General features: G+C 46.0%; 5 protein-coding genes and 1 long non-coding RNA gene across 6 annotated transcripts; 4 read left to right on the forward strand and 2 right to left on the reverse strand.

Moving 5' to 3' along the window:
* Window positions 1-31,044: 31,044 nt before the first annotated feature.
* Window positions 31,045-32,363, reverse strand: LOC100283401 (uncharacterized). The gene is made up of 2 exons (NM_001371934.1): window positions 32,084-32,363; window positions 31,045-31,998 (listed from the first exon to the last, which is right to left on the reverse strand). Exons 1-2 carry the CDS (start codon window positions 32,214-32,216, stop codon window positions 31,295-31,297), a joined length of 837 nt encoding a protein of 278 aa, NP_001358863.1. The 5' UTR covers window positions 32,217-32,363; the 3' UTR covers window positions 31,045-31,294.
* Window positions 32,364-35,337: 2,974 nt separating this feature from the next.
* Window positions 35,338-42,256, forward strand: LOC100285283 (uncharacterized). The gene is made up of 2 exons (NM_001158176.2): window positions 35,338-35,717; window positions 41,917-42,256. Exons 1-2 carry the CDS (start codon window positions 35,406-35,408, stop codon window positions 42,070-42,072), a joined length of 468 nt encoding a protein of 155 aa, NP_001151648.1. The 5' UTR covers window positions 35,338-35,405; the 3' UTR covers window positions 42,073-42,256.
* Window positions 42,257-42,567: 311 nt separating this feature from the next.
* Window positions 42,568-45,845, reverse strand: LOC100194271 (APO2). Its single transcript, NM_001139310.1, has 4 exons — window positions 45,662-45,845; window positions 45,489-45,556; window positions 44,241-44,561; window positions 42,568-43,574 (listed from the first exon to the last, which is right to left on the reverse strand). The coding sequence occupies exons 1-4, from the start codon at window positions 45,770-45,772 to the stop codon at window positions 42,746-42,748; spliced, it is 1,329 nt and encodes a 442-aa protein (NP_001132782.1). The 5' UTR covers window positions 45,773-45,845; the 3' UTR covers window positions 42,568-42,745.
* Window positions 45,846-47,038: 1,193 nt separating this feature from the next.
* Window positions 47,039-49,119, forward strand: LOC103654071 (GDSL esterase/lipase At5g37690). Its single transcript, XM_008680873.2, has 6 exons — window positions 47,039-47,451; window positions 47,551-47,678; window positions 47,771-47,897; window positions 48,028-48,140; window positions 48,241-48,490; window positions 48,617-49,119. Exons 1-6 carry the CDS (start codon window positions 47,151-47,153, stop codon window positions 48,880-48,882), a joined length of 1,185 nt encoding a protein of 394 aa, XP_008679095.1. The 5' UTR covers window positions 47,039-47,150; the 3' UTR covers window positions 48,883-49,119.
* A 3,828-nt stretch (window positions 49,120-52,947) lies between these two features.
* Window positions 52,948-55,152, forward strand: LOC103655680 (inhibitor of Bruton tyrosine kinase-like). The gene is given in 7 exon segments (XM_023302311.2): window positions 52,948-53,163; window positions 53,242-53,411; window positions 53,414-53,535; window positions 53,802-53,979; window positions 54,072-54,294; window positions 54,717-54,858; window positions 55,129-55,152. Coding segments are annotated over 6 exon segments (834 nt in total). The 5' UTR covers window positions 52,948-53,163; window positions 53,242-53,266.
* Window positions 55,153-55,198: 46 nt separating this feature from the next.
* On the forward strand, window positions 55,199-55,466 carry LOC109939408 (uncharacterized). Its single transcript, XR_002269208.1, has 2 exons — window positions 55,199-55,307; window positions 55,391-55,466. It is a non-coding gene; the product is annotated as an uncharacterized lncRNA (long non-coding RNA).
* The last annotated feature ends 1,301 nt before the right edge of the window (window positions 55,467-56,767 follow it).

Raw genomic sequence — 56,767 nt, forward strand, 5'->3', positions numbered from 1 at the left:
CGTTTTTTTCCTTCCTTTTGGAAGACGCCGTGCACAAGAGTAGAACGGAACGGAGAGTCTCGAGCAGGGAGACGTCGGTCCACGACACCATTGGGCTGCTTAATGGGCCATGGAGGCCCGTGAAATGCTAATCAGAAGGCGCCCTATAAAGGTGACCGGGCAATACATTGCTAATCCGGACACGAAATATCCTCCGGCCAGTCCGTCGACGTCCGGTTCCGGCCCACGCACCACAGGGCAGGGCACGTTTCCTCCTCGACCCACGTAACGTGCTCTTGCAGTACGTGACGTCAGTGCGACGGCATTGGCGTGCGACAGCGAGCACTATTCGTTCCCTTGGGAGTTCGGTCTCCTCTACTCGCGCTTCTTCTTCTTCCTACGTCGGCAGCACGGTCTGACGTGCTCTGCCTCTCAATTCATTCAGGTCCTGTTTGTTTCCTTTTATTTTGAGGAATTGAAATCTTACTAATGAAATAGATTATTTTTTTAGAATATGACATTCCACCACTTTCCAAAGTTATCATATAAGTTTATCTCAAATTCATGGGTGAGAGATGGAAATTGATTCTATAGATTTACATATTATTTTTTCGATGTACAACTTATAGCACACTCTTGTACTTCTTTCGCTATAATATAAATGTAGTATATAACTATCTCTTATATTATTTAGGATAATATACAAATATATTACATATATAAATATATAAACTTAATTAATTTTATCTAAATTATAATTATTAAAATGTAATTCAATTCCAACAAAACAAACGGCCCTCGGTAAACTTTAATTTGCTTGAGACGCACACACGCACACAGCAGCCAGATCGGAAAGCGCGGCCGGGTCGGTCGTCGACGTACGTGGGCGTTAGACTGTGTTCAGCGATTCCCCCTAAATTTCTCCCCCTATATCCTACTCACGTGCCACGTCAGCTGTTGGGGACTTGTTCTCAAATGCTCTGCCTTAAGAACAAGACAACATAAAATGTTAAATGTTAACGTCCTTCGTCCATGAAACATTATTCCCTTGAGGATAATGAGCCTCGGACGAAGGTTAATAAGAATATAATTACGAAGGTTAAGTCTTCGTAATTAGATTTTGATGAATTGCATAAGACAACATAAAATAGAGGATATAAAAAGGTGAATAAATCACAAATGAATCATGTTATATCATTGAATACATTTATACCTCTGCCTTGGCAAAGTCTGATTCCCGAAAGATGCGATTGCAAAAATCAGAAAAGCGTGAACAGTAAAGGGATACTGTTCACTATTTATAGGCACAGGACGCAGCCTGTGAGAAATTACAAGTATGCCCCTTATAAAAGTTTACATCATTGACTCAGACCTTTATGGACTAAAAGGTCATTCTATCTTTAAGTCGGTTTGTAATACCGAAGTTTCATGATTAGGAACCTTCGGCCATCTCATACAAACAGCTTCAGCCGAAAACCGCTTCTTCCTAGGAGACCTTCGGCAACAAAGCATAGACCCAACAGTAGCCCCTTTCGCGGTGCTAGATCGTTTTTCGTAACGAGCTTGATCCGTGAAAAAAGTCTCTTAAGCTTCGGGGAGCCGAAGGTCCAAAAAACACCTTCCCTGAGCTCGTTGTCGAGAAACGATTCAGTTTCCCAGCGCGTAGCGGTCCCACCTTGCAGAGTTACTGTTCGGTCTCTGTGGTCCACTTCGCAGCGAGTGCGAGCGGGTGTCCGCCTGGTGTAAAAATCCTGGCGCTTCGCCTTCTTACCTGCAGTACTATATAAACAGACGAGTAGGTGTGAAGTTACCACAGCATTCATTGCTATTTGCACTGTTTTGCTGCCAAAATTTTTAGCCATCGCCGAAGCTTGACTCTCGGAATCGAACGAAGCTCCAGCTTGAAGCCTCCTTCGTCAGAAGAAAAAACTTCGGAAGAGAAAAAGTACTAAATTTACACAAATTCATAATTAAATGGCCAGAGTGCGCTCTACCGCCAGGGTTGAGCGTGAGGGGGGCAAAACTGAAGCTTCGGAGACTGTTCCCATCTCCGAAGCCATGCAACGATCCGGGCTGGTGACTTCGGAAAAGATCCCTAGTGATGATGCAGAACAAGCAATCGCTGAAGCAGAAGAAGAAGATATTGAGGAAACTGATCCCGAAGATGATTCTCATATTGCCGTGCCAAGTAAGCCCAGCCATTTGGACTTCGGAAAGTCGACTGTCTCCAAGGCTGACTTCTCCAAGATGGTGAAGTCGGGTTATTTTACTGAAAATGAGAAGAAGTTACTTCGCTTTGGGGGGGAAGAAACTACCCCGAAGCCAGAAAAGGATGAAATAGTCATTTTCAAGAGCTTCTTAAAGGCTGGATTAAGATTTCCTTTAAATAGGATGATTTCTGGCGTACTAGAACAATTTGGTATCTATTTTCACCAGTTGACTCCCAACGCGATTGTCAGGCTCAGCGTATACATCTGGGCTCTCCGAAGCCAGGCGATGGAACCATTTGCCGACAGCTTTTGTCGAGTTCATGAACTACATTACCAAACAAAAGCCAGAAAAGACGGATTGCATGAAAATTTTGGTTGCTATAACTTTGCTTATCGGAAAACCACGAAGCTTCCCGTGATTAGCTACCGAAGCAAATGGCCGGCAGGCTGGAAATCACAGTGGTTTTACGTCAAGGTTGACGAAGATAAAGAGAAGCTGGTTCAGAGCCCTCTTGAACTAACCTTCGGAGAAACAAGACCCCGATGCAAAATGACATTAGATGGTCCAACTTGGGCCGCACTGGGCGAATTCAAGATTATTGCAGAACATATTGGAACTAGGGATTTAGTGCAAGAATTCCTAGCCTTCAGGGTTTTCCCTACTTCAAAAGAATGGGAAATGCCGAAGCTACAGGGGGAGAAGAAAAAAGGGGAACTTGTATGGTTGCCTTACTATTACAAGTTCAAGAAATACTTTAAAACCCCTTGCCAAGAGTGGTTGGAAACAATTGAATTTATGTGTAATGAAATACTTGGCAACTACTCCAAAAAAGAAGATCAGTTGATGACCGCAGCCTTCGGCACCCGTCCGAAGCGAAGATTAAATCGAGTGCTGGACGCCTTGGGTTTTGAATACCCTGACTATGAAAATCTGAACAAAGGCGTCGGAGGCCAGAAAAGGAAAAAGATAACTGAAGCCTTAAACGAAGACCAAAAAGAACTACCAAAGAAGAAAATTCCGAAGAAGAGGAAAGCGACTTCTCCAAAGCGAAAAATATCCGATGAAGAAGAAACCCCCGCATCACCCTCTGCCACCGATGTGGAGGAAATTTTGAAGGTAATGACTGAATCTCTGCCTGCGAAGCTAAGTCCATTGGGGCCTCAACTGACAAAGTTTTTTCAGAAGGAAAAGGAGCCCGAACAAATGAAGAAAACAACTAAAGTGAAGAGGCAGAGAATCATCGGTGTGACAGAGGTCATTGACAAGACACCGCCAAGAGCTTCAGCCCAGAAGACACCAGCGGCTGAAGAAAGGACAGATATTGAAATCACACCTTCGGAGGTCGCAGCTGCCGAAGTTGCCTCAGTTGAAAATTTGAACCTGGAGAGCACAATCGAACATATTGACAAAATACTGCTAGACATGGCCACAGAAGAAGCTACCACTGCCGCCAAAGAGGCCACGGCCGCAGCGTCGGGGAAAGAAAAGGAAATTGCTGACAAAGCTTCGGAGGAGGAGGACTTCATGTTTCAGAATTTAGTTGGAGAGACATTGTCAAAACCCGAAATAGAAGAACTAAAAGAGTATGCCAAATCTTGCGGGTACAAACCAGGAGACTCCTCTTCGGAGGCATTGATGATGAAAAATTAGATTGTATTCGAAATCAAACTGGAGCCAAAGTTATCGGTACTCTGTCAAAGAGTATTGGTTTTCCGAAGCTAGAAACGGACATTAGTCGCTACCGACGACAACATATCGTCGGCAGTTTATTTTTTTTCCAATTTCAAGGTGAACTACTTTTCCCTTAACTTTTATTGTTTTTAATAATGAAAATATGTCTAACGAATGTTATTTTCGTACAGAGTATGCTGTTGAGCAAGGCCTTGAAAATGCAGCAAGATTTTGAAGATAAGAAGCACGAAGTTATAATTGAAAATTTGGAAAGCAGAATAAAGGAGCAATCAGATGCTATCGAGAAAAAGAACTTTGAGCTCCAGGCAACCGAAGGTTTATTGGCGGAAGCTGAAGCAAAAATAACAGAACTGAACACGAAGCTTCTCCGCCAATCTGAGCAGTTCGAACGAGAAAAGCAAGATCTAAATGCAAAACTTGAAGCCGAAGCTCAACAAAATTCAGATCTGAGAAAACTATTGACTAGCCTTCAAGAAAAATGTTTGGAATTTAGCAACAAATGCATTCAACGATTAAGAAAAAATTTCCACTCAGTTGGAGCCAGCAGTGAAAAATTCACCCCCTCAGCTGAAGATCTACCGAAGACCTTCGAACATATTGAGGGTGAGATTGACGAGCTCGACGAAGTCATAGCTGGGCACGGTGACTTCTGTGCTTGGGTGGCTTCTCGGGGCACTGCTGCAGCTTTCCTGAAAGCTGGCTGCGATCATGGAAAGATTGTCAATAGGCCAAATTTCACTTTATCACCATCAATCCTAGATGACATTCCTGATCTCGCCCGAAGTATCTCTAATAGATTTGTAAAAATGATATGGACAAAAGGTGGGCGAGAAAAGGCTGGAGACGAAGCTCGGAGTCATCTTGAACCAGTAAGAAACCATACCTTGTGCTTACCTCTTCCTGCAAGCTCGATTTTGACTTACAACAACCTTATTCATGTAGGATGACGAAGCCGAAGCCGATGGTTAAAAAAAAAATGACGCCGAAGCTGAAGCTCCTTGGAGATTAAATAGTATACTGTAGACAGTGCTTGAGAAACTTTTGAGATAACTTTTGTAAATGTAACTAAAACTTGTCTTTAATGAACTCTGTTCATACCTTGTAATATATCCTTATCCTTCCATTGATGCATGAGAAGTGCTTTGTTGTGGACGAATTTTTTTTTGAGCCGAAGGCGAAAAAACACCTTCCCTTCTTTTCGTACGCAGCGAAGCATAGAAAACAACATTTCCCTTCTTTCCGAAGTTCTCCTTTTTGTACACGAAGCTCTTTCTTCCCTTTTTTTTCTTTTTGCCGAAGCAAGCACTTATGCCATGATGATGATTGTCCTACATATGCCTGGATGGATGTTTATGAATGCAAATGCTATGATGTAATGTGATGTGCAAATGAATGTCCAAACGCGTATCCGAAGCCATACTCATAGCCATTATTTCCTTAGAGACAATCACACATCAGCTCTGCATTCCCTTAGGAACGACTTTGGAGCTTCTTCGCCTTTTACTTTCATCGGAATCAGCGTTGACTTTTCGCTGTAAGCTCTGCATTCCCTTAGGAACGACTTTGGAGCTTCTTCGCCTTTTACTTTTGGCGGAATCAGCGTTGACTTTTCACTGTAAGCACTGCATTCCCTTAGTAACGACTTTGGAGCTTCTTCGCTTTCACTTTTTGGCACTCGATGGTGCGTTCTCAGCTTTTACATTTACAACCTTGGGGGATTTTGCTCTTATAAAACTAAAAAAGGAAATTACATGTGATGGCCCCATTAAAAACCTTTCTCCCCCTTTAGAAAGGAAAAGGGTGCCATGAAAGAAAAAGTGAAAAAATATAGAAAATTACATTAAGTTATACATAATATCGCCGAAGCTCATCCGCATTCCAAGATCTAGGAATGTCGTTACCGTCCATATCCTTCAATCTGTAAGAACCGGGTCTTGACGAAGATACTACCAAAAAAGGTCCTTCCCATTTCAGCTGCAACTTGCCTACTGTGTCTGGGTTGGCCACTCTTCGAAGCACCAAATGCCCTGGCTCAATATTCTTTAACCGAACCTTTCTATCACGCCATTTGATTGTTTCGGCTTGATATTTATTGATGTTTTCCACGGCTTGCAGTCTGATCCCTTCTAAAGCATCTTTTTCTACAGAATAAGCAGCTTCAGAACCTGATTCTGCCGAAGCTACTACTCTTATTGATCCGGTTTTAGCTTCCTCCGGAGTTATTGCTTCGTCACCAAATAATAACTTGAATGGAGTAAAGCCTGTAGACCTTGATGTTGTTGTGTTGTGGCTCCACACCACTTTGATTAACTGATCTGGCCACTTTCCCCTGGGTTGATTGAAGATTAACTTCATTATTCCTGTCATTATAATGCCATTGGCTCTTTCAACGAGTCCGTTTGACTCCGGATGCCTGACTGATGCAAAATGGATCTTCGTACCAATTTGATCACAGAAAGCCCTGAAAGCTTCGGAGTCAAACTGTGTTCCATTATCCACAGCGATAGCCTTTGGTACCCCGAAACGACAAACAATATTCTGCCAGAAAAACTTTTGGACGGTGGCCGAAGTTATTGTGGCTAAAGGCTTTGCCTCAATCCATTTAGAAAAATATTCCACAGCCACTACAACATATCTTAGATTCCCTTGGGCCGGTGGTAACGGACCTAACAAGTCAAGGCCCCACCTTTGCAATGGCCAAATGGGTTGTATGAGCTGTGTTAAAGACGAAGGTTGTTTTTGATCTCTTGCACATTTCTGGCAACCTTCGCACTTTTGAACTAATTCCGCTGCATCCGAAGCTGCCTTCGGCCAATAAAACCCTTGGCGAAAATTTTTGCCAAGCAACGGCCTAGATCCAATGTGAGATCCACACAGGCCTGCATGTATTTCTTTCATTAACTCTATACCTTCGGTTCTGGATAAACACTTGAGTAGCGGAGCACAAACTCCATGCTTGTACAACTCCCCTTCTATCATGACATATGGACGAGCTCTTGCCTCTATCCTCCTGTTATAAGCTTCGTCATCTGAAAGGAATTTACCCTGTAGGTAAGAGATGATCTCAGTTCTCCAATCTTCGCTATAAACAGGAGATATATTAAGGACTGCTCTTTCAAGGAGTTCCACTGAAGGTGCCTTTATTGTTTCGAAGAACACATCCGAAGGTAAAGGCAGCCCCTGTGCTGCTGACTTGGCTAGCAAATCAGCATGCTCATTTTGTCCTCGAGGGATATTTTTGACAGAGAATCCTTCGAAGGAAGCTTCGACTCTTCGAACCATATCCAGGTATTTTTCAAGCTTCGGATCCTTAGCCTTGCAACTCTTGTCGATATGGCCCGAAACAACCTGGGAATCAGTTTTAAGTATGGCCCTTCTGATTCCCATTGCTTTTAGCTTCCGAAGACCCAAAAGCAGGGCTTCGTACTCAGTAATATTGTTTGTACAACTGAAATCGAGTTTTGCCGCATAACAAGTTTTAACTTTGGATGGCGAGACCAACACAGCAGCTGCTCCTGCCCCGAAGGTTCCCCAAGACCCATCGCAAAAAACTGTCCATACTTCGGCATCTTTATTTGTTTCTTCATCCTGAGCCCCTGGCGTCCAGTCAGCAATGAAGTCTGCTAACGCCTGGGACTGGATCGAAGATCTATGCACATAATCAATGCAAAATTCATTGAGCTCTGCAGCCCATTTTCCAATGCGCCCAGTAGCTTCTTTATTTCTCATAATATCCTTCAACGGCTGCGAAGAAGGAACAACAATATTGTATGCTTGAAAATAATGCCGAAGCTTCCTGGATGCCATCAAAACAGCATATAACACCTTCTCTAATTCTGTGTAGTTTTTCTTTGATATACTAAGAACTTCCGATACAAAATACACTGGGACCTGCTTCCTGACTTGGCCATCAATCTTCTCCTGGACAAGTGCTGCACTTACCGCTGAGTGCGAAGCTGCCACATATAATAACAAAGGAGCCCCTGGCGCTGGTGGAGTTAATGTTGTTAAATCTATCAGATATTGCTTCAGCTCTTCGAAAGCTTTTTGCTGACTTGGTCCCCATTGAAAGACTTCGGCTGATTTCAGCACTTCGAAGAATGGTAAATTTCTTTCTGCTGATCTGGATATAAATCTATTAAGAGATGCCAACCTCCCTGTTAATCTTTGAGCCCCCTTTTTTGTAGTTGGTGGTTCCATCCGAAGTATAGCTTCAATTTTACTTGGATTAGCTTCAATTCCCTTTGTTGAAACCAAGCATCCAAGAAATTTCCCCTTCTTTACTCCGAAAACACATTTTTCTGGATTCAACTTTAAGCCAGCTTGCCTGAAACTGGCGAAAGTCTCCTGCAAATCAGTAATATGATTTTCCTGTTTCGTGCTTTTTACAATGATGTCATCAACATAAGTTAGCACATTTCTGCCTATCTGAGACTGGAGAACCTTCGCAGTCATTCTGCTGAAACTTCCTCCAGCGTTTTTGAGCCCCTCAGGCATCCGAAGATAGCAATATGTGCCACTTGGGGTTATGAAGCTAGTCTTCGGCTCATCTTCCTTCTTCATCCAGATTTGGTGATAGCCTGAGTAACAGTCTAGCAGACTCATGAGCTCTGAAGAAGCTGCTGCATCAACTAGAGAGTCTATCCTTGGCAATGGGAATTCGTCCTTCGGACAAGCCTTGTTGAGATCTGTAAAATCGATACACATTAGCCACTTGCCATTGGCCTTTTTTACCATTACAGTGTTAGCTAGCCATTCTGGGTACTTTACTTCTCTGATAACTCCTGCAATGAGGAGTCTTTTGACTTCGTTACGAGCACCTTCGGCCTTATCATCAGACATTTTCCGAAGCCTCTGCTTTCTGGGTCTGAAGGATGGGTCAACATTGAGCGAGTGTTCAATAACATCCCTATTTACTCCGCAGAGATCATTGGCTGACCATGCAAAAACATCTTTGTTGTTGAACAAAAACCTTATCAAGGTTTTCTCCTGCTCTTCGGATAATTGAGAGCCCAACAGCACCTTCTGCTCTGCTATGTCCTCACATAAGAGCATAGGCTTCGGCTGGTCTGCTGAAGCTGCTTTCTCCCTTCTGAATTTGTACTGTTCACAAGCTTCAGCCCCATCTATGTTATGGATTGCTTTTGAATCAGTCCAGTTTCCTTCGGCCCTTCTGGCAGCTTCCTGACTTCCATGAATAGCGATGGGTCCTTGATCCGAAGGTATCTTCATGCAAAGATAGGCAGGATGAAGAATTGCTTCGAAAGCATTGAGGGTGCCACGACCAATAATTGCATTGTAAGGGTATTCCATGTCAACAATGTCAAACACAACTTGCTCAGTTCTAGTGTTGTTGATGAACCCGAAGGTCACTGACATGGTGATCTTGCCCAGTGCTACAATCTGTCTTCCTCCGAAGCCACAGAGAGGATGTGTAGCATCATGAATCTTATCTTCTGGCTCTTGCATTTGTCTGAAGGCCTTAGCAAATATGATATCAGCTGCACTGCCTGTGTCAACCAAGACATTGTGGACCAGAAATCCTTTGATAACACAAGAGATAACCATGGCATCGTTGTGTGGGTAATCCTTGAGCTGAAGGTCCTCTTGGGAGAAGGTAATAGGAATGTGAGACCATCTTGACTTGATGAAGGGTCCTTGCACCCCAACATGTTGTACCCTTCTCTGTGCTTCCTTCTTCTGTTTCTTGTTGGCTGGCTCTGAGGTCAAACCACCTGTGATCGGGAGCACCAGCTTCGGGTCCGAAGCAGTGCCAGCTTGGTCGTTGAACGAAGCCATCAGCTCAAAAAAGTGGAAGTGAGTTCACCGGAGGTGGGCGCCAATGTTGGGGACTTGTTCTCAAATGCTCTGCCTTAAGAACAAGGCAACATAAAATGTTAAATGTTAACGTCCTTCGTCCATGAAACATTATTCCCTTGAGGATAATGAGCCTCGGACGAAGGTTAATAAGAATATAATTACGAAGGTTAAGTCTTCGTAATTAGATTTTGATGAATTGCATAAGACAACATAAAATAGAGGATATAAAAAGGTGAATAAATCACAAATGAATCATGTTATATCATTGAATACATTTATACCTCTGCCTTGGCAAAGTCTGATTCCCGAAAGATGCGATTGCAAAAATCAGAAAAGCGTGAACAGTAAAGGGATATTGTTCACTATTTATAGGCACAGGACGCAGCCTGTGAGAAATTACAAGTATGCCACTTATAAAAGTTTACATCATTGACTCAGACCTTTATGGACTAAAAGGTCATTCTATCTTTAAGTCGGTTTGTAATACCGAAGTTTCATGATTAGGAACCTTCGGCCATCTCATACAAACAGCTTCAGCCGAAAACCGCTTCTTCCTAGGAGACCTTCGGCGACAAAGCATAGACCCAACATCAGCGTTCTCTTCTCCCCTATATCTCCACCCTGTACAGCGGTTCCCCGTAAATCCTTCCCCTATACTCCACTACAACCATAAAATATCATTTTACATACCTATTCACCATCTATTATCAATTTTTTCCAACTAACAAACACTGCCACACACGTAAACCGAGGGCAGGGGGCTCACTGCCGCACCCCTACATCTGTTGGTTTCCTGTAGCCTCCACTAAAACTGTAGCGTGTAGAGGAGTTCAAAGGGAGCACCGTTGTAGGGATTTGGACCCCCTAAACGGCAACAGGGATAGGGGAGTGCACACCGTTGAACACAGTCTGATCGTCATGCGCATCACGGTCGCCGAGCGTCGTGCTGGCACTGGCATGTGGCACGCAACGCAGGCGCTATGGCATATGGCCATGCACGGCAAGGCATTGGCATGGCCGCATGGGGCGGGGTTGACGCCACAAGATCACAAATGACTAACGTCATGTTTCAATCTCACGAGATAAATTTTAGCAACTTTTTTAGCTACTTTTAATCATTTGGTGATCTGGATTAAGTCGCGTGCCGATACCCGGGGGCCTTATCAAGGGATTCATTCTTTTTTGCACTAATGGAGGGCTCTCTTATGTTCTACACAAATGAGTAACGCTCGCATTCATTATCTCTTTCTAGCGCGAAAGCTAAAGCGCATCCGTTTTCTTACTCTGAACAGGATTTCTTGATAGCTATCAAGCCGTTGCGGCGCATCCTCTTGCACATGAAAGTTAATGGTGGTGTGACAAAATTTAGCACATATTATCTCATAATCTGCTCAAGAGATGCTAAAAGGAGCTAAACGTGGGCCAGTGAACCCCATACTGTAAGTGCAATCAACCCTAATTGAGGGTTTTGGTGATTAATGACAAAACAAACTAAGATTCTAACAAGTTTGCTCCTAGTATGTACACAGTATTTCTACAGACAAGAGAAGCACAGATCCTACGAGCATAAAAGTATAAAGCACAGCGGATTTAAAATTCCACATCAAATGGCGTGCTCCAAGTGCTATGAAACAACGGCGGTGCTAAGTTTATAATTCTTGAGTCATAGGAATCGCCGTACAATTAAGAGGGATCCGCGACGGTTAAGTAAGTTGTGAAACGAGCCAAGTTCAATTCTTTTGAAAACTCCTTTGAGATCATTTTTCCCAGATCATGAATGCTCTTGAGGAAAACATATTTCACTTCCCACAAAGTCTCCTCCTTTGTTCTCTTCAAAATTCTCAAAGTTTGGTTTCAGCCCCCAAAACCGGTTCAACCGGTCCTGAAACCGGTTCAACCGGTTTCGGTACTGTTCACCCTGCCACCTCTGCTCTGACCTGTCTGACAGTCAGAGCTGTCAGAAAAGTCGCAGCAGATATTTTTCAGAAACCGGTTGAGCCGAAATTTGTCCCTACTCAGCCGGTTTTTGAAACCGGTCCAGTGTCCGGCTGAGTAGACCAGTGGACCGGGATCCCCCTGGCAGAAACCGGTTCAACCGGTTTGAAAACCGGTTCAACCGGTTTTTGCCCACTTTCTCCCAACGGCTGCCAGCTTTTGGGGGATCCTTTATATACCCCCTCACACTCTCTCTCTCATGAACTCCTGCCTCTCCCACGAATCTTTGGCTGACCAACCCTCAAACAAGAGCATTCACTTCACCTCTCACACCCGCAATCACATCCCCTTCAATCATTTGAAGGACCTTTGGTGTGAGGTGAACTCGATCGAACTCGCTGTCAATTTCATCTCGACTCTTCCATTCTCTTGTTCTTGAGCTCGTTGCAAACTTAACCGTGTGCGGATTTGTTACTCTTGGAACCTCGTGTTCCTTGACGGTTAGAGGTTGCTTGGGAGTCTCCAAATTTGTGGACGACCCCAAGAAGTTTGTATCACCCGCTCCTTGAGCAGATTTGAGAAGAGATTGCCTTGACCTTTGTGGTCGGCTTGTGGAGGATTAGGGTTGGAAAAGACCCGGCCCTTTGTGGGTTCCTCAACGAGGAGTAGGACACCTTTGTGGTGGTTGCCGAACCTCGGGTTATATCGCGTGTTCTTGTGTGTTCTTGTTAAGCGCTTCATATTCGGTGGTTGGTTCATATTATTCATTTAAGTAGTTCTTGTGTAGGGCAAATCTTTAGCTATTTTCTTTACTACTTCGCATTTGTTCAATAGATTATTAAATTTAAGTTGAGTGGGTTCAAACTTGTTCAGTTGTGATTAAAATCGACTGAACCGGTTTGCACCTGTGCAACTTTAATTTAACCTATTTCGAAGTTTTTAGTGAAAATTTTCAGGTGTAGCCTATTCACCCCCCCTCTAGGCTACTTTCAATTGGTATCAGAGCTTCGTGCCTCGTTTTACGCTTAACCGCGTGAGGAAACGATCATGTCTACACAACGGGACCATGTGGATCCTCTCCTCGAGGAAATCCCCGTCACATCTTCCGGTGAGGAAGTGGACCCCAAGGTCCTCGACCTCGCCATGAAGATTGCCGAGAAAATGTTCCTCAAAATGAAAGAGGAAGATGCTAGAAAAAAGGCCGAAGAAGAGGAATCAAGAAGAAAGGCCGAAGAAGATAAAGGTAAGGGAACATTTGATTATAATGACGATCTAGTGGATCTTTTGGTGTCTAAGGTATTGAGCAAGGTAAGTCTCAACACCGAAGGATCATCTACCAAAAGCAAAGGTAATGACTTTAGCAAAGTTCAATTCGATTACTCTAGAAATTATATTCCCAACTTCTCTTCCGCCCCACTTGGAAAGTTACCAACTCTTAGTGAGTTGAACTATGATGAGTGGGCCGACAAGATGAAGTCGCATTTAATCGGTGTGCATCCTAGTCTTTGGGAGATTGTTAATGTAGGTATGTATAAGCCCGCCCAAGGAGAAGAGATGACTCCGGAAATGATGCAAGAGGTTCATCGAAATGCTCAAGCAGTGAGCATAATTAAAGGAAGTCTTTGTCCGGAAGAATACCGAAAAGTTCAAGGAAGAGAAGATGCTCGTGACATTTGGAATATTCTTAGAATGTCACATGAAGGAGATCCCAAAGCTAAAAGACATAGAGTTGAAGCTTTGGAAAGTGAGCTTGCAAGATATGATTGGACAAAGGGTGAGTCGCTCCAATCACTCTTTGATCGATTGATGGTATTGGTCAACAAAATAAGAGTTCTTGGGAGTGAAGATTGGAGTGACTCCAAGGTCACAAGATTGTTCATGAGAGCTTATAAAGAGAAGGATAAAAGTCTTGCAAGGATGATAAGGGATCGTGATGATTATGAGACATGACGCCTCATCAACTATTTGCAAAAATTCAACAACACGAGTCCGAAGAAGCCCCCATCAAGACAAGAGACTCTCATGCCTTGATCACAAATGAACAAGACAATCTCAAGAAGAGCAAAGACCACAAAGCAAAGAAAGTGGTCGAGACCTCAAGTGATGAAGATAGCTCAAGTGATGAAGACACAGCTATGTTCATCAAAACCTTCAAGAAATTTGTAAGGAAGAATGACAAGTTCCAAAGGAAAGGAAAGAAGAGGGCATGCTATGAATGTGGCCAAACCGGTCATTTCATAGCGGATTGTCCTAACAAGAAGGAACAAGAAGCCAAGAAGGAATACAAGAAGGATAAGTTTAAAAAGGGAGGCAAGACCAAGGGATACTTCAAGAAGAAGAAGTATGGACAAGCTCATATTGGTGAAGAATGGAACTCCGATGATGAGAGTTCTAGCTCCGAGGAAGAGGAAGTGGTGGCAAATGTGGCCATCCAATCTACATCAAGCGCGCAACTCTTCACCAACCTTCAAGATGACTCCTACACTCCAACTTGCCTCATGGCAAAGGGAGATAAGGTAACTTTATTTAGTAATGATTTTTCAAATGATGATGATGATGATCAAATTGCCATGAAAAATAAAATGATTAAAGAATTTGGCTTAAATGGATACAATGTTATCACAAAATTAATGGAAAAGCTAGATAAAAGAAAAGCAACTCTTGATGCTCAAGAAGACTTGTTTATCCTTGAAAAGGAAAGAAACCTAGAGCTTCAAGAGTTGATTCAAAATAAAGATAAAGAAGTAATTAACTTGAAAACCTCTATTGATAACCTTGCAAATAGAAAGAATGCACTTGAATCAAGCATGTTAAGCTTGAATGTTCAAAATCAAGAACTTCAAGTGCAACTTGAAAATTGCAAGAACAACAATGCCCCCACTTTAGTATTTGAATCTAAGTCTGGCTCTAATGATGATTCTTGCAAGCATTGTGCCAAATATCATGCTTCTTGTTGTCTAACTAACCATGCAAGGAAGCATAGCCCACAGGTGAAGGTCAAAGAAATTTTGAAAAGATGCTCTAGCAATGATGGGTTAAAGAAAGTTGAACCCAAGTACAAGTCCTTTAAGCCCAACAATGGAAGAAGGGGGCTTGGGTTCAACTCATCCAAGGAAAACCCTAGCACAGTGCATAAGGGGTGGAGATCCCCCAAGTTCATAGAGGGAACTACCCTATATGATGCCTTGGGGAGGATTCACTCCTCAAATGACAAGTCACCTCAGGTAAAGGTTAACTTGAGTTCCACAAAGAGTAAGATGAAGGAAGTGGGATCCTCAAGTGGACAAAAATCTAATGCTCCCATTTCCCACTCATATCTTTGTGATTATATGTTGACTTGGGATTTAGGAAAATTAGTTGTGAAATATGTGGGTGCCTACACTAAACGAAAAGTCATGAAAAGAAGTGTGTGAGTACCCAAGGCTATAACTAACACTGTAGGACCCAATTCAATTTGGGTACCTAAAAGCATAGCCTAAACTTGTTTTGCAGGTCTACTCCTCTGGTGGGTCAAGTTGGGTGCTTGACAGTGGATGTACAAATCACATGACCGGGGAGAAAGACATGTTTCATACATTGCAACTAACTCAAGAAGCACAAGAAATTGTGTTTGGAGATAGTGGCAAAAGTAAGGTGATTGGTATTGGTAAAATTCCTATCTCAGACCAACAATCACTTTCAAATGTTTTATTAGTAGATTCTTTAAGCTTTAACTTGTTGTCCGTTTCACAACTTTGTGGAATGGGTTATAATTGCCTATTTTCGGATGTGGATGTGAAGATCCTTAGAAGGGAGGACTCCTCAGTTGCCTTTACCGGTCGCTTGAAGGGCAAGCTTTATCTTGTTGATTTCACAACAAGTAAAGTGATGCCTGAGACTTGTTTAGTGGCAAAGTCCGACAAGGGTTGGCTTTGGCATCGCCGGCTAGCCCATGTCGGTATGAGGAATTTGGCCAAACTTCAAAAGGATAATCACATCATTGGACTAACAAATGTTGTATTTGAGAAAGATAGGGTTTGTGGCGCATGCCAAGCAGGAAAGCAACATGGAGTCCCACATCAATCAAAGAATGTGGTCACAACAAAGAGGCCATTGGAGCTTCTTCACATGGACCTCTTCGGACCTGTGGCCTACATTAGCATTGGTGGTAGTAAGTATGGTTTAGTTATTGTTGATGATTTTTCTCGATTCACTTGGGTTTTCTTTTTGAGTGACAAAGGTGAAACTCAAGAAATTTTAAAGAAATTCATGAGGAGAGCTCAAAATGAATTTGAGCTCAAAATCAAGAAAGTGAGAAGCGATAATGGGACGGAATTCAAGAACACAGGTGTCGAAGAATTCTTAGGAGAAGAGGGAATCAAACATGAGTTCTTGGTGCCTTACACTCCACAACAAAATGGTGTTGTGGAAAGAAAGAACCGGACTCTAATTGAAGCTGCAAGAACCATGTTGGATGAATACAAGACACCTGACAACTTCTGGGCAGAGGCGGTCAACACCGCCTGTCATGCAATCAACCGCCTCTATCTTCATAAGATCTACAAAAAGACTGCTTATGAGCTTCTCACTGGTAACAAACCTAAAGTTGATTATTTTAGAGTATTCAGTTGTAAATGTTTTATTCTTAACAAGAAAGTCAAGAGCTCAAAGTTTGCTCCTAGAGTGGACGAGGGTTTCTTGCTTGGTTATGCATCAAATGCGCATGGATATCGTGTTTTCAACAATTCCACCGGTCTGGTTGAAATAGCGATAGACGTGACATTTGATGAGTCTAATGGCTCGCAAGGGCATGTTTCTAATGACACTGCAGGAAATGAAGAACTACCTTGTGAGGCCATAAAGAAACTTGCCATAGGAGAGGTGAGACCTCAAGAAAGGGATGATGAAGAAGGAACCTTGTGGATGACCAATGAGGTAGTTGATGTGGGTGCAAGGGTGGTGAGTGACAATGTCTCCACCCAAGCAAACCCATCAACCTCAAGTCATCCAAACCACGAAGAAAATCATCAAAGAATGCCAACAGTGGTAGAAGATGAACAAGAAAATATTGATGGTGAAGTGCCTCTTGATCAAGTAACTAATGAGGAAGAGCAAATACAAAGACATCCATCAGTGCCTCATCCAAGAGTCCATCATACAATTCAAAGGGATCATCCGGTGGACAACATCCTGGGTAGCATCAGGAGAGGGGTAACGACTCGATCTCGTTTAGCTAATTTTTGTGAATTTTACTCGTTTGTCTCCTCTCTTGAGCCACTTAAGGTTGAAGAAGCATTGGGTGATCCGGATTGGATAATTGCCATGCAAGAGGAGTTGAACAACTTCACTAGGAATGAAGTCTGGTCCTTAGTCCAAAGACCCAAACAAAATGTGATTGGGACTAAATGGGTCTTTAGGAACAAGCAAGATGAAAATGGCGTTGTTACAAGAAACAAGGCAAGGTTGGTTGCCCAAGGCTATACTCAAGTGGAAGGACTTGATTTTGGTGAAACATATGCGCCGGTAGCAAGGTTAGAATCAATTAGAATATTAATTGCCTATGCTACTAACCATGATTTCAAGCTATATCAAATGGATGTCAAGAGCGCTTTTCTAAATGGACCACTACAAGAAAGAGTATATGTGGAGCAACCACCGGGCTTCGAAGACCCAAAGAAGCCAAATCATGTTTATCTTCTTCACAAGGCACTCTACGGGCTTAAACAAGCCCCTAGAGCTTGGTATGACTGTCTTAAAGACTTTTTAATTAAAAATGGGTTTACAATAGGAAAAGCTGACTCTACTTTGTTTACTCGAAAAGTTGATAATGAATTATTTGTGTGCCAAATATATGTTGATGACATTATATTTGGTAGTACTAATGAAAAATTTTGTGAAGAGTTTAGCAAAGTAATGACGAACAGGTTTGAGATGTCTATGATGGGCGAGCTTAAATACTTCCTGGGATTTCAAGTCAAACAACTCAAGGAAGGTACCTTTCTATGCCAAACTAAATATACTCAAGATATGCTCAAGAAGTTTGGCATGGAAAAAGCAAAGCACGCCAAGACACCAATGTCATCAAATGGACATCTCGACCTAAATGAGGAAGGTAAACCTGTAGATCAAAAATTATATAGATCAATGATAGGATCACTGCTTTACTTATGTGCATCTAGGTCTGATATAATGTTGAGTGTCTGTATGTGTGCACGTTTTCAAGCAAATCCTAAAGACTGCCATCTTGTAGCCGTTAAGAGAATTCTAAGATACTTAGTCCACACCCAAAACCTAGGATTATGGTATCCTAAAGGCTCCTTTTTCGATTTGCTTGGCTATTCTGACTCAGATTATGCCGGTTGCAAAGTAGATCGAAAAAGCACTACTGGGACTTGCCAATTCCTTGGGCGGTCCTTAGTGTCATGGAGTTCCAAGAAACAAAATTGTGTTGCACTCTCCACTGCAGAAGCTGAATACATAGCAGCTGGGGCATGTTGTGCACAGTTTCTATGGATGAAGCAAACCCTTAGAGATTTTGGTTGTGAGTTTAACAAAATTCCACTTTTGTGTGACAATGAGAGTGCCATAAAACTTGCAAATAATCCGGTGCAACACTCTAGAACTAAACATATTGACATCAGACATCATTTCTTGAGAGACCATGAAGCCAAAGGAGATATCGAACTATTTCATGTGAGCACCGAAAATCAACTAGCCGATATCTTCACAAAACCCCTTGATGAGACTAGGTTTTGTTTTCTTAGGAGTGAGCTAAATATCTTGGATTCTCGAAACGTGAATTAATAACTAAAATTTTGATCAAATTTGATGATTGAAAATTGATTGTTTGAGCAATATGAAATGAGAAATATCATTTTTATCTTTAAAATATCTCATGTCATATTTGCTAAGTGCTATTACAGCCCTTCCGGGCAATTTTTGAAATCTGGTTGAGTAAACCGGCTGAGTAGACCACTCAACCGGTTTCTCCCTGGTGGAAACCGGTTGAACCGGTTTTGGCCGTCGCGCCGTCAGTCCGCGCGCAGTCTGCGCTGACAGCCGCGCAGTCTGCGCTGTCAGTTTTGCAGTCTGTGCTGTCAGACTGCCAGGATTTTCGCGCAGTCAACACTGTTTTCTGCGCGCTTTTACTGCGCCGTTTGACCCGAAACCGGTTGAACCGGTTTTTGAACCGGTTGAACCGGTTTTCGGTTTTCTGGCGGCCGACACCTCCTCCTTTTTATACCTCTCCCTCTCTCCTCTTCCCTTCTCAGTCTTGTTTTTCAGCCGCCGCCGCCATCTCATTTCCTCCTCTCTCCTCTCCAAACTCTCTCGAGCCCTCACCCTTTTGGAAGTGTGGTTGGAGATCCGTTCTTCCCGGCGTGTTTTCACCATCTTCCTCCATTTCGTTGGGAGATCTTGACCCCATCTTCGGATCAAGGTATTGTCCTGTGTTATTTCCTTGTACTCGATCCTACGCATCTTTGATTATCTTATGTATCATTCGTTGGGTACATTTTAGTTTAAGTGATTGCAACATTTAGACTATCTTCATTTTGTCACAAACACTGTCAGAGATTAGCGATTTGATATTGTTCGTTGTAGTTGAACCGCTCATATGAACGGTTGAAGTGCATGCTCAATCTCTTATGCGTTTCTTCTCAAACGTGGTTGATCCTTGCTCATCATAGGTTCTATCTCTTATTTCTTATTTCTTAGAATGGTGCGTCGAAGGAACCCGGCAGTGGTCGAATCCGACTCCTCGGATGACAAGAAGATCCATGGTGATACCCCTCCTCGCTCTCGATCCAAGCGAGGGCGCGGATGCGGTAATGTCATGCCGGGTACTGAGGCCTCCGGGTCTCAAAGTGCTCGCGGTCGGACTTCCCGGACTCCTTCCGGTCGATCTCGACCTGCTACGAATCCGCAGGCGTGGGAGCCTGCAAGTGATGATGATGGTGGGAAGGACGATGAAGTTGATCTTCCCCCGGCTCAGGCTCCTGTGATTCGCGGCTTGGTGCTCCACCGGGCCGAGGCTCGGCGTGCTGGCAATGAGCCAGTCACTGACTTCACGGCCAGTGGAGGGTCTGCTCTTCTCCAGGATCTTCGTTTCCAAAATCCTGTATTGCGTATTCGCGATGCCAGGATCGATGGAAATTGCTTTTGGACTCTTCACCACGTGGATTTCTATAATTCTGTCATTCTTCCCAAGAAGCATCAACCCATCCTTCATCAACGATATATTAACTGGGAAGGTTGTGAAGCGATTGGGGACCCAGAAATGTCACAGGCACTGAGGGCCTGTGAAAGGAAGCAAATGAAGAACATCATGACATTCCAATATGATTGGAATGATGAAGTGATTGCACAATTCTACTCCACTCTCTGGATAAAGCTTGCTGACGAGGAGAGTCATTACAACTACCCCTATCTGAACTTCTTCATTGAAGGTAGTTGGTACAAGGTGAGCTATCGTCGTTTTGCTCACATTCTTGGTTTTTCTGACGATGATATATCTGGAGACAAGATCAAGATTCATGATTTCCGGCAGCCCACAAGAGATGAAGCCAAGGACCTTCATCTGTCTGAGTCTGGAAAGTATTGGGAGTCAACCAATATTCATAAGTATTATCGTTATATCAACTCCCTCTGCAGGATGACCCTCATTCCAAAAGGGGGAAATCAGATGAACATCCTTGGGGAGAGCAAGGTCTTGCTCTCTTTTATGAAACCAAACAGCTCAGAAAGGATTAATGTCTTTGACATGATATGGCAGGAAATTATTCATGCAACCTGCTTTCCTTTGAAGGGGTGTCTTCATGCTCCATTCATTATGAAGATGATTGAGGTCGTGACCCAATTCAGATTTGAAAAAGGCACCCGACATCAGTCATACACCCCTTTCTGGATTGATCCCAACAATCCAGCTGGGCGCCTCAGGAAAGCCCCCTCCAGTTCTCGTGGTCATACATCTGCTGGTGCTGGTACTGGTGCTGGTGCTGGTGCTGCTGCTGGTGGTGCCTCGCGCCCTTCCCCTGGTCGTGGATCTCCCACACCACGTGGTCGTGGTCGTGGTCGAGGTCGTGGTCGTGGGATGGGTGCCCGTCTGGCCCATGGGTTTGCGGCTTTCTTCTCCATGTGCCGAAATATTGCTGCAGATGTCCATGAGGTGGCTTGACGTCAGCGGGAGACCGACGACAACCTTCGTTGTCAAGCTTCCGCTTTGGGTACTCCCTTCGCCCCTCGCTCTCCTGATGTACCTCTTCACCCTCCTCCTCCAGATGTCAACGAGTGGTACCAGCAGGCGTATGGGGTACCTTTTTCAACAGCCGATGATGTCGAAGAAGAAGAAGAAACCTATTTTCATGATCCGGAGCAGTTTGTCCCGCCCCCATATCACAGGGATCCGGGCCAATCGTCCTCTTATCCTCCGCCCCAGGACCCGTCTGGCAGTGCTCCTCCTCCGGCCCAGTCTGGAGAGGAACACTTTGCCTCCGACCTGGCGCAACACTTCTTCGCTCCTCATCATCCTCCTCCCCACTGGTGATCCTTGGATTGGCGCTTCTCTCTCTCTCTCGTTTTGGTTCTTGGTGCCAAAAAGGGGGAGAACGTTTATTATTCAGTACTTTATTTTTGTAATGAACACTTGGTCTGTAATAACTTGGTCTGTAATAACTATTTGCTGCATGCATGGCTTGAATGCCATAAACACTTGATGATGTGATGAGACGAGCTCTCATTATTGTAATAGCTGTAGAACTTTTTCATATCATATGCTATGCAATGATGAGCTTCAATGTGCTTTTACTCTTTATATTCAATTATGTTTCATATCTCATCATTTTTGTGTATGGTGTTGATTGTTCTCTCTCTCTAAATATGTTGCAAATTGACATATCAAGTCAATGTTAATATCGCAAAACTCATGCACATATTTAGGGGGAGCTACACATACACAAAAGATTTTTTATCGCAAGTATTTGTAACTTTTAATTATTATTTCCACTCTAGTTTGTTTTGGCATCAATCACCAAAAAGGGGGAGATTGTAAGTGCAATCAACCCTAATTGAGGGTTTTGGTGATTAATGACAAAACAAACTAAGATTCTAACAAGTTTGCTCCTAATATGTACATAGTATTTCTACAGACAAGAGAAGCACAGATCCTACGAGCATAAAAGTATAAAGCACAGCGGATTTAAAATTCCACATCAAATGGCGTGCTCCAAGTGCTATGAAACAACGGCAGTGCTAAGTTTATAATTCTTGAGTCATAGGAATCGCCGTACAATTAAGAGGGATCCGCGATGGTTAAGTAAGTTGTGAAACGAGCCAAGTTCAATTCTTTTGAAAACTCCTTTGAGATCATTTTTCCCAGATCATGAATGCTCTTGAGGAAAACATATTTCACTTCCCACAAAGTCTCCTCCTTTGTTCTCTTCAAAATTCTCAAAGTTTGGTTTCAGCCCCCAAAACCGGTTCAACCGGTCCTGAAACCGGTTCAACTGGTTTCGGTACTGTTCACCCTGCCACCTCTGCTCTGACCTGTCTGACAGTCAGAGCTATCAGAAAAGTCGCAGCAGATATTTTTCAGAAACCGGTTGAGCCGAAATTTGTCCCTACTCAGCCGGTTTTTGAAACCGGTCCAGTGTCCGGCTGAGTAGACCAGTGGACCGGGATCCCCCTGGCAGAAACCGGTTCAACCGGTTTGAAAACCGGTTCAACCGGTTTTTGCCCACTTTCTCCCAACGGCTGCCAGCTTTTGGGGGATCCTTTATATACCCCCTCACACTCTCTCTCTCTCATGAACTCCTGCCTCTCCCACGAATCTTTGGCTGACCAACCCTCAAACAAGAGCATTCACTTCACCTCTCACACCCGCAATCACATCCCCTTCAATCATTTGAAGGACCTTTGGTGTGAGGTGAACTCGATCGAACTCGCTGTCAATTTCATCTCGACTCTTCCATTCTCTTGTTCTTGAGCTCGTTGCAAACTTAACCGTGTGCGGATTTGTTACTCTTGGAACCTCGTGTTCCTTGACGGTTAGAGGTTGCTTGGGACTCTCCAAATTTGTGGACGACCCCAAGAAGTTTGTATCACCCGCTCCTTGAGCAGATTTGAGAAGAGATTGCCTTGACCTTTGTGGTCGGCTTGTGGAGGATTAGGGTTGGAAAAGACCCGGCCCTTTGTGGGTTCCTCAACGAGGAGTAGGACACCTTTGTGGTGGTTGCCGAACCTCGGGTTATATCGCGTGTTCTTGTGTGTTCTTGTTAAGCGCTTCATATTCGGTGGTTGGTTCATATTATTCATTTAAGTAGTTCTTGTGTAGGGCAAATCTTTAGCTATTTTCTTTACTACTTCGCATTTGTTCAATAGATTATTAAATTTAAGTTGAGTGGGTTCAAACTTGTTCAGTTGTGATTAAAATCGACTGAACCGGTTTGCACCTGTGCAACTTTAATTTAACCTATTTCGAAGTTTTTAGTGAAAATTTTCAGGTGTAGCCTATTCACCCCCCCTCTAGGCTACTTTCAATTGGTATCAGAGCTTCGTGCCTCGTTTTACGCTTAACCGCGTGAGGAAACGATCATGTCTACACAACGGGACCATGTGGATCCTCTCCTCGAGGAAATCCCCGTCACATCTTCCGGTGAGGAAGTGGACCCCAAGGTCCTCGACCTCGCCATGAAGATTGCCGAGAAAATGTTCCTCAAAATGAAAGAGGAAGATGCTAGAAAAAAGGCCGAAGAAGAGGAATCAAGAAGAAAGGCCGAAGAAGATAAAGGTAAGGGAACATTTGATTATAATGACGATCTAGTGGATCTTTTGGTGTCTAAGGTATTGAGCAAGGTAAGTCTCAACACCGAAGGATCATCTACCAAAAGCAAAGGTAATGACTTTAGCAAAGTTCAATTCGATTACTCTAGAAATTATATTCCCAACTTCTCTTCCGCCCCACTTGGAAAGTTACCAACTCTTAGTGAGTTGAACTATGATGAGTGGGCCGACAAGATGAAGTCGCATTTAATCGGTGTGCATCCTAGTCTTTGGGAGATTGTTAATGTAGGTATGTATAAGCCCGCCCAAGGAGAAGAGATGACTCCGGAAATGATGCAAGAGGTTCATCGAAATGCTCAAGCAGTGAGCATAATTAAAGGAAGTCTTTGTCCGGAAGAATACCGGAAAGTTCAAGGAAGAGAAGATGCTCGTGACATTTGGAATATTCTTAGAATGTCACATGAAGGAGATCCCAAAGCTAAAAGACATAGAGTTGAAGCTTTGGAAAGTGAGCTTGCAAGATATGATTGGACAAAGGGTGAGTCGCTCCAATCACTCTTTGATCAATTGATGGTATTGGTCAACAAAATAAGAGTTCTTGGGAGTGAAGATTGGAGTGACTCCAAGGTCACAAGATTGTTCATGAGAGCTTATAAAGAGAAGGATAAAAGTCTTGCAAGGATGATAAGGGATCGTGATGATTATGAGGACATGACGCCTCATCAACTATTTGCAAAAATTCAACAACACGAGTCCGAAGAAGCCCCCATCAAGACAAGAGACTCTCATGCCTTGATCACAAATGAACAAGACAATCTCAAGAAGAGCAAAGACCACAAAGCAAAGAAAGTGGTCGAGACCTCAAGTGATGAAGATAGCTCAAGTGATGAAGACACAGCTATGTTCATCAAAACCTTCAAGAAATTTGTAAGGAAGAATGACAAGTTCCAAAGGAAAGGAAAGAAGAGGGCATGCTATGAATGTGGCCAAACCGGTCATTTCATAGCGGATTGTCCTAACAAGAAGGAACAAGAAGCCAAGAAGGAATACAAGAAGGATAAGTTTAAAAAGGGAGGCAAGACCAAGGGATACTTCAAGAAGAAGAAGTATGGACAAGCTCATATTGGTGAAGAATGGAACTCCGATGATGAGAGTTCTAGCTCCGAGGAAGAGGAAGTGGTGGCAAATGTGGCCATCCAATCTACATCAAGCGCGCAACTCTTCACCAACCTTCAAGATGACTCCTACACTCCAACTTGCCTCATGGCAAAGGGAGATAAGGTAACTTTATTTAGTAATGATTTTTCAAATGATGATGATGATGATCAAATTGCCATGAAAAATAAAATGATTAAAGAATTTGGCTTAAATGGATACAATGTTATCACAAAATTAATGGAAAAGCTAGATAAAAGAAAAGCAACTCTTGATGCTCAAGAAGACTTGCTTATCCTTGAAAAGGAAAGAAACCTAGAGCTTCAAGAGTTGATTCAAAATAAAGATAAAGAAGTAATTAACTTGAAAACCTCTATTGATAACCTTGCAAATAGAAAGAATGCACTTGAATCAAGCATGTTAAGCTTGAATGTTCAAAATCAAGAACTTCAAGTGCAACTTGAAAATTGCAAGAACAACAATGCCCCCACTTTAGTATTTGAATCTAAGTCTGGCTCTAATGATGATTCTTGCAAGCATTGTGCCAAATATCATGCTTCTTGTTGTCTAACTAACCATGCAAGGAAGCATAGCCCACAGGTGAAGGTCAAAGAAATTTTGAAAAGATGCTCTAGCAATGATGGGTTAAAGAAAGTTGAACCCAAGTACAAGTCCTTTAAGCCCAACAATGGAAGAAGGGGGCTTGGGTTCAACTCATCCAAGGAAAACCCTAGCACAGTGCATAAGGGGTGGAGATCCCCCAAGTTCATAGAGGGAACTACCCTATATGATGCCTTGGGGAGGATTCACTCCTCAAATGACAAGTCACCTCAGGTAAAGGTTAACTTGAGTTCCACAAAGAGTAAGATGAAGGAAGTGGGATCCTCAAGTGGACAAAAATATAATGCTCCCATTTCCCACTCATATCTTTGTGATTATATGTTGACTTGGGATTTAGGAAAATTAGTTGTGAAATATGTGGGTGCCTACACTAAACGAAAAGTCATGAAAAGAAGTGTGTGAGTACCCAAGGCTATAACTAACACTGTAGGACCCAATTCAATTTGGGTACCTAAAAGCATAGCCTAAACTTGTTTTGCAGGTCTACTCCTCTGGTGGGTCAAGTTGGGTGCTTGACAGTGGATGTACAAATCACATGACCGGGGAGAAAGACATGTTTCATACATTGCAACTAACTCAAGAAGCACAAGAAATTGTGTTTGGAGATAGTGGCAAAAGTAAGGTGATTGGTATTGGTAAAATTCCTATCTCAGACCAACAATCACTTTCAAATGTTTTATTAGTAGATTCTTTAAGCTTTAACTTGTTGTCCGTTTCACAACTTTGTGGAATGAGTTATAATTGCCTATTTTCGGATGTGGATGTGAAGATCCTTAGAAGGGAGGACTCCTCAGTTGCCTTTACCGGTCGCTTGAAGGGCAAGCTTTATCTTGTTGATTTCACAACAAGTAAAGTGACGCCTGAGACTTGTTTAGTGGCAAAGTCCGACAAGGGTTGGCTTTGGCATCGCCGGCTAGCCCATGTCGGTATGAGGAATTTGGCCAAACTTCAAAAGGATAATCACATCATTGGACTAACAAATGTTGTATTTGAGAAAGATAGGGTTTGTGGCGCATGCCAAGCAGGAAAGCAACATGGAGTCCCACATCAATCAAAGAATGTGGTCACAACAAAGAGGCCATTGGAGCTTCTTCACATGGACCTCTTCGGACCTGTGGCCTACATTAGCATTGGTGGTAGTAAGTATGGTTTAGTTATTGTTGATGATTTTTCTCGATTCACTTGGGTTTTCTTTTTGAGTGACAAAGGTGAAACTCAAGAAATTTTAAAGAAATTCATGAGGATGAGGTACTTAATAATCAGGAGAAAGCTACGGAGACGATGGATTGGCCGCCGAGCATAAAAATGGAGTGCTGGGAATTGGGATGGGCAGGGAGGATGAGGTACTTAATAATCAGGAGAAATGGAGCACGGGGCCGACCCCCCCGGCAGATGGATCTCATCGCACCTAAACCCACTACCGCTATGTGTACGAATGGCGCCGTGACCCATGACATGATGATGCTGCCTGCCGCTTGGCTGCACATGATAGGGCGCGCACGCTTTGGGGTCTCAGTCTCAGCTGATCGGCTCAGCCACATCGTCGCGCGAGCGCGGGCGGGGCCAGTGCCGATGGCACGGTCTCGCGTTGCGTACGATGGCGTTTGCATATCGGCTGGGGCCATTGCGTGGTGCGGATCGATCGGCAGGGTTCTGCTGTCACATCTCGCGGGCCGGGGCGGCGGGCGCGCGCTCCGCTCCGAGACTCCACGCGTCGGCTCCGGTCTTTTTTTTTACGTACTTTCCGCCTGCGGCCAAAAAAACTCCTTGCCGACCGTCACATCCGTCGACCACAGTGCCGGTGGTTCGCTCGGAAATGCTGCGCGAAAAAACCGCACCTGCGGCTGCGGTCGACCCAGCACCCGCGCTGCCGTGGACAGCTCGGGTTGAAAGCAGATTCCATCCCCGGGCCCGCGCTGGCCTTGGCTACGCCCCGCCTACGCGTTCTTCATCCCGGTCTGTGGGGGCAAAAATGCATATATCTACCTCAAAAAGGTCGAATGCACGCTCGCGCTAGGGTCTTTGTCCTCTTTTCGTAGTAGTAGTAGTGATCTTCGCTTGGTTTCATTTAGCTGGCACTACGGCCACGCGCCAGGAGTAGAATGATAGTAGTACTTAGTGCATTGGATCGTATAAAATAGGAATACGATACTGTAGACAACAATATTTAACATTATTTATATCTGGAGATTATCTTTTATATTTAGCGATGGATGATGAGCGTGGGGGCGCGCCGCGGGGCCGGGCCACCACTGCGTAACAAAGAATAATAAGATGGCGGTGGCGGCGCCGGCACCTTTCTCTGTGGGCGTCGGGATGGCCGCGGTGCATGCAACAGCGCACGCTTCCACTCAATGCAAGGCAACTAAAACCCTGTGGCAGCAGAGCACCAGGCGCGAGACCGAGAGCGCGCGCGAGGCCGCCTCCTCGTCGCCGTCGTGTGCGTGGACCGTGGGTCCATGCGTCCGGGCACGGCGAGATCCGAGTTCGTTGTCCCATCATTGCAATCCGCAGCGCCTGACTGACACATGCCCCCCGCCTCGCTTTGGCTTGCGCTTGCCCCCGGAAAAACAAAAACAAAAGGCACCGTCATTTCGGGCCATCGCGGCACGATCGGCCCGAAAGCCTTTTTCGTCGTCCCGTCGACCCCCCGCGCGCGCGCGTCCCCGTCCCCGTCCCAGGGCGGGAAAAAAAAGGGGAGAAAGCGCGACGAGGTCCACGCGTGCGTACGTACGTACGTTCGCTCGCGGCCAGACACTTGGGGCTCCGCCGGCCTCGCCACGTCTCGCCAGCGCCAGCGCCACCGCCACCACCACCACCGGCTCCGACCGATCCGTCGCTAGCTGCATGCTGCGCTGCACAACCTGCACCGCACATCATGTGTCGTGGCCGTGGTTGATGAGCGACATTCGTAGCTAGCTTTTCCCTTGGCCGCCATCATGGGTAGGGGTGTGGCCGCCCTGCACTTTACAGGTAGTACGAGATTTGCATGCACGCTATTACTCGCTAGGCGTGTCACTATAATGCACCGTATTTATACATATATACGTACGTACCTACGTACGTGTCATCGGAGCCAGTTCGCAAAACAAGTAGTAGTGACGTGTCGAGCTCTGGTACGTGCACCTGCACCCCAGGTATTTGTTGGCGGCCGGTGAATGTTCTGTTGAACAGAGAAGGGGATAATCGTCTAATCGATGATGAGTAGTTAGTCTACGCTTGGAGCGAAAATTGTGACGCAGCCCTGACGCAACGCTGAGGTCATTCCAGGTGGGGGGAAAAAACATTCCCGCGACGACTACACACAATGCATATTGTGGTGGCCGGCCAGCAGCAGCAGCAGCAGCTAATGGCTGGCGGGCCGGGAAGTTAGCTTTGGCTTTTGCAGACGCCGATGGAACGGGCGCCGGCGTCGCTTTCGGCAAAGCTCCCTGTCGTCTCGCTCGCCGCCCGGGCGATCGCGGCTTCGGGCACGCACATCACTCCTCCTGCAACAGCCTTCAGGCACGGTGTAGCTGTAGCGTGCCCAGTGGAAGCCGGCGAGCCCAATCGGAGTGGGACGACGCCGGCGATCGACCGGCCACCAACCGCGACTGACCTGACAGCTAGCTAGCTCATCGATGTAAATGCAGTTTCTGTTGTATATAGAGATCGAGCTATAGTAGCCTAGTATACTACGTACTCACTACTCAGGCAGTAGGATTTGGATATATATGCAGGTCGTTTTTCGGATGTAGGAGTAAAAATGGTTTCAACTTTGAAGGAGTGATCGCCGTATCTTGGTCACATGTTTTATGACGCTAGTACTCTCTCCGACCTAGTTTACGACTTATAAGACACCTTATAGCATGTCACAACCTTCTAAATTATATTTTAACTATTGACCTTATAGGAATGTTTTAAAACTTGTTAGCTAAATTATCGATCAAATGCTATAAAATTTGACTCTCTTGACGTTCACGAAATGCCTTTACAAATTGGTGTGTACGTAGAGGGAGCACTACTATTATAGATTGTACTGGAGAGGCTTGTTTGTTTTGGTTCTTAATCGGCCCTGAGAATTGAAGTCTCGTGTGCAGACACATTTTTTTGTAGCTAGCCTTCATCCAAAGAAGCTCTTGCTACCTGCTCGATTTTGTAACCTCACCTGTCGATCGTTAAATCGTTTATTATTCCTTGTTTTCATGCATCATCATCATAAGCTAGCCAAGCGCACGCTGACCTTGTAATCTCCGGCCTTCCTTTACACTAACACTATATATAAACACAGATTCACGGCTGGCTAGGGCGGTAGTACGTGCCATGATCAGGGCCGGTCCTGACATTTCGGGGGCCCTAAGCAAAAATTTATATAGAGGCCCCATATAACTAGATATATGTATATATCATCTACACATCTACTAAATACATATCAGTAAAGAAACTGTATATAAGTTACTGTAATATAGAATATTACACATTATTGTTTATAAAATAACATTGGCTGAAATAATAAAAATTTACTTGTCACTTCTCATCTTATAAAATTTCTTCTAAATTTTTTTGATACAAAATCATCGATTATATTATTGATATCGATATCATTCAATAGCTTCTTCTCGATCATAAAGGCGTCAAACCATTCAACCTTTCTTGACTCATTGCTGATCTTAAATAATTATTCAGTAACTTCAATTTTGAGAAGCTTCTTTCAGCAGATGCAATAGTAACAAACACAGTAAATAATATTCTATAAACAATAGAGGTATTAGGATAACAATCCACAACTCTGATATGCTCAAAAATCTCCACAGCAGATAATGTGTCGTTAGGCAAAGTAAACTTTAGAATATTCAATTTAGAAATCAAATCATTTAACTCAACATCACATGAACCATCATGAGAGAAAGTGTTTGCAAATTTAGTGCAAAACTCTTCAAGTTCTCTATCATTTAGTGAGCTTAGTGTGCATGAGCTCAATAAAAACCCAAATATACCTAAACATGGAGAGTTCTTCAAATCTGGTCCTCAAAGAAGTGCTCGCCATGTCAACTAATACCAAAAAATAGTTGACTTGAAAAGCTCTCTCATTTTCTAGAATTTCTTCGTGGCACCTACTTTCATCAAATTGTTTCTTTCTCACCGCTTTACGCTTTATTGAAAATGATGTATTTACACCAAAATCATTTGCAATATCTTTAACAATGGTTACCGGCAAGCAGCGGCTAGAGATTTTGGGAATAGAATAAATATATACCATACATATATATAAGAGTATATATCTATTTAGGTCGGACTGGGGGCCCTACTAACTTTGGGGGCCCTGAGCGGCGGCATACCCTGCCTACCCTCAGGGCCGGGCCTGGCCATGATTCCATGAAAGGCGGTCGAATCGAGATTTTCTTTATTTGCTTCAAGGGTCAACGCACAACGGAAGAATGTTTGGTCAATAGAAGAAGTATTCATACACAGATAATTATTTAATAGAGGTAAAATCATATTTTATATTTTGAGAGTCAAGAGATAAATTAGAAACTTTACTAATATCGAATAAGGAATTATCTCTCTCAGGAAAAAAAGGTAAAGGGTTTGATGTAAGGGTTATTTTGAGGCTCCAATGGTCATTCAGATTTACAGTCTAGTCTTTGCAGCAGGCATCATCGATCTCAAGGAATCTGATTTAGTTGGGGGTTTGCGATATTAATTTCTGCGTTTGGCCATTGTCCTCGCATGGGCTCACTCTTGTACTTGAGGACAGTACCGTGGAAGGTAGCACGATTACATCAGAAATTTCACATTCCTGAACTGCAGTACACGGGTGGTGAAGGATTTGACAGTTGCTCTTGATCCGAGAATGATCGATCCCTAGCCACGAGATTGAGATCAACAGCTTGACGCAATCACAATTCATTCCTCAATCTTCACGAAGAACGTACCACACAAACCAGGCCGTGCCTCTCCCCCATACCAGCAACCATGCATGCATGGACGCGGGCGAACTTGAATTGACCCAAGAAACCAAAGAAAACAAGAGAGGCAACTGGACACGCAAACGCAAGAGCAGAGATACGATCACCAGTAACAACACAGTTCTAACCATCCTACCGCCCAGTGTACTCACTGCTACCTGCAGGAAGAGCATGCATCACATCCAGACTTGTTCATCAAAGCCATCGCCTGCGTAATGGTCGAAAAGATCGACGCCGCTTATGTCGGCGGCGTCGTCATCGCCGCAGCCCGAAAGGATGCCCGCCCAGTCCATGTCCATGATGCCGTCCACTTCGAGGAAGAGGTCGATGGGGCCGGGCCAGGCGGCCGCGTCCGCGTCCGCGTCCGCGCCGGAGGCCGAGGAGGAGCAGGACGGCGAGACGGATCCAGCCGCTGCGGAAGCAGGGGAGGTGGTCGTCGCGCCGTGCGGCTGGGCGGCGCTCGCCGGCGTCTCCTCCACGTCGTCGTCCTCGTCGGCGACCGCCGCCAGCCCTTGCGACGATGCCTGCTTGCTGGGGTCGTCGTCGCAACGTTCCTCTTCTCGCACCACCTGCGGAGGATCGCGCTGCTGCGCCAGCGCCAGCGCCAGAGGTTGAGTGGCCGGAGCGAGCGGCCCGTGGGTGACGGGGTCGATGCCCATCTTCTTGAGCTTCTTCTTGATGTGGGTGTTCCAGTGGTTCTTGATCTCGTTGTCCGTCCTCCCCGGCAGCCGCGCCGCGATCTTGGACCACCGGTTGCCGAGCTGCGCGTGGAGGTCGATGACCAGCGCCTCTTCCTCCTCCGAGAGGAGGCCGCGCTTGAGGTCCGGCCTCAGGTAGTTGGTCCACCGCAGCCGGCAGCTCTTCCCGCACCTCAGCAGCCCTGCGGGGACCAAGAAACTAATGTGAGGAAAGCCATGCCGGGATGCCGCCATCTGCATGCATTTGTGCACGCATATGCACCGCACCCGCGAGCTTGGGGACGAGCCGCCAGCAGCAATGGCCGTGAGACAGGAGGAAGGTGACCAGCTTCTGGTCCTCCTCCGCGGTCCACGGCCCCTTCTTGATACCGATCTTCTCGCAGCACGGCTGCCTGCCCATCTCTCACACTCTCCCGCCGTGGACAGAGAACCAAGAGACAGAGCTTGTTTAACTCGATTGCGTGCTCTCTCGCTCTCTCTCTCCGGCGATGGACTCGCACTCACTCGAGTGAAAGCTGAGGTCTCGCGCGAGCTGAAGCCTTAATTTGCGGAGGAGGCGCGCCGCGCGCAGCAGGGGATTAATAGACGCGGTCCGAAGTGAGAAGGGCCGCGCCCACGTGGCGGGGTGAGTCGCACGTGTGGAGCTGTCTCTGACTGACTGAGTGGCCTCAACTCAGCTGAACTGCGGGTCCTGGCTTTGCCGGCGGTTCGATTCGTGCTCTACGGCCTACGGGGATTGTTTGCTATCGGTTTGGTTACTCCACTGGTTACCATTTATTTAACAAAAAAAACGAATGTATAGCTTTTAATTTTACTCGTTTTTAGTAATTGATGATAATCTTATAAAGATATGAATCAAGTTTAGAATTCCAAAGTACTTGACGAAATAAAAATTACTCCTTCCGTTTCTTTTTAGTTGTCGCTGGATAGTTCAATTTTGCACTATCCAGCGACAACTAAAACGAAACGGAGGGAGTACTAACTTGGTTTTTTTTATTTGTCTCACTCGCCCAAACAATTTAACCGCTTTAAATATTTTGAAGAAGTTTCACAAACTCGAATTGATAGCTTAGCTACCCCTACATATATGCTAGTGTGTTTGGATTAAAACTTGTACATAGGTTGGATAAGAATTGTGAGAGAGCTAATGCTACTAATTGATCCTAAGGCGTATATAGTAAATTTTATTAGCAGCATGTATACCACATGATAGTTAATTCATACTATTTTGGTATCCATCCATAACATCATGGTTAGGTAGACATAAAAACATACTAAGGCTATAATGCTATTGGGTGTGGGTCTTTAAGGTGAAAAGAGACCCGACAGGTAATGTGGTAAAACATAAGGCAAAACTTGTAGCAAATGGATATGCTTATTAAATCTAGGGGGTGGACATGAAGAAGTCCTTGCTCTGCAGCCAGACTTACAGCCAGACTAGAGACTGTCAGGCTCATTTTAGCTCTAGCTGCTCATGGGGGTGGAAGGTACACCATATAAATGTCAAAATCGGCCTTGTTGGATGAAGACATCCAGGAGCAAGTATATGTTCATAATCCACCTGGTCTGACTGATGCCAAGAATGCAGGCGAGGTACTGAGATTGAAGAAGACTCTTTTTATGTACTGTCAAACAGGCACCAAGAGCTCACTTCTGTTGATTGGAGTATATGTTGGCGATCTTATCATCTGTGGGCCAGACAATAAGAAAACTGATGAGCTTAAGCAATAGATGAAGAGCTGCTGTCAGCATGAGTGGTCTAGCCTATCGAGTTATTATCTGGGAATGGAAAAGTACTTCAGGTGTTGTGTTCTTCCTTGGCTCGAATTTAGTGACCTGGACATCTCCGAAGGCCGAAGCAAAGGGTGGTAGCCCTGTCTGTCCTTTTGTGTAGCTGAATATATATTGCAGCATCAGCAGGCGCTTGTCAAAGGTGTCTGCCTTAGCAGGCTCATTGCAGACCATATTGGTGGTGAAGTGAAGATGTTGAAGCTCTTCACTGGCAGGCAGCAAGTCTGCACTGAAGGGAGTTAAGCAAGAACCCAGTGTATCATCAGAGGAGTAAGCACATTGACACACGGTATCATATATTCGTGAGTGTGTCAGCAATGCCAGTGTGCAGGTTGATCTTGTTGGGACTGACAGGCAGCTAGCAAATGCCTTGACAAACCCGCTCGGCAGGATCAGGTTCTTTGAGTTGGGGCAGCGCCTGGGAGCCATCAAGGTCTAACAAGATTAAGGGGGGAATTTGTTGCATCCAGCTACGTATAATCATGTCAATCATGTATCAGTATATTAGGTGAATATACTGATACAGGTGTCCATTTGTTTTTCCTGAGTTCGCCGATGACACGCTCCAAAGCTCTGTCGTCACCGCTGGCTCCACATCGTATGCCTGCCAGTGGCGTAGATAGGGGCGGCAGTAAGGGCCGTGCCCCCCAACACAGCAGGGGATTTTTTTAATCATGTATCTACCTGTATTATATACGGACATACGGTGACCAATGTATCATGGGCCTGTGCTGCTCCGTTGGGTAGTTAAAGGCTATAAAGGCCTGCTGGCCAAGACGCGGGACGCGTATGGGGCTGCAGGCCTGCAGCTGCCTGCCCATCCAATTCCAATGTACGCGCGGCAATGCCAAGAATACGATCTGATGCTGCACTTGGGTACCGGGTACGCTTCCACGCAGGACACGACCATGCAAATTGTTTTTTTTGGATTTTTAAGCTGGTGCCTTTTGTTTTTTTTAGATTTTTAAGCTGGTGCCTTCGGTTTTGTTGGTGTCCTTATTTTTAATCTTAGTTCTGTTTTTAATTTAACAAGTACAAGAGTGTGTTATAAGTTGTACATCGGAAAAATATCATACAAATCTATAGAATCAATTTTTATCTCTCACCTCATGAATTTGAGATAGGCTTATATGATAACTTTAGAAAGTGGAATGTCAAATTCTAAAAAATAAGTTATTTTATTGGTAAGATTTCAATTCCTCAAAATGAAAGGAAACAAACGAGACTTTACTAAAACGCTAGAATAGCTTGATATCTAGATAATAGCTGACTCATTAACGAACCGAACTAAGATGATAGCTTAGCTCACGACAAAATTAAAATGAGTTGTATCAGTTGAGCTGAACTGACAACGAATCGAGCAGATAATGGCCCTGTTTGGTACAGCTGCTGCTTGTTGAAAAAGCAGCTTATCTGAGAAGCTGGTAAAAAGCAGCTTCTGCTTGTTGACTGTTTTTAGTGTATTCTGAGAAGCAGCTGAACTGATAAGCTGCTGCAGAAGCTATCTGTTTGGCAGAACTTCTGCTTAAATTTGTGAAGAAGCTGAAAATAAGTTGTGCCAAACAGGGCCAATATATGGAAATCTAGTATCTAAATAATAAATTTTAAATAACAGTTGTATTCTCTCGTAAAAAGTAGACGCGCACGCCCCAACGTGACAACGCCCGCGTCCCTTCCCTGCTCGCTCGCGTCCCCGTCCTAAAAAAAACCCCGTCCGAGCCGAAGCCGCTACGCTGCACGACGCTAGAGGAAAACGCACTGCCAACGGACAACGGAGTCAGGTGCGGCGGGAGGTAGCATGAGGGAGCAGCAGGATTCCGGCGACGTGACGGGGCGCCGGGGCGGGGTCATCAGGTCGCTGCTGGGCGTCGAGCGCCGGCTCGCGGAGGGCGACGCGGACGCCGAGGGGGCGCTCGGAGCCTCCTCGGAGAAGCAGCATTTGGCCGCGGACAGCGGCGAGGAGAGGAAGGCGGTGGTGAGGGTGGTGGCGGCTGACATGCCGCCCGCGCTGCAGCGCCGCGCGTTCCGCTGCGCCCGCGACGAGCTCGCGGCGATGCCGCACTTCCCGCGCCGGCTCGAGCCCAAGCGCCTCGCGCTGGCGCTCAAGAAGGTAAAGACTGTTTTTTTTTCTTTTCGTCCGAATTGATTATTCGAAAAAGGCCCGTATCTACTAGTCGCTAATTAGAGTCTCTGAGATGCTGCTTCGACTTTAGTGAGGATATCGTCTTGCATTCGTGATTGTTAGTATTACTAAATGGTTGCTTCCTAGGAATCAAGCATTGGAACGGCATTGCTGCTATAGAGTGATTGCACTTGTTTTTATACCCCTCATCGTGCACTAGCGCCTTCTCACGGGAATGGAGTCATAACTGGTATATGATCTGTCCCATGTGGTGCCTTACCATGAGTCCACGACGTCGATTGCGCGGTGCTCCATTCATATTCATTCTGATTCGATTGTCCTTGGAGTAAATCTTGGACTGTCTGAATCCAAAATAGTCCTGTGGTTCGTCTGCCTTTCAGCTCGTTTGGAAGGTTCTCAGAGTTGCGGATCCCACCACTGGCTGTTCAAGTATCAGTTTCTGAACAACCAGGCGATTGTAGCTAACCGCCAATACTAGCAATTAATACAGTGCACAGTCATAAGGTCATGTCATCACATGCTCAGGTGGTTGTCATTTCATCACAAAATGGTACTCATTTCCAAGTTTGACTGATCATGCAGCAACTTTGAACAGATTATTGTTCTTGAATTCGTATATTTGTATTGTTTACTTTTAATGTATGTCATGTTCGGGCGCGTCTACACAAGGCGCCACAGGACTCGTGATGTACGTCGAGCGCAGGAACGGGAAGCGCGACACGCAAGGGACGTACAGGGAGCAAACACAATCAGTGGCTAGGAGGAAAAGTAGGATTTGTTATTATCTGTTAGTTCCTAAAATAGGGGAGTTTGTTCAGTAAATTAGTTGGGCCATAGGCCATATATACCGTGAGACCGGATGGTAGAAATCAATCAAGAATATTGTCATCTCTATTCTATCTTCTTCCTCTCTACTCAAAGCCGGCGATCAGGGCAAACCCAGCCTGATCGACGAGGACGGCTAGGGGGCATAACCCAGCCGGCGACAACGGACCACGACTACGATCTCCGTAGTCGGGGACCTGCTCACTTGGGCATTACAGCCCTTGACAACCTGGTATCACGATCCAGGGCTTCCTCCTCAGGCCGCTCTCCGATTCTGCCATCAGCCGCCACGCCACCCTCACCGCCAGCCACCACGCCGTCTTCGCCTACTTCCTCCGCGGCATCATACTCCGTCGAGATGGGCGACTCCGATGAACTCAAAACCACCGTGGCTGCATTAGCTGCCATCGTGAAGTCATTGCAGTCCACTGCCGAGGCCAATACCAGGGCGATCGCAGATCTGGTGGCCCAGCAGACGACGTCTTCCAACAACAGCAGGCCGCCCTTCGGCGAACCCCACACTGATCGTCCCCCACGATTCCAGAAATTGGACTTTCCCCGCTTCGATGGCAAGTCCGATCCAATGCTCTTCATCAACAAATGCGAATCATATTTCCGTCAACAACGCATCATGGCCGAAGAACGGGTGTGGATGGCCTCCTATAACTTGGAGGACGTTGCACAACTATGGTACATGCAACTCCAGGAGGATGAGCATGGCACACCAACATGGGAGCGTTTCAAGGAGATGCTGAATCTACGGTTCGGGCCACCACTGCGGTCCGCCCCCTTGTTCGAGCTCGCCGAGTGCCGTCGCACGGGGACCGTCGAGGAATTCTCCAATCGGTTCCAAGCTCTATTGCCTCGCGCCGGGCACCTCAGCGACGAACAGAGGGTCCAACTCTACACGGGTGGCCTGCTTCCGCCTCTCAGTCATCAAGTGCGGGTACACAATCCAGCGTCTCTGGCAGCGGCCATGAGTCTGGCACGCCAGCTGGAGCTCGTCGAGTTGGACCGACTGAGCCAGGCGTCTTCCAAGGCGGCACCGCGTGCTATACTGCCAACACCATCACAACGTCCGGCGCCGTTCCCAGCGATCACGTTGCCCACGGCCCCGGGGCCCCCTGCGAAGCCACTCGCGCTCCCTGCGCCACCTGTTCCGGGAGTGGGCAGCCAAGTCAAACGCCTGTCCACGGAGGAGCAGGCCGAACGTCGTCGACTTGGGCTCTGTTACAACTGTGATCAGCCTTATACACGAGGCCACAACCGGGTTTGCCGCCGGATATTTTATATCGGTGGCGTGGAGTTTGCTGAGGAGGAAACGACGGACGAGGCCCCCGTGTTCTCTTTACACGCGGTCGTCGGTGCACCGGCTAGCAGCACCATCCAGCTGTGTGTACGGGTGGGCGCTGCGGACTTCATCGCACTCGTCGACACGGGATCCACGCACAACTTCATTGGAGAAGAGGCCGCACGGCGCGCAGGCCTACCCATCGAGCCGTACCCGCGTCTCACGGCCACGGTGGCAAACGGGGAGCGCATCGCTTGCCCGGGCGTCATTCGGCAGGCAGCGGTCCTCATCGACAATCGCGCCTTCAACGTCGACCTGTACGTCATGCCCTTAGCAGGCTACGACGTGGTGTTGGGCACGCACTGGATGGCCACCTTGGGTGACATCGTGTGGAACATGGCCGCCCGCACCATGACATTCAAGCAGGCCGGCCAGGACATCTGTTGGCATGGCGTCGCGACACCAACCACGCCGCATCTACACGTCGCCGAGACAACTGAGCCCTTGCTGCAAGGGGTGCTCTCATCGTTCTCCGACGTCTTCGCCGAGCCGACCAATCTACCACCAGACCGCGGCCGCACCCACCGCATTGTGCTCAAGCCGGGCGCTGGTCCTGTGGCCGTCCGGCCCTATCGGTATCCAGCTGCTCACAAGGACGAGTTGGAAAGACAATGTTCCGCCATGATCGAGCAGGGAATTGTGCGGCGCAGTGACTCGGCCTTCTCCTCGCCGGTCCTCCTCGTCAAGAAGGCCGATGGTTCGTGGCGGTTCTGCGTGGACTACCGCGCTCTCAACGCGCTCACGATCAAGGACGCTTTTCCAATACCGGTCGTCGACGAGCTGTTGGACGAACTCCATGGTGCCAAGTTCTTCTCCAAGCTCGACTTGCGTTCCGGGTACCATCAGGTGCGCATGCGGCCGGACGACATCCATAAGACGGCATTCCGCACCCATGACGGACTATATGAGTTCCTCGTCATGCCATTCGGCCTCTGCAACGCCCCGGCCACATTTCAAGCACTCATGAACAACGTATTGCGGCCTTTCCTTCGTCAATTTGTACTTGTTTTCTTTGATGACATCCTCATATACAGCAAGTCTTGGGCGGATCACCTTCGCCATCTCCGCGCGGTCCTCAGCACGCTGCGCCAGCACGTCCTCTTCGTCAAGCGTTCTAAGTGTGCGTTCGGAGTTTCCTCCGTCGCGTACCTGGGACACACCATATCAGTGGAGGGCGTGGCCATGGATACCGCCAAGGTGCAGGCCATCCAGGACTGGCCGGTACCTCGCTCGGCGCGCGCAGTGCGCGACTTCCTCGGCCTCGCGGGATACTACCGAAAATTCATCCACAACTACGGCATCATCGCGGCGCCACTTACTGTCCTCCTCAAGAAGGAGGGATTTGCGTGGGATGACAAGGCGGCCTCGGCCTTTACCGCGCTCAAGGACGCCGTCACAACGGCACCGGTGCTTGCCATGCCGGACTTCGCCAAGCCGTTCGTCGTCGAGTGCGACGCGTCGTCCCACGGGTTTGGTGCCGTCCTCATTCAGGAGGGACATCCCGTGGCATTCTTCAGCCGACCTGTGGCGCCCCGGCACCGAGCATTGGCGGCCTACGAGCGCGAGCTCATCGGCTTGGTGCAGGCGGTGCGCCACTGGCGGCCGTACCTATGGGGCCGCCGCTTCAGCGTCAAGACGGACCACTACAGCTTGAAGTATTTGCTGGACCAGCGCCTAGCCACCATTCCCCAACATCATTGGGTCGGCAAGCTGCTGGGCTTCGATTTCTCCGTTGAATACAAGCCAGGCGCAACAAATGCTGTCGCGGATGCTTTGTCCAGGCGTGACACAGTAGAGGGAGAGCTGCTCGCCATGTCCACTCCACGGTTTGACTTCATCGACCAACTCCGGCAGGCCCAGCTCGAGGATCCGACCCTCGTAGATCTCCATACCGCGATCACTTCAGGGGACCGAGCAGCACCCTGGTCCATCGTCGACGGCATGGTGCAATTCGCGGGGCGCCTGTACATTCCTCCTACCTCCCCGCTATTACAGGAGATCCTGGGGGCAGTCCATGAGGATGGTCATGAGGGGGTCCAACGTACCCTCCACCGGCTCCGACGTGATTTTCATTTTCCTCAAATGAAGCAATTGGTGCAAGAGCAAGTACGTCAATGCAGTGTCTGTCAACGTTACAAGTCGGAGCATGTGCACCCAGCAGGGCTCCTCCTACCGCTCCCAGTGCCCAATGGAGTGTGGACGGATATTGCGCTTGATTTTGTGGAGGCTCTTCCCCGTGTCCGTGGCAAGTCAGTGATTCTCACTGTGGTGGATCGGTTCAGCAAATATTGTCATTTCATTCCACTGGCACACCCTTATTCAGCTGAATCAGTTGCCCAGGCCTTCTTCAACGACATTGTTCGTCTTCACGGTGTCCCCCAATCCATGGTCTCCGATCGTGACACGGTTTTCACATCCATTTTCTGGCAAGAACTCATGCGCTTGATGGGCACTAAGCTGCGGATGACAACAGCATTTCATCCTCAGTCTGATGGGCAGTCCGAGTCGGCCAACCGCGTCATCCTCATGTATCTACGCTGTCTTACGGGGGACAGACCGCGGGATTGGCTCAGATGGCTGCCGTGGGCGGAGTATCTGTTCAATACGGCCTATCAAACTTCGCTGAAAGATACTCCGTTCAGGGTGGTTTATGGGCGCGATCCGCCGACCATCCGGTCATACGAGCCGGGAGACACCAGGGTGCCAGCCGTCGCAAAGAATATGGAGGAACGCGCAGAATTTTTGGCAGACATGCGCCATCGCCTGGAACAAGCTCAAACATTTCAGAAGCGGCACTATGACCGTGGGCACCGACCGATTCACTATAAGGTGGGCGATTGGGCGCTGCTTCGTCTACGACAACGTGCTGCATCATCCCTTCCACAAGCGGTCAGTGGCAAGCTCAAGCCGCGGTTCTTCGGGCCGTATCGCGTCGTCGAACTCATCAACGAAGTTGCAGTACGTCTGGAGCTCCCACCTCGTGCCCGCATCCACAATGTCTTTCATGTCGGGCTCTTGAAGAAGTTCCAGGGCACGCCGCCTAGCGAGCCGCCACAACTTCCCTTACTGCATCATGGCGCCATCGACCCAGAACCTGAGCGTGTTGTTCGCTACCGGCTCGCTCGCGGGGCTCCTCAAGCCCTCATCCAGTGGAAGGGAGCTTCGTCGGCGTCAGCCACCTGGGAGGACGTCGGGCCGCTACGCGCCAAGTTCCCTCAGTTCCAGCTCGAGGACGAGCTGGTTCTAGACGGGGAGGGAGATGTCATGTTCGGGCGCGTCTACACAAGGCGCCACAGGACTCGTGATGTACGTCGAGCGCAGGAACGGGAAGCGCGACACGCAAGGGACGTACAGGGAGCAAACACAATCAGTGGCTAGGAGGAAAAGTAGGATTTGTTATTATCTGTTAGTTCCTAAAATAGAGGAGTTTGTTCAGTAAATTAGTTGGGCCATAGGCCATATATACCGTGAGACCGGATGGTAGAAATCAATCAAGAATATTGTCATCTCTATTCTATCTTCTTCCTCTCTACTCAAAGCCGGCGATCAGGGCAAACCCAGCCTGATCGACGAGGACGGCTAGGGGGCATAACCCAGCCGGCGACAACGGACCACGACTACGATCTCCGTAGTCGGGGACCTGCTCACTTGGGCATTACAGCCCTTGACAATGTACCATTTTCCCCAAATTTAATCTATCAGTTTGGAAGTCTCATTTTGTTCCACGCATCATGGTTCTTGCTTACACGTTGTGAAGACTATATGGATCTTTTCAAAGTTAACATGATTCTGACAAAATCTCCAAACAACTAAACAGCCGAATCTAGGACCATCTCGGGCAATTCATCCTTTAGATAATGGAATGAGGCAACCACATATAACGCGTTCCAATTATTTGTCCGCAATTTCCTCATTTTGTCCGTCCTCCTGTTTCAGATTGCGATGCTATACCACTGTACGTACTGATAAGGCCTCATCCTTTGCTGACAGGAGTTTGATACTGCTTACGGGCCAGCTTGGCACTGCATCGTGGGGACGAGTTTCGGTTCGTATGTCACGCACGCCCGGGGCGGTTTCTTGTATTTTTCCGTCGATAAGGTCTACATCCTGCTCTTCAGGACAGCCGTGGAGCCCTCTAATCATTGACGGCCACCGGCCTGCCAGCAATGGACAAATGGCTCATAAAAACGCGCAGTTCTTGGGACAGCTTGCACCAAATTCAGTTGTTCAGTCAGCTAGGCCGAGCCCTTGTAACTTGTAAATCGCATTGTTTCTTGGTAGGCAAATGTAAACTACTCCTTATGCTTCTGATAAAATTTAACATTTCAGTTTGTTGGGGTCATCTGTTTCAGCTGGATCTATTCAAGACTGCTAATGGTTTTTGTTTTTGTGCCTGATATAGTGTACAATAAATAGATTTCTGACTCCTTTGTAGATGCCCAGATAGTACCAAAAGTTGCAGGGAACAAAATTGGCCTTGGGGTATATGTTTAGATGATATTGTCCTACAGAAAGTATCAAATCAGCCTCAGCTTACCTTATGCTATTTTGCAAGGCATGAATTATACTGCCTGTGATCAAGAGGTAGGTGCAGCACAGTATAGCACATTTGTTTCTAAAGAAATACACAAACATATCGTTGCGGACTGAAAGAAAACCGAACGAGAATCATCTCATCTGAGTTCTGATATATACACATTGGCTAACAGATTCAACCTATGTCAAGCCACGATGGAGCTTGGTGACGACATCATCTTTTCAACACAAAGGAAAAAACTCAATTACAGGTTGATCAAATCTGCCCAGATCATTGGGAGGATCAGACGACCATTTCAGCCTCCTTCAAACTAGAGGGGATTCCTATGTCTAGTCTCATAGTGGCTTTATACTTCTCCGGAACTTTTGCGCCACCCTGAATGCACATCTCAACAACTGCTGGTGCCTGACCGTAGAAGGTCTTTAGCTCCCTCTGCAGTTCTTCCCCGGATTCCGGCATGTGCCACACGTACCTAGGAGGTATCAGGTCATCGAGCACCGCTGCTTGCCATCCATGTTGTCCATTCCTCTGCTGGTGCTTAAAAGCTCCACAGTTCCGTGCTTTGTGGCCAGTTGGCCCAACATGCACCTCAGGGCAGTATCCACAAACCCTCACTGCATAGCCCTTCATAAGCTTCAAGGCTCCGTCCCGAACGGCCTCCCACGCTTCAAGTGTCTCCTCGGCAAGAGCCACCGTCTCCTCTGGGCTAGATGGAGCAATAATCTCATCATAACGTAGTTCCTCAAGAAGTGGCTGCCTAAATCTGTCAGGCTCTGGTTCTGGTAGGTCGTCTTCATTTGCATCAACAAACTCTTTTCTTCCGATTTTAATGATAGGCTTTCTTCGACGCTTTGTGGGGTACTCGGGGAGGTCAACTCCAGCTTGGATGCAAAGTTCCACGAGAGCGGGAATGCGGGGTACAGTAAACCTCTGATCATGAGGAATGCGATTCCCTAGACGGTCCTCTAGATGATAGGCTTCGACGGGTAAGAAAACTGCCTCCACTAGAGTACTTCCCCAGTCATGTTCTCCTCTACGTTGATCTGATGACATTCCTCGGCATGTTCGGAAAGGATGTCCAACAGATCCAACATGTATCTCGCTGCAATACCTGCAACAGAAAAATACACATATGAGATGGATCTAGGAGGAACTAGGTGACATTTGTAAATAAGAAATTCACACCCAAATTCGAGTTGAGGAGGACTTGAACTAGGTGGTTGGGTACTTGGGTGTGCATCCACACCTCCCACCAACTGAGCCTACCTCAATTCTTCTGGAACTTAGAAAGTGCATTGTGTGATGACGATATTTAATTTGCACAGTATAAAGATCTCACTATGAAACAAACAGTCATTCTAGCTCTCTGATCAGATTGAATGTAGAGTTCCAAGACAAACATCATGACTTTCATCAACCAAATGCAGGCTTAATTGGAACAATAACGGCTGGACCAATAAATGAGTCTATCCTCAAGTAACCTCTAACCCAGATAAAAACACAGTATGCTTGCAAATAACAGAGCTGTTATTCGTGGTGCTATTAAGTTTGTATCACAAAATATAACATAAGCACATGCTTAAATATGTTATGCATCATGAAAACCATAAGTCAATTATTAGCACACACTTAATCAAGTCATCAGCTAACATGATGCATCATATTAAGTTACCATGGTTTATTGAAAATGACGTCCTTCTGATCAAAATACAACAATAGCATAGTTTCATTAGTTTGTAATGAACAATATAGATAAAGAATGGGAAAAAGGAATTACTTGCAGCCTTTTACTGGTACTACTTTCATAAGCCTCTTCAAGTTGTTGATCAGCAAAATTCTTGCATTGTACACTTTGTATGCAACTGGTATAAGTCTACGCACTAACATTCCGTTTTTTGGTGGAGGCATTGGTTGTTTCGGTTTCCCTTGTGCTGCCTTCATCCTCTCCTTTGCTCGGCGCCTTAACTCCAGCACTGGGATAGGAAATGGTTTCTTCTCTCTTTTTGAATATTTTCGTGGAAGGTCAGCATTTTGAGCATGTTCATTTCTAATGACAACAGACCTTTGGCGAGATTGACAAACATTTAAAGTAGGTACTCTGCAAAAAAAAGTGTGAGTAAATTCATTAGTAGATCATAATGAAGCCAGCAAGACAGGCATTCAACCAACTTTAGTAAAGAAATGAAGAATCAACATGACTTGGTATCATCCTCATCACTACTCTATTACTTAATCAATATATCCTCAGAAACATTTTGACAGATTTCACCCAAACATATCACTAGGATCTTCAATACATGTTACACTGTATACTCTAATTAATGTATGATGAGATGCAAAGGGGTTTGGCAACTAGTGTTACAACCTGTGTGTTTGACTGTTTGTGTGGTTTGTTTTTGTGGCTGCTGTTCAAGTGCGTCTCATTTTGGGTTTCATTTGTACTCATTTATTTCTTCTTAATGAAATGGCATGAGACTGTCCAGCAATCAGAAAAAAGGGGTCAGGTAACTACCGAAGTACTATGATTCCCAACACAGGATGAACAAGCATACATCGACATATATTGAATTTTCGATAACTACGTACCAAAGTACTATGATTCCCAGCGTAATGAGGATAGCTCATTCGTCAATACACTGGGCAGTCTCCACCTTCCAGTTACATTTACATGATGTTTTTTCAGACAACAAAATTAAACTACATGCATGCCAATTGCCAACTTGCTATCTGAAAAACTTCATGTAACCCTGACTGGAGGGAGTGCTTCGCATGAAACCATAAAGATATATGCATAATTATATGGCACAAAGCCAGAAACAGATTGCCGCCCACTAGCCGCTAATAGTTCTAACAGCATCAGAAGTATTCAGAGAACTGCCCTTGATTTGCTCAGTGCTCAACAGCTCAAGCATCTTCAGGGCCTGATTCTGGCAGCACTCTCGATTTTCTTATGGTAGTTGCGGAGATTAGCATGATTAGCGAACAAACAGAAATAGGAGCTAGCAAGAATAGGACTAATACTAACCCGAGTCTGAAGCTGCATCCCGGCTTGCCATTGACAACCGCTACGGACGCACCAGCTCGCTCCCTAACCTGCGGTAAACAGGCACCGCAGCTGAGCAACTGGCATGAATCACACGAGTCGGAGATGCGATTCCTCTGGAAACACGGGGCTCGGGGGCTGGGAGTGGGAGGTACCTGGAAACGGGGGGCGGACCACCGGAGACCGATGAAGCTGCGGAGCGGTAAACTACGGGAGGAGCAGGTAGGCGGAGGGAGGATAGCACAGGTAGCCGTTGAGGTCCTCATGGCCAGAGCTACTCCCGGTGGCCGTGGCCGGAGCTAAGACTGCTCTGTGCGACCGTGGCTCCGTCTCTGTCCCTATCCTGGTTCCAGGAGGCTGGAGGTCGGGAACACAAACTCCTCCTCCCGGCTAGGACATGAGATTTTTCGCTGTTCTACTTATGGGCCGGCGATGTTTGGGCCGAATCGTTTTAATTGCGGAACCCGAGTTTAGGTGGGCTGCCCGTGAGATGGTAAAAAAATTTTGGCTGCCCGTGAGGCCGTGACCGAAGCGCAGATAATTGGCAATCCAGTTTTCTGGTGAAAAAAGGGAAAACAAATCTAATTTACCTTTTTCAACTATTTTGATCTTCTAGTTTTTCTCTCTGAACTTTAAAAACATTTTTTTTACATATACCAACATTGAAAACAGTTATGATTTTTTTTTATCTTTGGGGATTTTAACAGTGGTTTTGCTGATATGAAACTAGCGCCATGTAAGAATAGGGTAGAACGGACAAAGAAGTTAGGGAGGTAAATTGGGTTTCGAAATATTTTTTTAAAAAAATATCCAAGCAATCATAATTTTTCCATAAATTATTCAGTTTTTTCATGAAAAGATAATAAGAATTAAAATTCCTGAAATCTAGTTTGTATCTTAAAAATTATAAAGAATCTGTTTACTTTAGAAATTATGAAACACATTATATATTTTTTGAAAAATCATGCTCTGTCCTATGGTGTATATCTGAAACTGTTTGAACCTTATGGGCATATGTTGGCGCTTATTCGTTAGTAGAAACTCTAGTCATCTATTATAATTGGTCGACTTAATTGTCCAACACGGTTTTGAATAAGATGACCTTTATGCTTTGGATTTGAATTTTTTTATTTCAAAATAGTGAAAAAAATCAAATAAAAGGTGTTAAGATTTTAATCGTTCTTGGAAAAGTGGTTTTCTTGGGCTGGTTCTCCAAATTGCAGATTCCCACATACCCACAACCAACCGCCGGAGCACTGATGTCATTTGTACTACCAAATTAAACAATGGAAGCTGTTCAGGCAAGAATGCCGCAAGTTCTTCAGCTACCCTCAGCTGCCAGCATGTTTACATGCCAATTGCACATTTATCCCTCCTTTCGTACACCGCACGTACACTGATAGCTGCAATAACAGATCGTCACTACACTCAAGCCGGAAACTTAACCCATTAATCTGAATTAACCCAAACTTGCAGAACAATGACACACGACTCGATGCAAAAACGCCTAGCTATAAAACCAACACCTCGATCGCCACCACCCATCAAAGCAATCCAAGCTAGCAGAGCAGCAGATATTGAAAACATATACACATAAAAGACGTACGTACAGGCAGTCTTGAGGAGAGGCCAAAGCAACAAAAAATGGCAGCTCTCGCCGTGGTCTTCGCCATCACCGCCATCAGCGGCGCGGTGGCGGCGGCCGACGATGTTGCGTCTTCTACGGCCGCTAGAAATTTCACGGTAGCGTCTCCTCCCTCTCCGACGACGACGACCAGTGGTCCGGTGACGTACGTGTTCGGCGACTCGATGTCGGACGTGGGCAACAACAACTACTTCCCCACGTCCCTCGCCAAGTCCAACTACCCCTGGTACGGCATCGACTACCCCGGCCGCGAGGCCACCGGGAGGTTCACCAACGGAAAGACCATCGGAGACTACATGGGTGAGTTTCAGTTCAGCGAGCCGCTGCTCGATCAATGCAAGCAGCAAGCATGCATGATGACCTGACCTAATGTACGTGCTATGGCCTATGATGGTGCAGCCGAGAAGTTCGGCGTCCCGCCCCCGCCGCCGTTCCTGTCGCTGAGGATGACAGGCAAGGACGTGCTCGGCGGCGTCAACTTCGCCTCCGGCGGCGCCGGCATCCTGAACGAGACGGGCGTCTACTTCGTAAGATCGACGCGCGCTGGTGTGTGTGGTGATTTTATTTATATTTGTCTCTGCCTCTGTGACACGTACGACGAATGCATGCGGCGGTGCAGGTTCAGTACCTCTCGTTCGACGAGCAGATATCGTGCTTCGAGATCGTCAAGAGGGCGATGATCGCCAAGATCGGCAAGGACGCCGCGGAGGCCGCTGCTAATGCGGCCTTGTTCCAGATTGGACTCGGTGAGAGGGCGGCCATGTGCATGGTTTCTTCATGCATCTTACAATGCATCCTTAACCCTGGTGGTGGAGTTGCATGTACTGACGACACACGTACGTGCGTGGTCTGTAAAAATGTCTTGGCGTTGGGCAGGGAGCAACGACTACATCAACAACTTCCTGCAGCCATTCATGGCGGACGGCACCACGTACACGCACGACCAGTTCATCCGCCTCCTCATCACCGCCCTAGACCGGCAGCTCAAGGCAAGACCGCCAGACCGACCCGCCGATCGATCGACACTGTCCTCCACGCACGCACGGCACTGCCCAGCCCATTCTAGCTTAATCCGTTTTGCTTCTGCAGCGGCTGTACGGGCTCGGCGCGCGGAAGGTGGCGTTCAACGGGCTGCCCCCGCTGGGCTGCATCCCGTCGCAGCGCGTCCGCTCCACGGACGGCAAGTGCCTGTCCCACGTCAACGACTACGCCGTGCAGTTCAACGCGGCCGCCAAGAAGCTGCTCGACGGCCTGAACGCCAAGCTGCCCGGCGCGCAGATGGGCCTCGCCGACTGCTACTCCGTCGTCATGGAGCTCATCGAACACCCCGAGGAGAACGGTAACACGTGTCCCGCGAGTGTGCATGCACGCACGGCGAGCCCGCCGCTCCGCCGGCCGGCGCGTGCGTACGTGAATACGCGTCTTTTTTATTTTCTCCCTTCTCACGGTGTCATCGTCGTCGCAGGGTTCACGACGGCGCACACGTCGTGCTGCAACGTGGACACGGAGGTCGGAGGGCTGTGCCTGCCCAACACGAGGCCCTGCAGCGACCGCAGCGCGTTCGTGTTCTGGGACGCCTACCACACCTCAGACGCCGCCAACAAGGTCATCGCGGACCGCCTCTGGGCCGACATGACGAGCGCCGGGCACGGGAGCGCCTCGGCTACTCCTCACGTCGCCGCGTCTAGCCCCGACGTGGCGCCGTCTCCATCCCCGTCTCAGGACTATTGAGGAACCCAAACCGACGACCAAGCCGATCGATGCACGGTGTTGCCAAGCGCCAGCTAGCAGGACATTTTGGCATTTGAATCTGCAGATGCTCAGTTCACCTTATGTTTCACAGAGAGCGAGGAGCATATACGTTGTGTTTTGATGTTGTGTTAGAGATTTAAGAATGGAAAGTTTATGTGTTTTGTAATTTCGTATACACTTTTTAATATTTAAAATTATACCCTAAATATTCTGCTCCTTTGCTCCCTAAGGTCTTGTTCGTTTATGCCGGATTGTGGGTCGGAACGATTTCTAACCTATTACTTCTCTAATTTATATAAACTTTGATTAGGTAGAACAATTCCGGGTGCAATCCGACGTAAACGAACAAGACCTAAACCATATACGTTATGCTCCTTTGCTCGTTTTCATCCTTATTCATATTTTTTCTCAACTTTGTTCTTCAGCTGCGAAAGAGCAAAAATAAGAAGAAAACACACATGAATAAAATGGAGAAAGACAACAGAACTACATGTCCAACATACTGTGTAAACAGTCCGGTGCAAAATTCAACTATTTGCAAAGTGGTGTTTAAATATGAAGTAAAATAAAATTGTGATAGGGAATAAGATAGTCTAAGAACAACTCTAACAGACTAGTGTTCTCAATAAAAAAAATCACGGTGGAAGCTTGTTCCAACAAACTCGTCTTCAATTTCGCCTCTTTATCTCGCTCGGTATCGGCTCTCCTGCGCTTGGTATCTTTGCCAAGACCATAGCACTAGCCACATGGGCGGGCTCATAGGGGATCATGAGTATGCACTTGAATATCCATGATTTTTGCAAATCTATATTATTTTATCAATAATGTAAAATAATGTATAGCACAGAAAAGGATTGGAGCACTAATTTCCTTATTACTTCTTGTTAAAAGACGCTGGAGTTTGGGACGCTCCCCGCACTTCACGCGTCCGGAGAGTTCGGCCTGCCGACGCGTGCTCAACTGCCCATTCACGGACCCGAGATATTTTCTTCAATTCTTTGGAGCCATTCGCGTCTACGTCCGCTCCCCCGTATCCGATTGATCCACTGCACCTCGCACCTCGCGAGCGATAGGGCAACTCCCCTGCACGAATCCACTGCTCCTCGTCCCTGCGCCGCCGCCGCTCGACGGAGCCGGCCTCATCGCCGCTCGAAATCAAGTCTTCGCCCCCCCCAGTGCACACACATGCTCGCCAGATCCCCTCCGTCTCCACCGTCGTGGTCGAGCAAGTGGGTCAAGTCGCTGGTGGCCCTCAAGGTGGACGAGAAGGCGGCAGGACATAAGGGTGGCCATAGGTACCATCTCAGGTGGAGCTAGCCGGTCGTGCCCACGGCGAGCGCTAGCGAGCGCAGTGCGCTGGCGTCTGAGGCTTCTGCGGCTTCGACTGACTCGTTCAGGGTGGCGTCAGCCAGAGGGTTTTGCGCGGCGGCGGGCTAAGACAACGAGGCGCGGGACGGGCGAGCGCAACAGACGAGCTCGGGCGCTCGCGACAGGCAGCACGGTTGGACCATTGGCCCTTCCATCCTTCCCCTCCCCCTTCCACTTTGCAGACATTCCCCAAGCCCACTCTTCGTCAGGTCCACGTCGTCTTGCTTCTCCGCCACCCGACGCTCTCCTGCTTCACGCCTCCATAGGCGCCACTGCCCACTGGCCTCTTTGCTTGCCTCTGCGGCCACTGCTCGACTCTGCGGCTATTTACCCACCGCCTTTTTGTTTCTAGACCAAGGCCTGGTCAAGGAATCGTAGCAGATCGAGGGAGGGAGGGCCAACGGCGGCAGGTATGATTCACCCATGGTGGCACAGCTCCTCATGGTGAAGGTTGGGTCGTTGCGGGATCTGGCGATGCGCAGTCGGAAGGGGAAGCCATGAAGGTACCATGATTCGATGAAGTGGAAGCTCCACTCTCCATTGCTCCCAGTAGGCAGGAAAGCAATCAGGTAATCACGCCACATGGGAAAGCAATCAGGTAATCACAATGCATGAACTAGGTGCCCTGCTATAGTGGTTCTGAATTTATAGTTGCTACTTGCTACCAGTTGCAACTCCTCGTGGTTTGTTGTGATAGGTACCTGGGAAATTTCACATTTAGCTGTTTTAGTTGTGATTGAGGGTCAAACCCGTGAGCTAGAACCATACGGAATTTGTATTCTTTCGTGTTGGACTCTTGGTCCATTAGCATCTTTCCTAGAACATGTTACAGTTCAAATACACTAGCAGATGGCACAATGCTTTACTATTATTTTATTGCAACGAGCTTATAATTGCTTTACTTTGCATCCTTCCCTTCGTCATACGCCTTCTGAATTTCTTTGATTATCAAGTCTGCAGAGTACTTACAGATGTTTCTTATATCCGTGCGTTTCAGGTCAAGAAGCTTATCAAGGAGAAAAATGATGGTGCTGGAATTTCTGAATATATCGATATAAATAAAGAGCTTCAAGAGGTGAGTTAATTTCTTATTTTATCTTGTAATGCGATCCCTCATGCTCGTGTAGGTACACGTTAGATACGTTGGATTAATGATACTCACAAATGATATAAATAAAGAGCTTCAAGTATCAATCTGTATTTCCATAGTCAATTAGAGTTACTAAATCTTCTATATAATTGCCTTGTATATTTGTTATGTTTTGTTTGTGCAGATTTGGCGCATGAGTGATTTTAAATATACCCTGGTGTCACTGACTCTATTTAAGTGCCTTTAGCTTTCGTAGCATGATGCACCTTTACCTTCTGCTCTTTTAGCCAATAGCAGCTAATAGAGAATGGTGTCGATCCTTTTTTTTCTTTTAGCTCATGTATTTCTGTGTTCAATGCACTTTCACCTCAAATGTGTGTAGGAACATGTCTGCATGAATTTTGTTTTGCACCTAGCTGTAGTTGGGAAATTTAGAATAATATAGGTTCATTAGGAGAATCTACTTCATACCTGGTTTATCTAACCACTTGTCTTCATCTGGCCTTGCTAAAGCATTTTCCCCTGCAGCAAGGACCCTTCAGTGGCATTTGGTTTCCAAGAAGATATTTAGAACCAGTATACCAGACCATTCTGAATTTGCGTAAGGCAGACATGTTTGTGATTCAGTCATGCTACATGGGGCGTTTGCTCCCCTAAAACTTCTCTTTGTGTGACATCATTGTCATGTGCTTTGTTGCGGCCTAGGAGAGACAAAAACTACTAAGCCTTCATCGAGTTGTTCCTGGCTTCTCAGTATTTAATTGCTTATAAATATTAGCTTTATGTTTGTCTCCATTTGGTAGATTTTGGCATGGCCTATATGTAGACATCAGATACTTAACAGAAGCTGCTTATGTTTCAGGCAAGGAATCATCTGCATCTCCATTCTCCAAGAATGTGTAGTCGCATAACCAGTTTGAATATTGTTAGGGTTGGTATGAAGGTAAACCTACAACATCATACAAAATTGATCGGTTTCCATTATGTTAAAAAATATAAGAGAAAAATCTTTGCTTAAAGATTATAGCTTACAATTTATTTGATCATCATAGGGAATATTAATGTGCTCCCAAGCTAAACCAATCGATTTCCTGCATTTCTAGGTTCTGCCCACGACTAGGCTCCACATGTTTGTCATCACTCAGTTCTTTGGAGTTTGGACAACCTCCGAGGGCACCAGATCCAGGAGGCTCTACACAATTATAGAGGAGGTGGCTTCCTTCGGTGCTTACCTGGATCTGAGGTCCTCTAATGCGTGTTTATCTCAAATATTCCGTCAGTGATTTTCAACATATATTGATCATACTTTTTTTATGATGGTTCCTATGTAATCTTAATCCATTTCCAGTTGGATTTAGTTCTGGGATATGAATAATCCACTAGCCGTTTACCTTTCTTTTTCTTTTTCAGCTCTTAAGTCTTATTTCCTTACCTGTAGGCTTAACCGCTCTGCAGTTAATCTGATGAAATTTGTTAACAAATTACTGCTATACCAAGGTCCTCTGCAGTTAGTCTTGGCATGGCAATGGCCTCGTAGCTCGCGGCTCTCTAATAGGAATAATTTTACTCAAAATGAAGCTATAGCGGCATGCTATCTTAGGTTGTTTGGATAGTTCCTTAGGATACTGAAACTGTCTTAGATAATGGAGATGATGTTCACTCAAACATTTCTCCCGATAGATATACAATTGTAATTACACCAGAACTGTACTTACAATTAAGAACAACATCAACTGTAACATTAGTAGTAAGAAACAGTTCAGATAGTGTGAAGAAGTTCATCTATTGGCCTGCTATTTCAGGTACTTCACATCTAGGAAAAAACAATGATTTCTAATGTTATCTTGATGGAGTTCTTATTTGCCTCAATAATTGTGTGGATACTGTGTGTGTTCCTGAAACTTCATGGAGACTTCCATATCTCCACCAGGCACATCAAAGCAGTCAGCTGTCCGCAAACCTTCTCCCGGAAGCTCTCTTAAGGATCTGTGCCTTGTTTCCAAACAAGGGTCAATAGCTGAAGTAGAATCTGCTTTGGCCTTGTTGAAAAAAGTGGTGGGAACATTGATGGTAGAAATGCATTTGGTCTTAGTGCCCTCCACCTTGCAACATGGAGAAATCATCTACCCATTGTGAGGCGACTCCTAGATGCTGGCGCTGATCCAGATGCAAGGGTATGCACTATTTCTTTTAGGATGCTTCCTCTGTTTATCTTTGCTTTGAAAATTATTTTCTTTTACCTATAATCCCAGTAACAGCCTCAGCTGTATCAAATCACTACAGTAATAACAACAAAAAACTAAAATGTGGTTTTGTACAGAACATCATGCAGATAAACTTATTTTGATTATCAAATTTTTCTTTAGTTTGCTGCTGCTTGATTTTGCTTATTGACCTTTCAGTTGTGTGTAAATTCTCACTAAAATTTTCACTGTTGCAGGATGGAGAATCTGGCTGGAGTAGCCTGCATAGAGCACTTCATTTTGGTCACCTATGTATTGCTAGTGTTCTTTTACAGTTTGGTGCTTCCCTCGCTTTGGAGGACACTAAGGGCCGTACACCTGTTGACCTTATCTCCTGTCCAGTATCACAGGCCAATGGAGATTTTCCAGATGCAGGTAGCTTTCTTCTGCCCCAGGAAATGGTTCTCTTCTTATATCGCGCTCTTGGCAATTTGGCTTGCTTTATGGAAGGTTTTTTTTCATTTTAGTTGCAACGGAAGTCTTCAGTTGGGGAAGTGGGACAAATTATCAGCTGGGAACTGGCAACGTCCACATACAAAAACTACCATGCAAAGTAGAAGCTTTGCATGGATCATATATCAAAACAGTTGCTGCATCAAAGTTTCACAGTGTAGCAGTTAGTTCTAATGGTGAACTATACACATGGGGATTTGGTCGAGGTGGTCGTCTTGGTCATCCAGATATTCATAGGTTAGCGATTGCATGATGTTAAAATGAGTTGTTTCTAGATCAGAAAATTGTTTCCTCAATGCTTTTGTTAGTACTTATGGATTAGCTACTCCTTCCGGTCACAGAAACATGTTGCTTAGGATAAGATTTGGTCAAACCCTAAAAACTACATACAGTAATATCTTTTAAATTGTTTACTTTGAAAACATGTTGTATGTGTAGAGTTGCATCGAAAAATACTTGCAGATTTTCATAAATTTAAAGAATATACTCTAGAAAAAATAGCGGCGAAAGAAATGCACCAAATATTTGAAGCTGTTCAAAATCAAATGTAATGACTACTAATGAAAACTAAATTGGCTTAATTGTAAGCCAAAGTAATTGAGCGTGTAAAATTTTCTTCATTGTTGAGTAAGTTTATGAAACCTATCATTCTGTTACAGTGGACAGACAACTGCTGTGATTACCCCTCGCCAGGTGACAGTAGGATTAGGCCGTAAACGAGTTAGTGTTGTGGCTGCAGCCAAACATCATACTGTGATTGCTACAGAGCTGGGGAATTGTTTACCTGGGGATCAAATAGAGGTACGTGTGATGCATTTTAAATGTATTTTTAGGCAACATGAACCTTGGACACATATTTTATGTTCTTTTTCTCCTTACTAATATTATTTTCTCCTGTGGGAGCTCTGGCACTGGGTCTGCACTTTTATGGTCTATAACAAAGTCCTCTGAATGATGCAGAGGGTCAGCTTGGTTACCCTTCTGTTCATACCCAACCAACACCAAGGCGTGTTGGTTCGCTCAAGCAAAGGATAATTTCAGTAGCTGCTGCAAACAAGCACTCCACTGCAGTTGCTGATACTGGCGAAGTATTAACCTGTGGTTGCAATAAGGAGGGCCAACTAGGATATAGCACTTCCAACTTAGCATCAAACTGTATCCCAAGAATGGTGGAGTACTTGAAAGGAAAAGTACTTAGAGGTGTTTCTGCAGCAAAGTATCATACAATAGTGTTAGGAGCTGATGGAGAGGTATTCTTTGAATCTTGATTTTTACACATTGTTCTTGCATTATGAGAATTGAACACATCTATTCATTTAATCCTTTTTTTAAGGTGTTCACTTGGGGCCATCGCCTTGTCACCCCACGGCGTGTCGTAGTAGCTCGATGCCTTAAGAAGGGTGGAAATACAATCTGAAGTTTCATCGTATGGAACGACTTCAAGTGATTTCAGTGGCTGCTGGAACAACGCACAGTACTGCTTTAACAACTGATGGTGCTCTTTTCTACTAGGTTTCATCAGATCCTGATATAAAATGCCAGCAGGTTTGGTTTCTTACCTGCTAAGTTGTATGTGGGTCTGTTAGTCGAACTGTGATATACACACATTAGCTAATAGATCAACTTTGTATTCTCTTAGCTTCTATGGCCTATGGGTTAACACATGTACTTTATTTGTGTGTTCTCATATTTCCACGTGTAATTTGTTTTTGTTTATTAAGTAGTTCCGTTCTTAGATAAATAGGCGTATATTTCATCTGCTTAGTATTTGATTATTCTTTGCAAAATGGTTATCATCTCACCGAGTGTATTGTTTAGCTGACAAAGCATTGTGGCCACCGCAGCCTGTTCCAGGCAGCTCACTCAAATGTTCGATTCTAGACACCTGGTGCTGGATCTGCTGCCTGGCCGGCATAGCATGACCTAGGTTCTGATCCAATCACAACCTTGGTAACAAGTGTCCATTATAAACAATCAACCATACTACATATGCATGATGAGAGGCTTCGTAGATGAAAAACAAAACCCTCCTCTTTATGCCTCAACCTACCATGCAGATGAATATTTAGATCCTATTGCAGTTGTTTGGGCAAAGGCAAAGCGCAAGGCAAATAAACCCAGTTGTTTCTCATCCAAATACCAGTGGAGACAAAGATGTGACTTCGGATAACAAATCTCAGCATGAATCTTCAGAATTACCTCCTAGAGCTGAATTTATTGTCAACAAACAAATGACAGTAGAAGGGTACAAGGCGCATCCTGGACATGTTAATTACATCCTAGGAAGAGCAAAAAGAATATGTGATTGTTGAAGGAGCGCATCTAAGCCTTAACTTTGTGGTACATATTAGCCAAGTAATAGTGCAGGAGTATTTCATAAAATTGTAGAGATGTTCTAGTACTTTTGAATCCCAGTTTCAAATTCCTCGGCCCGCCACTGACTAGCCATCTCCTCCTCCCGCCCTCCGGTGCCACGCTTCTCGCGCGTTCTCCCACCCTCCGCTGCCGCACTTCGCACACGCTCTCCCGCGCTGCGCCCGTGTTCTCCCGCCCACGCTGCCGCCAGCTCGTGCAGCAGGCGCCGTGCCTCCTCCCTGGGAATCCGCGGCCCCGACAGCGTACCGCCTCCGACGCCACCGCTACCTGGCTCTGGTTCTCGATCGCCAGTTTGCCACCATCCATCCTGACTAAATTGACGTACGTTCTGAAA

Source organism: Zea mays, chromosome 4 (genome assembly GCF_902167145.1).
Source record: "Zea mays cultivar B73 chromosome 4, Zm-B73-REFERENCE-NAM-5.0, whole genome shotgun sequence".
Classification (NCBI taxonomy): Eukaryota; Viridiplantae; Streptophyta; class Magnoliopsida; order Poales; family Poaceae; genus Zea; species Zea mays.

Excerpts from the sequence above, each read along its gene's own strand:
- LOC100283401 (NM_001371934.1), bottom strand. The coding sequence starts at position 32,216 with ATGGGCAGGCAGCCGTGCTGCGAGAAGATCGGTATCAAGAAGGGGCCG. Across the intron at positions 31,999-32,083 it reads GCTCGTCCCCAAGCTCGCGG|GGCTGCTGAGGTGCGGGAAG; the intron begins GTGCGGTGCATA and ends TGGTCCCCGCAG.
- LOC100285283 (NM_001158176.2), top strand. The coding sequence starts at position 35,406 with ATGAGGGAGCAGCAGGATTCCGGCGACGTGACGGGGCGCCGGGGCGGG. Across the intron at positions 35,718-41,916 it reads TCGCGCTGGCGCTCAAGAAG|GAGTTTGATACTGCTTACGG; the intron begins GTAAAGACTGTT and ends CTTTGCTGACAG.
- LOC100194271 (NM_001139310.1), bottom strand. The coding sequence starts at position 45,772 with ATGAGGACCTCAACGGCTACCTGTGCTATCCTCCCTCCGCCTACCTGC. Across the intron at positions 45,557-45,661 it reads GGTCCGCCCCCCGTTTCCAG|GTTAGGGAGCGAGCTGGTGC; the intron begins GTACCTCCCACT and ends TGTTTACCGCAG. Across the intron at positions 44,562-45,488 it reads GGATGCAGCTTCAGACTCGG|AGTACCTACTTTAAATGTTT; the intron begins GTTAGTATTAGT and ends TTTTTTTTGCAG.
- LOC103654071 (XM_008680873.2), top strand. The coding sequence starts at position 47,151 with ATGGCAGCTCTCGCCGTGGTCTTCGCCATCACCGCCATCAGCGGCGCG. Across the intron at positions 47,679-47,770 it reads ACGAGACGGGCGTCTACTTC|GTTCAGTACCTCTCGTTCGA; the intron begins GTAAGATCGACG and ends GCGGCGGTGCAG. Across the intron at positions 47,898-48,027 it reads CTTGTTCCAGATTGGACTCG|GGAGCAACGACTACATCAAC; the intron begins GTGAGAGGGCGG and ends GGCGTTGGGCAG.